Source organism: Hyla sarda, chromosome 4, assembly GCF_029499605.1.
Source record: "Hyla sarda isolate aHylSar1 chromosome 4, aHylSar1.hap1, whole genome shotgun sequence".
In the NCBI taxonomy this organism is placed as follows: Eukaryota; Metazoa; Chordata; class Amphibia; order Anura; family Hylidae; genus Hyla; species Hyla sarda.
This window is the reverse complement of record NC_079192.1, coordinates 395630254-395702342: the sequence shown is the minus strand read 5'-3', so window position 1 is coordinate 395702342 and position 72089 is coordinate 395630254. Positions and strand designations below refer to the sequence as shown.

The 72089-nt window shown below is 44.1% G+C and overlaps 1 protein-coding gene and 1 long non-coding RNA gene across 2 annotated transcripts in view; one reads left to right on the top strand and one right to left on the bottom strand.

Annotated features, from left to right (window-relative positions):
* The window catches only part of LOC130267438 (uncharacterized), a 25635-nt gene extending 19567 nt beyond the window's left edge, over positions 1-6068 (bottom strand). Inside the window, exons 1-2 of the long non-coding RNA XR_008843191.1 lie at positions 5983-6068; positions 5691-5762 (exon numbers count right to left, since the gene is read on the bottom strand). This is a non-coding gene — a long non-coding RNA (uncharacterized LOC130267438). The remainder of the gene's footprint in view (positions 1-5690; positions 5763-5982) is intronic.
* A 30564-nt stretch (positions 6069-36632) lies between these two features.
* Positions 36633-58425, top strand: TIGAR (TP53 induced glycolysis regulatory phosphatase). The gene is made up of 6 exons (XM_056517246.1): positions 36633-36802; positions 40507-40544; positions 47083-47204; positions 49453-49530; positions 51029-51139; positions 56380-58425. The coding sequence occupies exons 1-6, from the start codon at positions 36771-36773 to the stop codon at positions 56827-56829; spliced, it is 831 nt and encodes a 276-aa protein (XP_056373221.1). The 5' UTR covers positions 36633-36770; the 3' UTR covers positions 56830-58425.
* Positions 58426-72089: the final 13664 nt, after the last annotated feature.

The window sequence follows — 72089 nt, the reverse complement described above, 5'->3', positions numbered from 1 at the left end:
TCGAGGTGCCCATACACTTTTAATATCTGTCAAACAGTTGTTCATTTGGCCAACAGCTATTTCTCGCGTTCACCCCATATACATGAATGTTTTCATGTGTTATGGGCAGAGAAGAGGTAAGCCAGTGCCATGCTCCTCCGGTGGCAGGTTGGGCAGTGGGAATCCAATGCGCCCAATCTGTTTCACTTGACCCATCATCTGTCTGGGGAAGTGTCGGTAGGACCCCATACACAATAGATGGTCAGCCGGTACCGACAACAGAGGGTTATGCCAACTTTTCCAGACAAAATGGATTTTCTCATTGGTGTTATGAAATCTGTCATGCCCTTTAGGACTTCCTAATGCAGTATCAGTTTTAACCAGACTGGCCATGCACATTAGATGCTAAGCACTCATTCTCTGGATCATCTACCGATTTATCTTTTCAAAAACAAAAGGGTTGGTGAAATCCAACATGCCGCCATATGTGGGTGAGCTTGAGAGGCCTCCATATACTTAAGATGTTTGGCAGGTTCATCCTACTCTTGGCGGGAGTCATAGTCTGATTAATGCAACCCATTTGCTTGGGTGTTCATGTTGAACCGTTTTGTTGTGATCATGACCGGCTGTATTTAATATTACCAAATGTAATGATGAAGGTAATGCTGCTTGGCCACATTTTTCCTCTCTTCCCTTTGTTTCGATACATGTCCTCGATGCCCCCAAACACTCCCCTTTTATTGGCAAATGGATGTTTTTTTGTTTTAATTTATTTCATTTTCACCAAGTACCTCAATCACTCTGCACAACTGTCTCATTTCCTTGTTGCTTTAATTGAGTGTGATGCCATATCAAGTCAATGTTCTCTCACAATGTACTTCATAAAAATTTTAAGAAATTGATGAAACAAAACTACAAAAAAATAAAAAAAAATAAAGTTGTGACAATTACATGGTCAGGGGACGATAGAAAGTGTAGAGTTTAAGTTAATGAACTTTTAGAACGTACGTGAGATTTCCTATGGTGGAGAAGACTGATCGCGGTGTAGTTTTGTCAATGACATATCGGAAAGGTCTTGTCTGTTCAGTGTTAAAAAGTTGTTGCTTTTTTTATTATTAACATGTTAATTGACTTTAGTTTTGAGATGGATTCATGAAATGTGTTTTTTGAGGGGAATAAGAATGCTGTTTGGGCAATAAATTCACCTTGACCTAAGTTGACTCCTATTGCTTTTATTCGCGCTGTTTCTATAAAAGGACCTCGACTTGAGCAAATAAAAGAAATTATCTTAACAAGAGGGATTTGGCAGCCTGCGAGCGATCTTCTGATGGATATCCCGGACGGGAAGATAGATAAATACTTGTATATTACATCACCTAACAGCTAAGGAATGCTTTCGATGATCTCAGGATAGTCAACATTATATTTCGTGGTCCATCACAGATAAAACCTCCTCTGCTTGTTCAAGGCCATGGAAAATATCGGTGCAGGGCACAATGACACGGCACTCATTCTCATACATCTTTTTGCCTGCTATGGAAGTATACATCCAATTTGCACTCGCTTGCGAATGACTAATATGATTATTTCTCATTGCTTACATGGTGATGTCATATTCCACAGGACCTTACAAAAATGTTGCCAGTCTCAGACACACAGGGGCTAAGTCCAAATAACATCAATATGTTTTATAAGCAGACGTCCTCCTTGGTTGTAGTGCAAAACAGGATAGGGAGGGCACACTAGACGGAATAATCACCTATGTAGGATCAGCGGTCAATAAATGTGGTGACACCTGCAGGGTGCATATACTAAAAGTAAACTATCAGCCAGCAAATACAACAGAAACATAAGTGCACTCACCGCAGGGTACTTGTCACTGCATTCTGGGTAGCAGGTAGCTGGATCTCAGCATAGACGCATGGTGAGAGCGCTCAGAGGCAATGCCGGCAGTTTCGCACATGGGTACGTGCTTCTTCCGGCCTCCGTGGAGGCCGGAAGAAGCACGCACCCATGTGCGAAACTGCCGGCGTTGCCTCTGAGCCTTCTCACCATGCGTCTACGCTGAGATCCAGCTACCCGGAATGCAGTGACAAGTACCCTGCGGTGAGTGCACTTATGTTTCTGTTGTGTTTGCTGGTCCTCCTTGGTTGTATTTGAACCCAGGATCTTGGCGCTAATCACTGAGCAACCATGCCTTCTGTCTTGCATTTCATAAATTTGATTATTTTCACACTCCTCAGGGGTTGTCTGATTTCAAAAACCGAGTTCTAAGCTATAGTTTTGAGCTATAGAGGAAAAGGTCCATTATTCAAGACCCTCCTCTTTTGGCCAGGACAGATGGTGGCAACTCTGAGCACCCACTCTGTCCTTTCATTACATGAACAAACCATTGATTTGAATGATCAGTATGTAATGCCTCATATTCCCTGTGGAGGTGCTGCAGTAAAATCAAACAATTTTCTGTCCGCTTCCTCCACAGATTATAGATCATGAGAGTTCCAGCAGCTAGAAAAACTTTTATCATCTTATGAAGGAACCCTTGAAAAACTGCCTGGTTTCCTCCAGACATGATTCTTAGAATTGAGGCCAAAAAGTTCAATCTTGGTTTCATTAGACCAGATAAATTTTTTTCTCACCATCTGAGAGTCCTTTAGGTGTTTTCTTTCATGTGTCATTACTAAGAAAAGGCTTCTTTCTGGCAAATCTGCTGCAACTATTGACCTTCTGGCGCTTGGGCAGAGTGACCATTGGGCTCTTTGTCACCTCTCTTACCAAGGACCTTCTCCACTGATTACCTAGTTTAGTGGAGAAAAGTCCTGGTTGTTCCAAGCTTCTTTCATTTAAGAATTATGGGCCTAAATTTCAAATCTAAAATTCTGTTTTCACATTCTCGTTATGCAGTATTGACTGTGGAATTATGAGGGGAAATTTTTTTTTTATATATATATATATATTTTAGCACAGGGCTACAACAAAACAAAATGTTAAAAAAAAAATTAAAAAAAAAAGGTGAAAGGGTTTGAAGATTTTTCAAACGCATTGTATATCTCATGAAATAGGGAAAAAAAAAAGGTCTCCGTTAAAGGGATGAATTTCTCTCCCCTCACCCAAGCTCATCTCCCATCTTGAACTTTGTCAGCAATGAAAAGAAATGTCTTTTGAAATCTCACATTACGCTTCTTTCCTTACAAGTGAAGGAATGATTGACAGCTGAATAGCCAATACAAATCTTTGATGCCCATTGACCAGTGAGGGGTATACTTTCTTGCCTATTTCCATTGCAATGTGACTGGTGTAATGTACAAACCTTGCTGGTATTTACTATGATACATGAACAGTCCATAAATGGACACATCTTTACTGATAATTTGGTAAGTAATTGTTCAGTCAAGCAAGCAAGGCCCTGTGCATAAGGTGTGCAAATGGGGTCTGCACATAGTCTCGATGGACCCATTTGTTTGGAGATTTCTAAGGGCAGGGTCACACAAGGCACATCCTCAGTGTATTTCACGCCGCAGATGCGTCAATAGCAGTTACAGAGGGACTGTAGAGCTGCTTTGGCCGGGTAGCTCTGCACGTCCACTAGTAGTGGCGGATTTCCTGTAGAAATTCGCTGCTACGAGCTGACACACAGAGCTACCTGGCCGCAGCTGAAAACTTTCTTTGCAGTCCCTCTGTGACTGGCGTTGGTGCATTTGCAGCGTGAAATACACTGAGGGAGATTTATCAAGGGATTTAAGCAGCTTTTTTTTTTTTTGCTTACAAAAATCGCACAAAAAGTCGCACGTGCGTCTAAGAAATTTTTTGTGGGACTTTTGTGTCTAAGCAAAAAATACCAATCTGCCTTACCTAAGCAATTTTCAGTTTTTACTGTGCAGTGGTCCAGGATTTATCAGTGCGAAAGTCACACATAAGCAAATAAAAGTCGCAAAACCGCTTCAAAAAGTCGCAAGTGTAAGCAAGGCCAGACCTGCCTTACAATCTTGCCTATGACAGCATTTTCGAAAAGTCGCACGTGAGACTTTTTGAGTGACTTTTTTTTCTTTCATTTTCACAGGCACGGTGGGACGAGCAGGTAGGAGATGTACAGGAGGGTGACAAGCTTGTCACCCGCCCATGCAACACTGCTACAACTCCCAGCATGTCCTTACTGTAAGGACATGCTGGGAATTGTAGTTGTGCGGCATGGGGGGGAGTATGTTAGATGGGCGGGCGGATGACAAGCTTGTCACCCGCCTTCGTCGCATGACTACAACTCCCAGCATGTCCTTACTGTAAGGGCATATTGGAAGTTGTAGTCATGTAGTGGGGGCAGGTGACAAGCTTGTCATCCACCCGCCCATCTAACACATTCCCCCGGCCCTGCTGCATGACTACAACTCCCATTATGTCCTTACTGTAAAGGCATGCTGGGAGTTGTAGTCATGCGGTGTGGCGGGAAATGTGGGTTACAATAAATGTACTAACCTATTTTCCTTGGTTTTTTTTCAATCTCATTTCAGATCCATGTATCCTGTGGACCATCATGATGGCCAGGGTTTTTTTTTTTTTTTTTAGTGTTAATAAAATGGTTAACAAGGGCTTGTGGGAGAGTGTTTTTTGTAACAAAAGTTTTTTTTTAAAGTTTTTTTTTATTTACTTTACAGGCTTAGTAGTGGAAGCCGTCTTATAGACATAATCCATTATTAAGCCAGGACTTAGCGTTAGCTGTTTTTGGGGCCACAGGGGTGCTGGGAAGAGCCGCTATCAAAAGGCCCAGAGTGTCAAATATGGTGCTCCTGGGCCTAGGTGATAACAGGCTGGCGTTATTTAGGCTGGGAGGGCCAGTAACAATGGTCCTCGCCCACCCTGGTAACCTCAGGCTGTTGCTGCTTGGTTGGTATTTGGCTGAGAATGAAAATATGGGGAACTCTATGCGTTTTTTTTATTTTTTATAAATAATTAAATAATAAAAGAAAAACGTATAGGGTTCCCTGTATTTTTATTCTCAGCCAAATACCAACCAAGCAGCAACATCCTGATGTTACCAGGGTGGGCGAGGACCATTGTTATTGGCCCTCCCCAGCCTGTTACCGCCTAGGCCCAGGAGCGCCATTTTTGATGCTCCAGGCCTGTTGGTACATGCTCTTCCCGACACCCCTGTGGCGGTGGGTACCGAGGTAATAATTGGTGGTTAGCGCTAGCTGTTTTTGGGGCTAACGCTAAGCCCCGCCTTAGTAATGAAATCCGTCAATAAGAAGGCTTCCACTACTAAGCCTGCAAAGTAAATAAATAAAATAAAAAAACATTTAAAAAAACTTTTATTCCAAAAAACACTACCCACAAGCTCTTGTTACATAATGTTGTTAATATTAACAAAAAAAAAAAAAAAACCTCTGATCATCGTAGTCCACCAAATCTGAAGTAGCCCACAGGATCTGAAATGTAATCTGAATCTGAAATGATTAGTACATTTAGGGTGAAAAAAAGTGGTAAAAAAATTTTAATAAACACACATAATTTTTTTTTTTGCTTATGTGTGCTAAGAAAATGGTATTCCAAAGTGATTTTATTGGTTTTTGCTTATGTGAGCCAAATTTATCAACCCCCTGTGATAAATATGTCACACATAAGCAAAAAAAAAAAAAAAAAAATGTATCCATGACTCGCTTACCAAAGCTAACCATGATAAATGTCCCCCACTGAGGATGGGACTCATGTGACCCTACCTTTTAGGATTCTGCATCACAGTAGAACTTTTATGGCACCATAATACGTCTGTGTGCAGGAGGCCTAGGAAACTGACCAACAATACGGCATTACTTGTTATGGACTCGTACGCTTGACAATGAATCTGTCTTCATCAGTAACACAATCACTGAATATTTTTAGGCTTGCAGTATATTGTTTATTTTTATGGAGCACCCTTTGTTCCAGGACACAGTACATAAGGGGTTAAAATACATAAACCACAAACGCAAGTACAATGGAAATTAGAAGAAATAAAGAGATGGCACTCACCAGGCTTGTCTGAAAAGGGTCCAGCGTTTATTTCTTTGCTGTGTTACAACATGCAGTCTCGGTACTTAGCGTAAGTATAATGGACCTAAAACCATAAATGACAGACTGATATAGAGGGAGAGAGGGCCCAGCCCACAAGGGTTCACAATGTACACCTAAACAGCATGTGGGTGTTCTCTCCTTCTGGGGAGATTTTTCACTTGGCATACATTCCCAGTCACTTTCTAAAGCTATGAGTTAGACCAAGCTCACATACGGGCAGACATTAAGCACATTTGAATGAATCGGTGGGCGCTAAGACGGCTCGGAAATTTGCTGTCTCATAGATGGCAATGTATTTTCAAGAAGATTCCACAAGTATTCTTTTTGCTTATGCCAGAATTTGGATGTTTCTGCCGTAGAAATTCCATTGTGTGCACAGTGCAGCAGAATCCCATTAAAGTCAATGGGACTCTGCTGCAGTGGAAGGTCCGCGAGGAATGTCCCTGCAAAATTCCACAAGGACATGTCCGCACGTAAAATCTCTGAACGGACATTGTGCAGACTACGGGCACCAGCATAACATGCCAGCACTTGGACTGCACGGGAATGCGTTGTCTCATAGATGGCAACGCATTCCGCGTGGAGTCCGCAGAAAGAATGAACGTGTTCATTCTTTCTGCGGACACCGGAATTAGAATTTCCACACCAGAAATATCTGGCACGGAAATTCCGAGGTGTGCATAGTGCAGCAGAATCCTGTTGAATTCAACGGGATTCTGCTGCTGAGAAATTTCTGTGCAGAATTCTAATGTGGTATTCCCCACGAAATTCGGATGTGTGAACATTGCCTAAGGGTAATTCCCGCAGAATTCCGCGATCGTAATTACGTGCTGTGAACATAAACATCAGTGTGAATTGGTTTCCGCAAAACCCGTTCACACTGAGCAATATCAGCAGCGGACAATTTTGCCGGTGAAATTGTTCCGCGCAAAGAAAGAACAGGTTCATTCTTTGCGTGGAAGTCCGCGAGCACTACATAACCGTCAGTGGTGAAGGCGCAGTGCCGTGCAATCCTACCGCCGAAGTATTTCGGGGGCGGCCACCAGAATGGAATCTCCGCTCGTGGAATTCTGTGAGCGGAGATTCCGTTCAAACTCCGTAGTGTGAACATACCGTTAGAGGGAAACACTGACTTTTAAGGGAAAGTGGTTTTAAAGAGGTATTCCAGGATTTTTTTTTATTTGACTATGCTACAGGGGCTGTAAAGTTAGTGTAGGTCATAATATAGTGTCTGTACCTGTGTGTAACAGTTGTCTCACAATTCTGTGATTTTCACCCCAATATTTATTTTTAACAGCATAGAAAATTACTGTTGTCTCAGATTTTTCCAAGGTTACAATGCGGCCGAGACCTGACTCACTAGTCAGCTGATGACAGGGAGCCTGTTTGTTTCAATGGGTGGAGCAATCAATATGCAACGAATGCAACAGCTGGTGGCAACCTGATTGAAAACCACAGGTCTTTTTGAATGGATGCAGCTCATTTATGTTTCAATGGGTGGGGTGGCTGATGTGTGGGAGGGAGGAAAATGGAATTATGGGATTTGTAGGCAAAAAAGTAAACTCAAACAGGAAATACCAGTTCACAAAAAGCTAGCCACAGTGTTATGGTAATCTCACAACATAGCCATTTAGCCCCAAGACAAGCGCAGATCCTTCCTAAGCATGTCCATTACTGCCTGCCTGGTACGTACTAAAATCTCCTTATGGTGGAGAACCCCTTTAAAAGGTGGTTTGACAGCTGCTTTACATATGCTTTCCAGAATTCCCAGTAAAGCATCAATAACCTGTAAGTCTCCACTTGCCTTATGACAAGGAGACACGTTGCCCCTTTAGTCCCATGATGACTGGTGTCTGACTACTCTTGAGCAATTATACCGAAACAGCTGTTTGCAGGTGGGTATTCTTTGCTTCTCTGTCTTGGCATACATTCCCAGTCAGTTTCTAATATGCTGGGGGAGATTTATCAAAACCTGTCCAGTGGAAAAGTTTCTCAGTTTCCCATAGCAACCAATCAGATCGCTTTATTCATTTCTCAGAGGCCTTGTAAAAAATGAAAGAAGAGATCTGATTGGTTGCTATGAGCAACTCAGCAAATTTTCCTCTGGACAGGTTTTGATAAATCTCCCCCTCTGAGTTGGAGTGAAACACTGACTTTTAACCTCTTAGGGTTAATGTACGCCCTGAGCCCGCTTCTGTTCTATGAATCGCGGTCAGGAGCTGCGCGCATTTCATACCGGACATCGCTAATCGCCAATCTGGTTGATGTCCGGCATTTACCCTCTAGACATCGCGATCAAAGTTGATTGTGGCATCTAAAAGTCCTTGAAAACACATCCCGGCAGCTCAGTATCTGTACTATTAAAATGTAATGTTAATTTAACCTCACGGTCAATGGCATAAACATAAAAAATACCAAAGTTCAGAATTGCCTATTTTTGGTCACTTCATATACCAGAAAAAACAATAATAATAATAATAATAATAAAAAGTGATCAAAAAGTCCCAGCAAAACTAGTATCAATAAAAACTACAGATGACGGCACTAAAAAATTATCCCTCATACAGCCCCATATATCGAATAATTAAATAAAAAGTTATTGGGGTTAGAAGAGACAAATTTAGGCATACTAATTTTCGTACAAAAAATTCTATTTTTTTAAAAGTAGTAAAATTAAATAAAACCTATATAAATTGAATATTGTTTTAATCATATGAACCTACCGAATAACGATAATGTGCCATTTTGAACAAAAAGTGCACTGTCTAGGAACGGAAGCCCCCATAAGTTGCAAAACAGCGTTTTTTTTTCTTTTCCATTTCACCACACAAATGATTTTTTGTTTGTTTTACCACAGAATTTGGTGGTCAAATGAGTGACGTCAAGTACAATTGGTGGCACAAAGAACAATCCTCATATGGGTCTGTAGGTGGGAAATTTAAAGCGTAAGGGTTATTCAAAATTCCAACTTCCTCAAGGGGTTAAGAGGAAGTTACCTGCTTTACGGACCCTTTCTTAACATAACATGAAAATGTTTTTGTTTAGTTTTTTTGTGTCTATGCAACTAATATTTTATCACTTGTTTTTAATGTGGACTTGGAAAATGAAAGCTTCAGTCTGATTGGTTACTACAGGCAATTTTTTTTATCTTTTTTACTAGTCTTCATAAACAAGCGCATTAGTGTTCACATGGAGATGCCGGCTAGAATGCTTTCACCTGCATAAACTGGGCGCTGGACGCGGTTTCCCGACACTGACGACTCGCAGTGATACACGGCTGCCAATAGTTCGAATTGCTTCTTTTGTGTCTCTGGCATTTATAAAAGGCGTCGGTCGACAAACAGCATTTCAAAGTACATTTCTTATCACGTATCTATGACTACGAAGTCACACCGAAGAATTATCCTAATTGTTTCAGCTTCAAGCAATAAGAACAACGAGAACAACAAAGATTTACCCAATACACCCAAAAACCCTTATTCTACCAAAAGTTAACAAAAATGACACTATTGTTTAGGTGTAAAATGTTGGTTCTGGGCCTTGTGACCCCATTGAATGCAGGGAAGAGAACATTTAGTCGCTTTTGTTTTATAGTTTGGGGTTCGAGAACATTGGAAAATTGAGAGGAGAATAGAATTCGAGAATAGAAAAATAAGAATTCCCAGTTGTAACACAGTAGATTAAACACCAAAACACTGATCTCTTTACACTAGAGACTGACAAATAAGGTTGCTCATAATGTTAACACTGAAAGGATTATAATTCTTTTAACAAACTTCCAACATGTCATAACTTTTGATTGGTGGGATAGGCCAATAGATCAGGGTCTCTTACAGGGCACTCTTCACAAAGGCTAATATATCAGGGTCTCATCATTAAAGGGGTAGTCCAGTGGTGAAAAACTTATCCCCTATCCTAAGGATAGGGGATAAGTTTGAGATTGCGGGGGGTCCGACCGCTGGGGCCCCCTGCGATCTCTCTGTACAGGGCCCAGGCTCTCCGGCCAGATAGCGGGTGTCGACCTCCGCACGAAGTGGCGGCCGACAAGCCCCCTCAATACATCGCTATGGCAGAGCCGGAGATTGCCGAAGGCAGCGCTTCGGCTCTGCCATAGAGTTGTATTGAGGGGGCGTGTCGGCCGCCGCTTTGTGCGGAGGTCGACACGCCCCCTTCCCGCGGGCTGTTGGGACTCCGTACAGGAGATCGCAGGGGGCCTCAGCGGTCGGACCCCCCGCGATCTCAAACTTATCTCCTATCCTTAGGATAGGGGATAAGTTGTTCACCACTGGGTTCACCACTGGACTACTCCTTTAACATTTTCCCCTAAGGCCAATAGATCAAGGTCTCTTTATGGGATCTTTTCATTTAGGCACATAGATTAGAGTCCCCTTACGGGCACTCTGTTGAGGCCAATAGATCGGGGTCTCTGCGGAAACTCTCCACCATGGTCAGTAGATCAGGGTCTCTATATGTGCTCTCCAGTCAGGACAACAGATCATCGTTTATTTATGGTCAATCTTAACTCAGGCCAAAAGATCGGAGTCTCTTTATGGGCACTCTCCATTTAGGCAAACAGATCAGGGTCCCTTTATAGGCACTCTCCACTAAGGCCAATAGATCGGGATCTCTGTGGGTGCACTCAACTCTGGCCAATAGATCAGGGTCCCTTTATGGGCACTCTCCATTCAGGCCAATAGATCAGAGTGCTTTTATAAGGGTTCTCTATTCAATCCAATAGATCAGGATCTTTTTATGGACACTTTCCATTCAGGCCAATAGATTACAGTCCTTTTATAGGGTCTCTCAATTTTAGCCAATAGATAAGGGTCTCCTTATTGGCACTCTTCACTCAGAACAATAGATCTGGGTCTCTATGGGTGCTATACACTGAGGCTAATAGATCAGAGTTTCTTACAAGGTGCTTTCCACTCAGACCTGGGGCCTATCGTCATTAAAGGGGTACTCCGGTGAAAAACTTTTTTTTTTTTTTTAAATCAACTGGTGCCAGAAACAGATTTGTAAATTACTTCTATTAAAAAATCTTAATCTTTCCTGTACTTATTAGCTGCTGAATACTACAGCGGAAATTCTTTTATTTTTGAAACACAGAGCTGTCTGCTGACATCATGAGCACATTGCTCTCTGCTGACATCTCTGTCCATTTTAGGAACTGTCCAGAACAGCATATGTTTGCTATGGGGATTTCCTTTTACGCTGGACACTTCCTAAAATGGACAGAGATGTCAGCAGAGAGCACTGTGCTCATGATGTCAGCAGACAGCTCTGTGTTTCAAACGGAAGAGAATTTCCACTGTAGTATTCAGCAGCTAATAAGTACAGGAAGGATTAAGATTTTTTAATAGAAGTAATTTACAAATCTGTTTAACTTTCTGGCACCAGTTGATTTAAAAAAAAAAAAAAAAAAAAAAAGCTTTTCACTGGAGTACCCCTTTAAGGTGAGGGTCTCTATGGGTGCTCTCTACTCAGGTCAATAGATCGAGGTCTTGAATGTTTGACATGCTCTCCCCAATGGAAGAAGATACTTGGAGAACCTCCTTGGATAACATGGAGAATCGCCTCCTATGGCTTCCAAGACCCATAAAGGTCATATATAAGCTTGTGCCCCATCATCATTTTTGAAGCACATTTTAAGAGGTTCATCTTGGTTGATTAGTAAATCCAATCTCTATCTGCTATTCCACTTTATTATAGTTCAGTAAACAATGGGGCTAAATGATGTTCAAGAGACAAGTAGTATCTAAAATAATAACTTGAGTCATTTCCCTGGACTTCTTTGGGTTGCCATCGTCTGTGGCACCTTATGTAATCTTGGCTGCTCAACAATGCCAATGATTCCCTAAAGCTACACTATTTTGTCTGCTCTAAATTTTTGGAAACTTCTACTGGATATTTTGTAGCCATAATACAGACTTTATCATCTAAAAGTAGAGTGATAGGGCTTTTCACAATTTCCTGGCAAAAAGAACAGGATATATTGTTAAATAAGCCGGTTGCCTTTTCCTGTGTCTATGTTTCAGCTCCTCCACTAATTTAGACACCTTTGTGGCTCCAAATTGGCACCAGACGGGTTCAGACAGGGCTGTACTGTTATTCATCACAAGACCTGGCTTAATATTTCCTGTCCAACATCTATGGAAATAAATGGCAGATCGGAATGTGCTGCCCAAAATGCAAGGTATATAACACAATTCTACTTGTGTTTTATTTCATTGGGAGCTATAATGGAGATTCCTGGCTTCTACTGACATTTCAAATAGACAATTTAGCTCAGTTCAATTTCTGGTAAACTGAATTAGCAACTAAACTATTGAGCCAATTTTTAAGATTCTGTGGATTTATGTGTGCCCATTTCTGCATTTATAATGTATATCTTCGAAATGATCACAAAGGTTTGCACTAGGGCGTGACAATGTACTAAAAAGCCAATACGCCAAGACACGTTCATTTTGAGGTTATTTCCTATAAAAGTCTCTAAAAGTTTGTTTGATTGGGCACCAAAAAAATTCATATTGGATCGAAAGAGTGGTCGAAGTGGCAAAAAAATATACAGTATTTTTCCCACCACTGGTTAACTATTGTTCTTGCATTACTAGATATTTTATATCCCATATATAAATCATCAATGATCTCTTCTTAGATCAAAAGGAGCTGTTGAAGTCTAAAGACCCCCATACACAATTGGATGAATGTTGTTGGAACCTGATCATTTCGACAAGTCTGGTTTACCATCTACTGTGTTTCAGGACCTCCTGAATTTCCCAAGACAGATGATGATAGAGGAGAGGAGGATCAGGCATGTTCAATTCTATTGTTCTTCTGGAGATAAGTCACCATCAAAAGGAGTCTGGCACAAAATTATCCCCCCATTCAGAACATATGACTGCTTTGTCAAGGGTTCAAGCATATGGAGGCATTGGGAAAGATAACTGATTGACAAACAACCCATCAGCTGACAACATACGCCATACAACATGCCCAATCCTTCTCTTCCTCAACATCGGAGAACATTCAGGAGGCCCCAATACACACAGTGGTTCGGTCCACCTGAAATCAGTGGGTTCTGACAATTTTTTCTTTAATATGTATGTGGTCCTTAACAAAACAAAGCTTCAAGAGCTTAAAAAAAGGCTAAAAACCTCAATCTACTTCTTTTATTATATTGGACCAGGTATGAGACCTTAAAACAATTCTATTTTCCTTTGCTTCTTCAACTTTTCAAGTAAAAAAATAAAGAAAGAAAACCTACAGGTCCACCAGAGCTGTACCAGATCTTTCTTAGCATCTCTTTCCTTTGAGTACTATAGAGGAGTTCTAAATGAGGACACCTACTTTATGATATTCATAGGGAATATGGACAGAGGGGGTCTGTAAGGATTACGGCAGGTGGTGGATCCTCTGGGCCTGTGTTGATGATGACATGAGCTGTGCCAGGGCTGCTGGTTTTCATCAGAGCCTGCCGCAAAGCAGCATGGTCTTACTGCGGCAGGCGGCACCCAGGTCGCTACCCCTGGCACGACTCGTCCACACAGGTTGCTGGGATGAAGCGAGGTACAGAAGGATAAGACAAGACGTGGTCAGGATAGCTGTAGGTCAAGGCAGGAGGCAAAGTAGCAGGGTCAGGTCACGGAACAAGGATCAAGTACACTGATAACCAGGAACACAGTAGCTTTCTCTCAGGCACAAAGGCAACAAAAATCCGGTGCAGGATAGGAGGAGGTGCAGATAATTAAAGACAGGGTGCAGGTGATAACACTAATTAGGGCGTACTGGCCCTTTAAATCACAGAACTCCAGAGCAGGCACAAAGGATTTCCCTTCTCAATAGCTCAGGAGGAATATTATGCCTTGGCATGGAGTCCAAACCTGCGACATCGGAGGACCTGGAAAAAATGTCAGCTCTGAAGTTTTTGTTAGCAGGTCTAGGAGGAGATGAAGAAAGAGTTTTAGACTGGATCGGCACAAGACAATCATTTTGGCAAAACTGTCCCCAACATCTGATTACACCAGATTTCCAGTCTAGTTGAGGAGAATGACGTTGAAGCCAAGGAAGACCAAGAAGAAGCTCCGAAGTACAATGTGGTAGCACTTAGAACTCAATGTTTTCCTTATGCAAATCCCCTACTTGCATGATGAGAGGTTCAGTGCAGTATAGCACCATACAGTTCAGATTTTGTCTATTAACAGAGAAAATGTACAAGGGCTTGGCAAGACGAGTCACTGAAAGACGAAGTTTCTGGAACAGGGAGGCACCAATGAAGTCGCCAGCGGGACCAGAATCCATAAATTCAGAAGCGTTGAAAGACGTCTTGGCAGGAGAAAAGACCTGAACTGGAATGGACAAACGAGGAGTGGTAGTATTCACATCTAGGGACGCCACTCTTACTTGTCCAAGATGCAAGCGTTCTCCCGGAGGCGCAAGACATATGGAACAGCCTTTGAGAAAGTGCTCCGGACTGGCACAATAAAGGCACAAATTCTCATTGCATCAACAGGATCTTTCCTGATGCGTTAGGCAAAAGCGATCCACCTCCATATCCTCTTCGGCAGGAGGCAAAGAAGACGGAAGAGGTGGAGGTTGGAACACAGGAGCCAGATGGGGTAATCGCCATGTTCAGGCAGGTTCTCTTTCCAAATGAAGTTCTTCCTGCCTCTCGACAAAACGCACATCAATACAGGTGGCCAAATGGATAAGTTCGCTCAGGTTAGTCGGAAGATCTCGAGCAGAGAGAGCATCCTTGATTCTACTGGAGAGTCCATTTTTAAAGGTGGCACACAAGACTTCTTCGTTCCAAGCCAGTTCAGAAGCCAGTGTGTGGAATTGAAGAGCATAGTCGCCCACAGAGGAATTACCTTGACAAAGAGTCAGAAGAGCCGTCTCGAAAGAGGAGGCTCGTGCGGGTTCTTCAAATACTTCGTGGAATTCTGCAAGGAAGGCCAGCAGGTACGAGGAGACCGGATCATTACGATCCAGAGAGGAGCAGCTCAGGCCAGGGCTTTACCAGACAGTAGACTGACCACAAACGCCACTTTAGCTCGCTCTGTCGGGAACTGATTCAACCAAATTGTTCTAGATGCACAGAACACTGTCACAAAGCCTCTACACAGCTTGGGATCTCTGTCAAACTTTGAGGGCAAGGATAAGTGAAGCTTGGACCCGGAAGAAATAGCTGACACAGGAGGAGGCTCAGGCACAGGTTGCTGCTGCTGTTGCTGCTGCTGAGCAGCAAGAAGCTGTTGCACCATAGCAGAAAGTTGATTCAGGTGTTTCGCTTGACGAGCTAACTGCTGCGACTGTTGAGCCACGACGGTGGAGAGATCCAAAACATCTGGTAGACGCATCCCAGCGGAATCCTGGCCGGATCTTACTGTAAGGATTACGGCAGGTGGTGGAACCTCTGGGCCTGTGTGGATGATGATGTGAGCCGTGCCATGGAGCGAAGTCTAAGGTGCTGCTGGTTTTCATCTGGAGCCCACCGCAAAGCCAGATGGTCTTACTGCAGCAGGCGGCACCCAGGCCGCTACCCCTGACACGACTCTTCCACACAGGATGCTGGGATGAAGCGAGGTACAGAAGGATAAGACAAGATGTGGTCAGGATAGCTATAGGTCAGGGCAGGAGGCAAAGTAGCAGGGTCAGGTCACGGAACAAGGATCAGGTACACGGATAACGAGGAACACAGGAACACATTAGCTTTCTCTCAGGCACAAAGGCAACAAAGATCCGGCACAGGGCAGGGGGAGGTGCAGATACTTACAGACAGGGTGCATGTGATAACACTAATTAGGGCATACTGGCCCTTTAAATCACAGAACTCAGGCGTGCGTGCGCCCAAGGAGGCGGGGGCACGCGTGCCGGGACTGAGAGCACGGAAGACCAGGGAGGTGAGTGACGGGCTGGGATTTGCATGCGGACGTGTCTCGCGATGCGAATCCCAGCCCCGCCGGCAGCGGGGATAAGAGAGGAGAGCGCTCACGGCCAGCATGTCTGGCTGGAGCGCTGACGTTACAAGGTCTCACTGAGGAACCTCGTATAATGGGTCTTCCCTAACCATTCTTACGCAGTATCAATATATGTAGGCTGTCTACATTATCATTAACCCTTCCCATGCTTAAAGGGGTTGTATCATCACAAACTGAGCGTCGCCAAGACCAACGTTCCGTCTTTGGACCCCAAAAAATCTACTATCTACTGGGGCATAATGTGGCAAAATGTAATACATGGACAGCTCAGGTCACTACCACTGATCATTCGCAATCCTGCATTTCTCTTAGTTGCCGATGATGTCATCAATATTTTCGAAAAAGTATATAAAGAATAAATAATGCTTCCATTGTGTGTGGAACAGAAACTTATGGTATCCAGGATACATTTTATTAACATGATTTATAGTGGAGTTTTTCCACATTCCTTCTACAATATCATTTCTTCTGCCTCTTATGTCATCAAAAGGCAAAAAAAAACAAAAACGTAATGGGGGTGTCCCTGGCTCCGATTGTATCACTCAGCGTCAAGCTTGCATTTTTCCAGAGATTCCCTATCAACTTTATTATATGAGAGATAGCCACTTCTTTGTTCTAATCCCTTTGCTGGGTCTCCAGGCAAAATATGGTTTGCGAATTAAGGGACATTGCCAATTCTCCCAGAAAAACAGGAAAGTGTTCCAAACTGTCGAGGAAAATCAAGCAGTTGGTATTGTTTCAGCTGGCAGAAAGCAGTCGAATATATGGGAATTTAGCAAAAAAAAAATCATTCTTTAAAGAACGATGACCCCTTCAGTCTGAAAAACATATTAAATCGCTCTTATATCTGGAGTATTAATTCAACGGAAAACTACCATGAAGAACAATACTGAGCGAAGGGGATCATAATTACTGCATAATAACGTTACGTAAGACGCACGTCTGTTGTTACTGTGATTTTGGGGGGGTTAAAAGATGCACTCATGTTTCAGAAACAAGGAAAAAAAGGAATTCAGAATCCCTGGTGAGGTAGTGGAGGGATTGATATTGAATTCCCTGGTGGTCTAGAGAAATTCCCCTTTGTTTGGTGGTCCAAAATAAAAGAGGGGGGTTAATGGGGTACTCCGGTGGAAAGCTTTTTTTTTTTTTTTTTTAAATCAACTGGTGCCAGAAAGTTAAACATATTTGTAAAAAAATCTTAATCCTTCAAGTACTTATTAGCTGCTGAATACTACAGAGGATTTTTTTTTCTTTTTGGAACACAGAGCTCTCAGCTGACATCATGGCCACAGTGCTCTCTGCTGACACCTCTGTCCATTTTAAGAACTGTCCAGAGTAGGAGAAAATCCCCATAGAAAACATATGCTGCTCTGGACAGTTCCTAAAATGGACAGAGATGTCAGCAGAGAGCACTGTGGTCATGATGTCAGCAGAGAGCACTGTGTTCCAAAAAGAAAATAATTTCCTCTGTAGTATTCAGCAGTTAATAAGGACTGGAAGGATTAAGATTTTTTTTTATAGAAGTCATTTACAAATCTGTTTAACTTTCTGGCACCAGTTGATTTAAAAAAAAAAATTAAATGATAAAGTTTTCCACCGGAGTACCCCTTTAAAGAATTGTCCCAGAAACTAAAAAGCTTTTTATATACTTATTTATATATGTGTGTGGAGACAATGAGGGATGGCAACACTAGTGATCTTGTAATAGGGTTAAAGGGTACTCCGGTGAAAACCTTTTTTCATTTAAATCAACTGGTGGCAGAAAGTTAAACATATTTGTAAATTACTTCTATTAAAAAATCTTAATCCTTCCAGTACTTATTAGCTGCTGAATGCTACAGAGGAAATTCCTTTCTTTTTGGAACACTGATGACATCACGAACACAGTGCTCTCTGCTGACATCTCTGTCCATTTTAGCAATCATGCATAGCAGATGCATAGCAGATGCATAGCAGATGTATGCTAAGGACAGCATGGTGGCTCAGTGGTCAGCACTGCTGCCTTGCAGTGCTGGAGACTTTGGTTCAAATCCCACTAAGGACAACAATAAATAAAGCGTTATTATTATTATTATTATAATGTCAGCAGAGAGAACTGTGGTCGTGATGTCATCAGAGAGCATTCCAAAAAGAAAATAATTTCCTCTGTAGCATTCAGCAGCTAATAAGTACAGGAAGGATTAAGATTTTTTAATAGAAGTAATTCACAAATATGTTTAACTTTCTGCCACCAGTTGATTTAAAAGAAAAAAGGTTTTCACCGGAGTACCCCTTTAACTACAGCCCAATGTAAAGCTAGCAGCGTTGTAAAACCCAATATTGTAGCGGTGGTGCTGGGATATAAAGCAGAGATAGGCTTGTAATAAATGCAGTGTAAAGGAAAAGACAGAGAACCGCACTCACCACGAGGAACGGGACTCGAAGCACCTATATGGAAGCGGCCACCGGACTGAGACTGCAGAGATGCACGGGCGCTCAGAGAGCGCCCGTGCATCTCTGCAGTCTCAGTCCGGTGGCCGCTTCCATATAAGAGCTTCGAGTCCCGTTTCTGGTGGTGAGTGCTGATATCTGTCTTTTCCTTTACACCATACTTATTTATATACTTACTCCCGATAAGCTTACTTTCAGGGAAGGGCACTACATTGTGGCAACATAACGCAGCCATTAGTCGGCAGGGTGTCGCTTACATGCAGCAATCAAAACAGAGTTCCAACGTCAACAACACAAGCCACGTCTACAATTGGGGAGAAGAGTATCAAGGTGTGTGAGAATTCTTCCCAGAAGTGAGCAACCGGGGCACAAGTGTACAAGTACAACTTCACTGGGACAATCCATTCACGATATTAATTTTATAGTTATCTAAGGTAGGGAAAGGGGTTAATACACTCCTCAACATTGCAATTGTGACACCAAGAAGGAAAAGTTGTGGAATTATGGAAATCACAGAATCAATAGATGTTAAAGGGGTACTCCAGTGGGAAAAAAAAAAATCAAATCAAATGGTGCCAGAAAGTTACACAGATTTGTAAATTACTTCTATATAAAAATCTTAATTCTTCCAGGACTTATCAGCTGCTGTATGCGCCAAAGGAAGTTGTGTAGTTCTTTCCAGTCTGACCACAGTGAACTCTGCTGCCACCTTTGTTCGTGCTAGGAACTGTCCAGATCAGGAGAGGTTTTCTATGGGGATTTGCTCCTGCTCTGGACAGTTCCTGACACGGGACAGAGGTGTTAACAGAGAGCACTGTGGTCAGACTGGAAAGGACTACACAACTTCCTCTGGAGCATATAGCAGCTGATAAGTACTGGAAGGATTAAAGGGGTACTCCGGTGAAAATCTTATTTTTTTCATCAACTGGTGCCAGAAAGTTAAACAGATTTGTAAATTACTTCTATTAAAAAATCTTAATCCTTCCTGTACTTATTAGCTGCTGAATACTACAGCGGACAGAGCTGTCTGCTGACATCATGAGCACAGTGCTCTCTGCTGACATCTCTGTCTATTTTCGGAACTGCCTTGAACAGCAAATGTTTGTTATGGGGATTCCCTTTTAATCTGGACACTTCCTTAAATGAGACCTAGTGGAAAGAAAAAGCTAAAAAAGAGGACAGCGCCTCGCGTATTACCCAAGATACCGTGGTCCCTGAATAACTCAGGGCAGAGGGGGGGCTCTTTGAAATGGCCGCTCACCTGACCACGTAGAATATGCGCATATAACCCCTATGGGGTATGGAGAGATCCTCTGAATATGAACTGCTGGGCCCAAGGTAGGAATGGGTAGAAGGGAACTTCTCCCATAAGGTGCATGCAGAGTACAGGAAAATAAACCTTGTCACAATGCGCTGTTGGTGGAAAACTATATATATTTTTTTTTTATCAACTGGTGCCAGAAAGTTAAACAGATTTGTAAATTACTTCTATAAAAAAAATCTTAATCCTTCCAGTACTTATCAGCTGCTGTATGCTACAAAGGAAGTTCTTTTCTTTTTGGAACACAGTGTTCTCTGGTGACATATCTGTCCATTTTAAGAACTGTCCAGAGTAGGAGAAAATCCCCATAGCAAACATATGCTGCTCTAGACAGTTCCTAAAATGGACAGAGATGTCCACAGAGAGCACTGTGCTTGTGATGTCAGCAGAGAGCACTGTGCTTGTGATGTCAGCAGAGAGCACTGTGGTCATGATGTCAGCAGAGAGCTCTGTGTTCCAAAAAGAAAATAATTTCCTCTGTAGTATTCAACAGCTAATAAGTACTGGAAGGATTAAGATTTTTTAATAGAAGTAATTAACAAATCTGTTTAACTTTCTGGCACCAGTTGATTTAGAAAAAAAAAAAAAAAGTTTTCCACTGGAGTACCCCTTTAACCAGACTTCAGCTTTTACATTCTAAAAAAGATTTGCCCATACGAGAAGTTCAGAGTTATGTAGCTCTTTCTAAAAAAATTTTTTGTTGTTAAAATTTTTTTGCGGCCTAGGTCTGGTTGAGTTTCTCCAGGACTTATATAAATGTTTCTTGTTGTTCCCCCCCCCCCCCACCCCCGTGCACAAAGGGCAAACTTTTAATAACAACATTCCCAGTTGCTTAGCGCCTATCCATGGTACTGCCAACTATGTGACACAAACGTTAAGACGCTTAATTTGCCGCTTTGTAAAATTCTGCATTGGATTCACATAAAACAGGGTCCTTTAAGGACAAGACTTTGATCGGCGTTAACCCTTCGCCTGGAGCTGGGACCTGGCAACGTTCGCCTTGTGCGATATACATACGTTGGTGGTCTTCAAATTGGTTGCTCGGATTTGAAGAGCTTGTTAAACGTGGCCCATAGTCTACAAAGCTTTACGGCTTCCATGAAAGTAGCCCGCCTCTGGCGGGACGTGAGTGATGGGGAATGTTCTGCATGCTTCCCTCTTTTAATATTAGGAACAAGGAACTGAAAGTTTGTTTCTAACAAGATGTGACCATAAAATAAATTTCTGCCCAAATAAAATGTTAGTTTGAATTCACAAAATAGTGTGTTACGTAATTAGGCATTGTATGGCAGAATGTAAGATTTCCGGTAGGGATCGATATTATCGGCTGATAGTCATGATTTTTGACATTATCGGTATCGGCAATTACCTTGCCAATATGGCGATAATGACCCTCCCCCCCCTGGCCGAGACTGCCGCCACCACTGCCCCATTGCCTCCCCCATTCCCGATTTTATAATTGTCTGTTCGCGGGGTCCGCGCTACTTCTGGCTCCTGCGACGTCCTGCGCTATTGCTGTGCGCTGCACAATGACGAGTGACATCCTCAACGCGATGTAACCGTCAGTGCGCACAGTGACAGCTAAGGACGCCGCCGGAGCTAGAAGTAGCGCGGACCCTGTGCCCCGGAAACAGGTAATTATAAAACCAGGGAAGGGGGAGGCAATGGGGCAGCAGCGGTGGTTGGACTAGGGAGGACCCCAGGACAGGCAGGAGGAGAGAAGCAGTTGGCGGCGGTGGTGGTTGGACTAGGGAGGACCCCAGGACAGGCAGGAGGAGAGAAGCAGGTGGTGGCGGTGGTGGTTGGACTAGGGAGGACCCCAGGACAGGCAGGAGGAGAGAAGAGGGTGGCGGCGCGGTCTCTGGCCCCGCAAAAGCCACTGCAGTTCATTGATTTAAAGTGCCCGCTTTAAATCATTGATCTGCAGTGGCTTCTGTGGGGCCGGTGGGGAGTAGAATAGCCGATAACTTATACTGGAATATCGGTATAAGTTATCGGCTATCGGCCTCAAAGTTAACATTTTATCGGTATCGGCCCTAAAAAATCAATATCGGTCGATCCCTAATTTCCAGACTCTGGACATGCTTTAAAGGGGTACTCCGCCCCTAGACATGTTATCCCCTGTCCATAGGATAGGGGATAAGATGTCTGATCCTGTGGGGTCCGGCCAATTCCCGGGTTGGTGCCTCAGTATTCATGAACATGAAAGCCTGAGGCATGATGACATGCCCCCTCCATTCATCTCTATAGGAGGGGGCGTTATGGCTAGTACACAGCCGTCATGCTCAGACATGTTCTCCTCTATCCTTTGGATAGGGGATAACATGCCTAGGGGCGGAGTACCCTTTTAAAAAAAAAAGTGTAATTTTGTTTTTGTACCAATTTTAAATAATTTATGTATTAGTTTTTTTTCCAGTAATTTACTATATTCTCAATAACAGCTGCTTTCAAAATGCTGGTTTCCTACGGGGCAGATAGTGTATTGCGTGTTCAAAGCCACGCAGAAAAATCGCATGCAAAAAACTACTTCTAAAAACCATGGAAATTTGTGTTAAGATACAGGTGGATTTGGGCAGGAAGCAAAATCTGCCAAAGTGAATACATCCAAAAAGGTATAGTTGGTCGCTCAATGTAGCAATTCAGTAACACTGGGGATACGTGGTTTTGTCATCTTCAGAATTAGGGTGCATTACTTTGTAATATATCTTATCAGACATAAATGCCTCTTTCTCCACTTATCAGGCTCCTTTACTCCTCCTTCCCCTCCTGATGTAATTCTTTACTCTGCAAAAACTGCTCAAACCCATCTCTAGATGGATCAACTCATTGAAGTATTAGATTACATCTGCCCATGAAAGTCTATGAAGAGGTGTGGAGATAGACACAGGGAGAGGGCTCTGTTAGCTTGTATATATAGCTGGATATGCAGCTTTCACTCTATAATGTCCTCTATACTCTTGCTGCTGAGGGTATGCTTTAGAGACATCATGGCAACTACTAGTCTCTACACAAAAGATCAGAGAAAACTGAAAATTGGAAAAGGAGCCTGCAGAGGGGACAAAATGTTATAAACAAGTTATATAATAGACATACAGTCATGGCCGTAAATGTTGGCACCCCCCCCCCCCCCCCCCGACATTTTTCGAGAAAATGAAGCATTTCTCACAGAAAAGGATTGCAGTAACACAGGATTTGCTATACACATGTTTATTCCCTTTTGTGTGTACTGGAACTAAACCAAAAAAGGGAGGAAATAAAGCAAATTGGACATAATATCACACGGAACTCCAAAAACGGTCTGGACAACATTATTGGCACCCTTTCAATTTTTGGAAAATTAAGATTGTTTCAAGCATATGATACTCCTTTAAACTCACCTGGGGCAAGTAACAGGTGTGGGCAATGTAAAAATCACACACCTGAAAGCAGATAAAAAGGAGAGATGTTCACTTAGTCTTTGCATTGTGTGTCTGTGTGTGCCACACTAAGCATGGACAACAGAAAGAGGAGAAGAGAACTGTCTGAGCAACATTATCAAGAAGTTTGCAACCCATGGTACTCTAGCTAATCTCCCTGTGCGTGGACAGGAGAGAAAAATTGATGAAAGGTGTCAACGCAGGATAGTCCGGATGGTGGATAAGCAGCCCCAAACAAGTTACAAAGATATTCAAGCTGTCCTGCAGGCTCAGGGAGCATCAGTGTCAGCGCGAACTATCCATCGACATTTAAATGAAATGAAACTCTATGGCAGGAGACCCAGGAGGACCCCACTGCTGACACACAGACATAAAAAAGCAAGACTACATTTTGCCAAAATGAACTTGAGTAAGCCAAAATCCTTCTGGGAAAACGTCTTGTGGACAGATGAGACCAAGATAGAGCTTTTTGGTAAAGCACATCATTCTACTGTTTACCGAAAACGGAATGAGACCTACAAAGAAAAGAACACAGTACCTACAGTGAAATATGGTGGAGGGTCAATTATGTTTTGGGGTTGTTTTGCTGCCTCTGGCACTGGGTGCCTTGAATGTGTACAAGGCATCATGAAATCTGAGGATTACCAATGGATTTTGGGTCGCACTGTACAGCCCAGTGTCAGAAAGTTGGGTTTGCGTCCGAGATCTTGGGTCTTCCAGCAGGACAATGAACCCAAACATACGTCAAAAAGCCCCCATAAATGGATGGCAATAAAGTGCTGGAGAGTTCTGAAGTGGCAGAAATGAGTCCAGATCTATGGGATTTTTACATTATCCATTTTAATCCGTTATAGTCCTTTATTAATAACGGACATTATTTTGTGACGGAAGATAGTAATGGGAGAAATAGTGCATGCACTATTTCTTCCGTTCATTCTCCCGTCACAAAATTACAACCGTTATTAATAAAGGACTATAACGGATTAAAACGAATAATGTAAAAATCCCACAGACTATAATAGGATTTTCTAACGGACGTTTAATGGCCGATCTTCAGGGTTTTCATAACGGAACATCAAACGGATCTTTAAAACGGATGAATTTTATAGTGTGAAAGCAGCCAAAGAAGCTTATTGATGACTATTAGTGTTGCTCGCGAATATTCACAATTCGAATATTATTCGCGAATATCGCATATTCGCGAATTCGCGAATTTCGCGAATATAGCGCTATATATTCGTAATTACGAATATTCGTTTTTTTTTTTTTTTTTTTTCTTCACAGTACACATCACTGTGATCACCCCTTTCTGCTTCCAGGTTGTGTGGTGTAAAGAAGGCTCTAATACTACTGTGTGAGACTGTCGTGCGAAAAATTTGCATATGTGAAAATTCACATATGCGAAAATTAACATATGTTAATGTTCGCATATGCGACTTTTCACATATGTTAATTTTCGCATGCACGGATTTTTGCGTACGCGAAAATAAAACGAGAATATAACGAATATGCGAATATTCGCGAATATATGACGAATATTCGTCCATATATTCGCGAATATTCGCGAATTCGAATATGGCCTATGCCGCTCAAGACTAATGACTATAGGAAATGACTGATTTCAGTTATTTTTTCCGAAGGGTGTGCAACCAAATATTAAGATGCCAATAGTTTTGTCCAGACCATTTTTGGAGTTTGGTGACATTATGTCCAATTTGCTTTTTTTCCTCCCTTTTTTTGGTTTAGTTCCAATACACACAAAGGGAACAAACATGTGTATAGCAAAACACGTGTTACTGCAATTCTTTTCTATGAGAATTACTTCATTTTCTTGAAAAATGGTGCCAGCATTTACAGCCATGACTGTAGATGGTGCTACTCCAAACAACAGCTTATCCTAAAATGTTACCCGAGATTGCAGATATGCTTTAAAGTGTACTTGTCATAAAAAAAAAAAAAATTTTGTCTTATGTCACACAGACACTCCCATACACTGCACACATAAAAGCAGATCCGGCTCCCCTATATTTCTATAGCACATTCTTAGAAGCAGTATGGGTGACATTACAGAGCAGTACTGGGCAGTGAAAATTGTAAACTAGCACTGGGGTGAGATATAACACATACTAGAGATGTCAACAGCTTCTTTTGTGTTTGTCTATCTATGTATATATATATATATATATATATATATATATATATATATATATATATATTACTCTGCAGCTCTCTCCTCCTCTCTTTAAGGGCATTATATAACCTGATCACTCAGTAAACTGTTAGTAGCTTCTTTTGCGTCTTTCTTTCTACCTACGCCTCTGCAGCTCCCTTCTCCTCTCTTCATAGACATCTATGGGAATTATATAACCTGATCACTCAGTGCGCTTATCAGAATTTATCTTGAGTATGGACTTATAGCAGTAAATTACAAGTTTAGGAGGAAAGGGGAGGAGCAAAGGAGCCTGATAAGTGCAGAAAGAGGCATTTTCTCTGATAAGATACATTATAATGTTTCATATATTTGCTTGTACAGTTGATTTCTGCAAAGTTTGGGATCTAAGCTATGAATTTTTCTAATTTTTGTTGTTGTTGTTGCTATTGGCAGTTCCCTTAAATAAACATACCCCTGCACGCCCTGGCCCAGTGCCTCTCCTTAGCAACCTCTTGAAGACATATGTAGGCAGTGCAGTAAACTGCTGCAATCTTGAAAGCATTATCCTTTTATTTTTTTTACAGATAAAATATTTCAAGTATTTCCCTTCTGCTTTTTATTCTGTTTATTCCACGCGGCATTATCGCTGGGGAGATATTGTGGCCAATAAAGGTGTTTTTGCTTTGATGCTGTGCCAGGCCATTGTAAAGCGGGGGCGGTATGATAAGGGTTTTAAAGTCTTCTCAGCTTCCTTGAAGTTATATACAGGGTTTAAAGGCTAGTTTTTGATCTCGTTTTAGTGAGGGCATCGTCCCTGCAGAAAACCTGACGAAAGACGTGACGCCTCCTTGTGGCCAGTATCTGTAATAACACCAACAACTCCTAAGGTCTAAGACAATGGTCTCCAAATAATGTTGCAAAACTACAACTCCCAGCATGCCCGGACAGCCAGTGTGCCTCCAGATATTGCAAGACTACAACTCCCAGCATGCCCGGACAGCCAACGGCTGTCCGGGCATAATGGGAGTTGTAGTTTTGCGACATCTGGAGGTCAACACTTTGGAGACTACCGGTTTAAGGAACTGATATACTGGTCAGATGTAAGACTAATTGAGATTCTTATTCCTAACCATAGGGGGCAGTATTACAGTAGGGCTAATGCAGTGTTCTATTTTGTGACAACCACTTTCCTAGGTCGGAAATGTGCTCAGTGTAGTTGTCACTTCCCAATTAAATCTTTTTGACAGCTTACTCAACGTCCACTACTTAGCATGTCTGCCACACCTGCCCATAGGTTGTGTCTGGTATTGCAGCTTATTCCGGACCCATGACATATATGTACATCATGGGTCGGGTGGGTGGACATGACGGGGGCCCGCGGGTCGGGTCCATGTCATGAACCGGAGATGTCCGTCATTTAAAGGGGTTATCTGGGCAAAGACATCTTATCCCCTATCAAAAGGATAGTTGATAAGATGTCTGATCGTGGGTGGCCCGCTTCTGGGACCCCCACGATCTCCATGCAGCACCCGCACTTTCCTTCCGGGACTGGAGATGTGACGTAACGCCAAGCCCCCTCATGACGTCACGCCACCCCCCACCCCCCTCCATCCATTGCTAGGGAAGCCTGAGGTCTTACCCTGTTCTCAGCGTCTTCCCAGCCTCTGTGATTGCTTAGGGCTCCCTTTGGCAGCCCTTAGCAATCGAGCACAGATTTCAGGAATCAATATAATGCAATAGCATTACATTGTAAGTCATATGATGATGACTTATGATAAGCCCCTTGGGGGCAAAAAGTGTGTATAAATAAGTTTAAAAAAATGTTTTAAAAAATATAGAAAAAATCCCTTCCCTAATAAAAATTCAAATCACCCCCCCCTTTCCCATTTTATAAATAAAACACTGCACAAGAAAAGAAATAAATAAAAATACACATATTTGGTATCGCCATGTGCTGCATTGTCTAAACTATTAAACTATTGTGTTTCTGATTCTGCACGGTGAATGGCGTAAATGCTAAAAAATTCCAAACGCCAAAACTGCTGATTTTGTGGTTACATTACATCCCAAAAAAGCAGCAGCTGTATGCTCCAGAGGAAGTTGTGTAGTTTTTTCCAGTCTGACCACAGTGCTCTCTGCTGACACCTCTGTCTGTGTCAGGAACTGTCCTGAGCAGAAGAGGTTTGCTATAGTGATTTGCTCCTACTCTGGACAGTTCCTGACACAGACAGAGGTGGAAGCAGAGAGCACTGTGGTGCTCCGGCAACTGGGACCTCCCAGCGATTTCCAGAACTGGACCTGGTCTCGCTCAGTGAGGTGCGCGTGTAATCTAGCGCTAGACACTACGGGCTCCATTCATTTTTATGGGAGCCCAAGTGCTGGACTTGGGTCTCTTCGGAGCTCCCATAGAAATCAATGGAGCCTGTACCGTCTACTCACTAAGAGCTGGGTCCTATTCCAGAGATCACGGAGGGGTCCTTGTGGATAGGGGATAAGTTGATTTTGGCTGTAGTACCCCTTTAATTCTCCTTTTTTACGTGGAGGTCTGATTTGGCCTATGTGCCATGGTGGTCTACCCCTTTACAGAACTTCTTCTAAAGAAGAATTAAAATAAACAGCAAAACATGGCTGATTTCATAAAGCGTACCTAAATGCTTCTATATGTTACTTACGCAGTCATGCAGATTCCTTACATGTCTTTTTTATGTGTCTAACTTCTGTACTTGTCTCACAAATCCCTCTGTTCTGCTGCTTACTCATTCTGACATCCACGGCTCAGGAAGGGGCGTGTCCGAGGCAAGCGCTGAGCCTGCCCTCACTCATCATGCATTCACTCCTTGAGTCTGCTGTGCTGTGCTGGGTCTCTTCATCCAATCACGGCAGGCTGCTCTGTAACCCCCTCCTCACTGTTTTCATGCTGCAGTCTGATAGGACAGGAGTGAGCACAGAGGAATGCTAGTCCCACCCTTACTTACTGTCCTTTTTTTCCCTGCCTGTGCTTCAGCTGGGACAAAGTTGCTGCTGCAGCCGGACAGGATTAGGTTCTGGATGGTATGGGGCCCCCTAGTGGTCTTTTTTTTTTTATAAGCCATGATTTTTATAAAAAGGAGATAACATTAGAAAGATTAATGTTTTGCCAACATCGAAAAAGTTTATGACTCTGACAGTGCCCGTTAAAGAAACAATGTCACTCTTACACATGGGTTGTGTCTGGCATATCGCAACTCTCCCACATTTAAAGGGGTTATCCAGCATAAGGTGATTTTAGTACGTACCTGGCAGACAGTAATGGACATGCTTAGGAAGGATCTGCACTTGTCTTGGGCTAAATGGCTATGTTGTGAGATTACCATAATACTGTGGCTAGCTTTCTGTGAACTTGTATTTCCTGTTTTCAGTTTACTTGTTTGCCTACAAATCCCATGATACCATTTTCCTCCTTCCCACACATCAGCCACCCCACCCATTGAAACATAAATGTGCTGCAGACCTGTGGTTTTCAATCAGGGTGCCTACAGCTGTTGCATTAGTTGCAGATTGATCCCTCCACCCATTGAAGCAGACAGGCTCCCTGTCATCAGCTGACTAGTGAGTCAGGTCTCGACCGCATTGCAAGCTGGGAAAAATCCGAGACAACAGTCATTTTGTATGCTGTTAAAAATAAATATTCAGGTTAAAATCACATAAGAATTGTGAGAAAACCGTCACACACAGGTACAGACACTATATTATGAACTACACTAACTTTACAGCCCCTGTAGCACAGTGAAATAAAAAAAATTCCCGGAATACCCCTTTAAGTCTGTAGGGTTGAGCTTACTAAATCCACGGCAGAACCGAGGGTGTCTTTCGGTTCGCCACAGATTTTGTTTTAAGAAAAAAAAAAAACTCACTTCAAATCCATCACTGCATTTCCAGCAAGCAGCCAGCAGAGGGCAGTAAAACATTACAAAATTGCTAAAGGAGCAAAAGGCTTTGGGGTGGGATACGGAACTAACGCTTATTTGACGCCTTTTCACATTTTGCATCAATAGTTTGTCAGTTTTTATTTATTTTTTTGCAGCTTTTGTTGAGAAAAATCTGCTGCGTCAAGATCAGTGCTTCCCAACCAGTGTGCCCCCAGCTGTTGAAAAACTACAACTCCCAGCATGCCCGGACAGCCAATGGCTGTCCGGGCATGCTGAGAGTTGTAGTTTTGCAACAGCGCCACACCACAGGTTGTGTGTGGTTTTGCAGCTAAGGCCTAATTGCTTTGATGTGGCCTAGCTGCAGTACCAGACGCAAGCCCATACACAGACGTGGCGCTATTTCCAGAAGAAAACTAAAAGCTGTCCGGGCATGCTGGGAGTAGTAGTTTTGCAACAGCTGGAGGCATATAGATGACTTTGGCAGTAAAGATTGCATGAAAGCTGCAATAATCCACGTTTAGGACCATTGTGAGGAAGGGGAAGTCCTAGGAACATTGGGGTAAATTTATCAAAACCTGTGAAAAGGAAAAGTCGCCCATAGCAACCAATCAGATCGCTTCTTTCATTTTTAGAGGCCTATTTAACCTCTTAAGGATGCAGGGCATACCTAAACGCCCTGCACCCGGTCTATAATGCGGGGTCACGCCGTGACTCCACGTCATAGCAGGTCGGTCCGGCAGCTAATGAGAGCAGGGACCTTGGGCTAATAGTTTGCGGCACCGATCGTTGTGCTGTGCGCTATTAACCCTTTAGACGCGGCATTCAAAGTTGATCGCCTCGTCTAAGGTAACAAAAATACACTCCCGGCAGCTCAGTTGGGCTGATCGGGACCATTATTAAAAATAAATAAATAAATAAAAATTACCATATGTGATATCGTTGCGTGTGGAAATGTCCAAACTATAAAAAGATATCGCTAATTAAACTGCACGGTCAATGGCGTACGCGTAAAAAAATTCCGAAATAGCGTAATTTTTTATCACTTTTTATATCATGAAAAAATTTATAAAAAGCGATCAAAAACTCTGATTAATAGAAAAATTGTACCGCTAAAAACTTCAGATCACAGTGCAAAAAATGACCCATCATATCGCCCCGTACGCAAAAAAATAAAAAAGTTATAGGGGTCAGAAGATGACAATTTTAAACATATTTGTTTTCCTGCATGTTGTTATGATTTTTTTTCCAGAAGTCCGACAAAATCAAACCTATATAAGTAGGGGATCATTTTAATTGTATGGACCTACAGAATAAAGGGAATAATTTTTCTTCAATTTTGTCGCACAATGAATTTTCTTTCAGTTTCGCCGTAGGTTCTTTGGTAAAATGACTGATGTCACCACAAAGTAGAATTGGTGGCGCAAAACATAAGCCATAATATGGAATTTTAGGTGCAAAATTGAAAGGGTTATGATTTTTAAAAGGTAAGGAGGAAAAAATGAAAGTGAGTCCTTAAGGGGTTAAACATAAAAGAAGTGAACTGATTGGTTGCTATGGGACACTGGTCAACTTTTCCTCTTCTCAGGTTTTGATAAATCTTCACCCTTAAAGGGGTACTCTGTTGCAAGACATCTCATCTCCTATCCAAAGGACAAGGGATAAGATGTCTGATCACAGGGGTCTGGCCGCTGGGAGCCCCCGCGATCTTCGTGCAGACACCTGGCGTTCTGATCATTATGTCACGCCACGTCCCCTCCATTCATGTCTATGGGAAGGGAGGTAGGGGATAAAATGTCTAGCAACGGAGTACCCCTTTAAGATTTAGATAAAATATAATAAATACCACAACCTAACAGGACTCTAAGTGCACCCTTAGGGTGTGTGCACACACAGAAGAATTCCGACTGAAATTCCACAATAATTTACTTCAATTTCATGTGAATGGGATTCCGCAGTCTAATTCAGACAGCAGAAACTCCATGGAAATGTACATCAAAACTGCACATAATGTGAACTGACCCCTACTCATTTATAAGTTTAATGACTTCACCTGGCTGATCTCCAGCACCCACAGCCTGATCACGTGACCAGGTGCAGTGATCAAACTCCACGCCACCTCTCTTTGCAAAGACAGGGGATTTGTGGAAAATGTAGACAGCATTAGTATGGCTGCAAACCCATGCCTGCCACATCAGCTAACACAGGTACACACAAGGCATACACAAGAACCTCTACATTTTTCTCTATTAATAACAGCCTATGCTGCACTATATAAGCAAAAAAAAATCCTAAGTCCCATCCGAAGTGAGTCCACCTCCGCGTGGTGGATGGGGGACACGTTTTGATCAAAAAGTGCGCTAAAAGCCTCCATTTTTTGACCATGAGTGCTGCTGCAACCTGCTTTTCTTTTTTTTTTCTAAGGGTACGTTCCCACCTGGCGTATTTTTCTGCGTATTTGCTGTGGCGTATTTTATTTCCCATTGAAGACAATGGGTAAGAAAATAAGCAGCGGAAAATACGCAGCAAAATACGCCAGGTGGGAATATATATATATATATATATATATATATATATATATAATATATATATATATATACATATATATATTTTTTTTTTTGGGTGGGGGGGGGGGGGGTTGTATTTTAAAGGGGTTATCCAGGAAAAAACTTTTTTTTTATATATCAACTGCTCCAGAAAGTTAAACAGATTTGTAAATTACTTCTATTAAAAAAATCTTAATCCTTTCAGTATTTATGAGCTTCTGAAGTTGAGTTGTTCTTTTCTGTCTAAGTGCTCTCTGATGACACATGTCTCGGGAACTGTCCAGAGTAGAAGCAAATCCCCATAGCAAACCTCTTCTACTCTGTGCAGTTCCCGAGACCAGCAGAGATGTCAGCAGAGAGCACTGTTGCCAGACAGAAAAGAACAACTCAACTTCAGAAGCTGATAATTATTGGAAGGATTAAGATTTTTAAGATAGAAATAATTTACAAATCTGTTTAACTTTCTGGAGCCAGTTGACAAACTTATATAAAAAAAAGTTTTTTCCTGGAATACCCCTTTAAATTCAGGAGTTGCAGTTAGTTACTAACCACATCTCCCAGCATGCCCTGATACAGCCTGTGGCTCAGGCTTTCCTGGAATACCCCTTTAAGACTGGAAAAATATTTTATAGGCAAAAAAAACAAAAAAAACATCTGGAATGGAAGCATTGTGGAAAAATCTGTGTAAATGATGACTTTTCCCCAGGCATTTTTTTATTTTACTCATTGACTTTCTTTCTTGCTGCATGTTCCAGGAGACGTGGTATGCTGATTCGTTGGATTACGTGTGGAATTGATCACTTGCGCAAAAATTATTCTTGCACATTTTTTTATTTTAGCAAATGTACTCCAGTGATTGGTTGGTGTATAAACTTGTGTGTGAGCTTTATACACATGTATATAAATATATATATATATATATATATATATATATATATATATATTTTTTTTTTTCCCCTATCGAGGGGCTTCCCCACAATTGCGCAAAGGGGTACTCCCCTGGAAAACATACTTTTTTTTCTTTTTTAAATCAACTGGTGCCAGAAAGTTAAACAAATTTGTAAATTACTTCTATTAAAAAAACTTTACCTTTCCAGTACTTATCATCTGCTGTATGCTCCACAGGAAGTTCTTTTATTTTCTTTTTGAATTTCCTTTCTGTCTGACCACAGTGCTCTCTGCTGACACCTCTGTCCATTTTAGGAACTGTCCAGAGTAGGAGCAAATCCCCATAGCAAACCTATCATGCTCTGGACAGTTCCTAAAATGGACAGAGGTGTCAGCAGAGAGCACAGTGGTCAGACAGAGAGGAAATTCAAAAAGAAAATAAATTCCTGGGGAGTATATAGAAGCTGATAAGTACTGGAAGGATTAAGATTTTTAAATAGGAGTAATTTACAAATCTGTTTAACTTTCTGGCTCCAGTTGATTTAAAAAAAATAATAATAAATGCTTTCCGGGGAGTACCCCTTTTAACTTATCCCCTATCCACAGGATCTCCGGGATGGGACCCCTGCTCTCTCAGCGAGGATCGGGTGTCGTCTACCGATAGACGATTTCAGTGCTCTCAAAGAAATGAACTGAGAGTGTGCCAGCTGCAGCACGCGCTCCTCACTTTACAACAGGTCCCGTCCCAAAAATCGTGGGGATCGGCAGGGATGGATGGGTTTTGGGTGGTCCCAGCGGTCGGACCCCCCCCCTACGATCAGCTGCTTATCCCCTAGGACCCTTCACAGGACAGGGGATAAGTAAATTTTCGCCAGAGATCTCCTTTAATTGCGTTAAAAATATTTCTACGATTAATGCCACTAACTTACCTTCACACACTAAGGCCTCGTTCACGCGGCGGGATTTTCGAGCGGAATCCGACGGACAAATTCAACTTAGGCTGCATTCACACCACGTTTTTGCAATACAGTTCCCGTATACATTTTCAATGTGAAAACTGCACAGAACCATATTGAAAACCATTCGCATTGACTCTCCATTGAAAACCCTATGCCAAAAGATGCATCAGGTTGTGTCAGTTTTGCATACTATACGGTTTTGTCAGTTTTTTTTCCCGTACCCAAAACCGTAGCCTACCATGGTTTTTGGTCCGGGTGAAAAACCGTATTAAACCGTATACATTTTTTTTAAACATAGGAGTCAATGGGAACCGTACAGAACTGTATGTGCGTACGGTTCCATCCGGTTTTCACCATACGGTTTTTGACTTTGCACAGTTTTTTTTTCTTGGAATTTCAAACAAGTGAAACTTTATTCAAAATTGAGTGAAAAGTTAAAGGGGTACTCCGCTGCCCTGCCTCCGGAGCTCCGCTCCCCAGCATCCGGGAGTTTATTGTTCCGAACGCTGTGTGCGGGTTTCCGTGTTCAGGGCCGCCCCTTGTGATGTTTCGCCTGCCCCCCTTAACGAAAGTCTATGGGAAGGGGGCGCGACGGCCGTCGCGCCCCCTTCCCATAGACTTTCGTTGAGGGGGCGGGCGTGACGTCACGAGGGGGCACAATAACAATAACAATAAACTTCCGGACGCTGGGGAGTGGAGCTCCGGAAGCAGGGCAGCGGAGTACCCCTTTAAAAACGTATACGTTTTATTCTTAAAAAACAGATGCAACGGGTATCATTTTTCAAACCTCTTCTAAACTGGGCGTTTCCCGAGACAGGTGTCATCAGAGAGCACTTAGACAGAAAAGAACAACCTTAACTTCAGAAGCTCATAAGTACTGAAAGGATTAAGATTTTTTAATAGAAGTTTATTTTATTTTTATTTTTATTTTATACGAGTTGAAATTTGTACACACGTTTTGATACAGTTTAGTCAGGTTTTGAGGAATCGGTTTTTCATCAAAAACCTGATACGGGAACTGTATTGCAAAAACGTGGTGTGAATATGGCCTGTGCGAAAATACAGAAAAGCGCAAAGTGCAATAAATAAAATACACAAATAAATGAAATTAATACATTTAAAAAAATAGCGCAAAAACAATTATTAACTAGAAAACCGCTCAAAACGTGCAAAAATTAAAGGGGTATTCCAGGAAAAAACTTTTTTTTTATATATATATATCAACTGGCTCCAGAAAGTTAAACAGATTTGTAAATTACTTCTATTAAAATTTTTTAATCCTTTCAGTACAGTGGTCCCTCAACATACGATGGTAATTCGTTCCAAACGACCCATCGCTTGTCGAATCCATCGTATGTTGAGGGATTCGTGCAATGTAAAGTATAGGAGGCTGTACTCACCTGTCCCCGCCGCTCCGGACCAGGTCCTCACCGCTCCTGATGCTGTCCCAGGGGCTCCCGATGCTGTCCCAGGGGCTCCCGATGCTGTCCCAGGGGCTCCCGCTGCTGTCCCACTGCTCCGGTGTCTTCTTCGCGATCCTCCGGTGTCTTCCGCATCTTCTGCAGGGTCCGGGCCTCGCTTTCTGGTGACATTATTATGCTGCTGCGCCGGCGCCGCGTGCGTAGTGACGTAATAACGCCGGCAGAAATCGAGGCCCTGGAGAAGATACAGAAGACGCCGGAGGATCGCGAAGAAGACACCGGAGCAGCGGGAATAGGTAAGTGAACCTGCCAGGGATGCTTAAACTGCTATCCGACAGCAGCTTAAGCATTTTGCGCTGTCGGATAGCAGTTAATGCGATGGCCCCGACATATAAAATCATCGTATGTCGATTTTATCATATGTCGGGGCCATCGCAGGTCGGGGGGTTACTGTACTTATGAGCTTCCGAAGATAAGGTTGTTCTTTTCTGTCTAAGTCCTCTCTGATGACACGTGTGTTTGGGAAACGCCCAGTTTAGAAGAGGTTTGCTATGGGGATTTGCTTCTAAACTGGGCGGTTCCCAAGACACGTGTCACCAGAGAGCACTTAGACAGAAAAGAACAACCTTAACTTCAGAAGCTCATAAGTACTGAAAGGATTAAGATTGTTTTTAATTAAAGTCATTTACAAATCTGTTTAACTTTCTGGAGCCAGTTGATATATAAAAAAAATGTTTTTTCCTGGATAATCCCTTTAACCCGATAACGACCATGGACGAGTATAGACGTCCAGGTTGGCGGGCGTTCCGGCACCTGGACGTCTATACTTGTCCATTATTCTCGTGGGTGCTGCACAGTGCCCCCACGAGATCGCGGCAGGGACTCGGCTGTATCACACAGCCGGGACCCTGCTGCACTGCCGGGACTGAAGTAAACTTTGGTCCCGGCAGTTTTAACTAGGGATCGAGCAATTATCGGTATGGCCGATATTATCGGCCGAAAATCACGATTTTGGGCATTATCGGTATCGGCAATTACCTTGCCGATAAGCCGATAATGCCCCCCCCCCCCCCCAAATGATATCGGCTTACTTTTACTATGTACATGAAGGACAACTTGTGACAAAAAAAAAACAATGTCAGAATTGTTCTCTAATAAAGACAGACATCACCGATTTGAAAAAACAGGCGTACAGGTTTATTTGTATTGGTCCTTAAGGGGTTAAATAAAATAAAAAATTGCGCAACAAGACAAATGCCGCCCTTTGTGTCAGACAGGTGTAATGCTGATATAGCAGAGATAAACAATCTGTGGCTCCACAGCTGTTGCAAAACTACAACTCCCAGCATGCCCTGACAGCCTTCGGCTGTCAGGGCATGCTGGGAGTTGTAGTTTTGCAACAGCTGTGCAGGTTGGAGACTGTTATATAGGTATAATGAGTGAGACCCTCCCCCTCCTCCTCCTCCACACAGCAGCTGTCCCTTCTCCTCAGAGCTGACATTCGCTAAACTTACCCGGAGGATCTTCAGCAAGCGGCGCGCGGCGCCAATCAACGGCCACGCTGCGCTCAGCAGCCAATCAGGGGCCGCGTTAGAGGCGTGCGCGCTGTGAGCGGCTCGCTGATTGGCCGCGCTCTGCAAACCAGTCGTACATTGTATCGGAGCCCGGTGTCGCCCTGCAATGCGGAGCTGGATGCGCGAGGCTGGCACCTACCACCACCTCTGAGCCATGGCCAGGTTCGCGTTGACCATCGTCAGGCAGTAAGTGGCCACCCTTGGTTTATTAACCCTGTGAGGACCGGTTGTCACCTTCTGCCGGGAGCTGCATTGGGGGGGGGGGATAAGGTCATAAAGAGGGTCAGGTCTCTGCTGGGCATAATGTGGGCATAATGCCAGGCAAAAAAGACAGGGGCAGATAGAAATACAGACGATAATGGAGGTGGAATTTATCATTGGCATTTGACTTATATTTTTTCGCAAAACATTATGCAAATTAATTTTATCGTTTACGCCCTGTTTACCGCGCGGGATCGTATACGTTATATTTTAATAATTTGGACCATTCCGCACACGGCGATACCAAATATGGTCATTATTTTTAGGTTTATTTACTTATTTTTTATTTATTTTTTGGGGGGTGGAATAGGAAAAGGAGGGTGGTTTTATATTATTTATTATTAGGGGAGGGGCTTTTCTACAATTTTTTTTAAATTATATGCCGACTAGCTCGGGGCTAATCGGACGCCAGCGACTTGGTCGTGGGGGGCCCGATGAGCTAAAATGGTGGCGGAGGATCCCCTTACCTGCCTCCTGCTTTGCCAGGCTGTATCGGTAGAGTGCCGATCTCACTGCACAATGCTATGCAGTAGGCATAGCATTACATAATTACTGCAATCTAAAGACAGTGTGTGTGTGTGTATATATATATATATATATATATATATATATATATATATATAACTTGTCTTTACAAAATACTGTTAGTCCACTATAAAAATTAAATTAAATAAATGAAAAGGTATTTCTAGATTCTGCAACATCCTATGATTTTGCATTTGCATCACTGGACTAGTACGGCTACTTCAAACATATATATATATATATATATATATATATATATATATATATATATAATGTCTTTAGATTGCATTAAAGGGGTAGTCCAGTGGTGAAAAACGTATTCCCTATCCTAAAGATAGGGGGATAAGTTGGAGATCGCAGGGGGTCCGACTGCTGGGGCCCCCTGCGATCTCTCTGTACAGGGGCCAGGCTCTCCGGCCAGATAGCGGGTGTCGACCTCCGCACGAAGCGGCGACTGACACGCCCCCTCAATACATCTCTATGGCACAGCCGGAGATTGCAGAAGGCAGCGCTTCGGCTCTGCCATAGAGTTGTATTGAGGGGACGTGTCGGTCACCGTTTCGTGCGGAGGTCGACACGCCCCCTTCCCACGGGCTGTCGGGGCTCCGTACAGGAGATCGCAGGGGGCCCCAGCGGTTGGACCCCCCCGCGATCTGCAACTTATCCCCTATCCTTAGGATAGGGGATAAGTTGTTCACCACTGGGTCACCACTGGACTACTCCTTTAACTGTGCAATGCTATGCCTATTGCATAGCATGGTGCAGTGAGATCAGCACTCTACTGATACAGCTTGGCTAAGCAGGAGGCAGGCAAGGGGATCCTCCGCCGCCATTGTAGCTCATCTGGCCCCCGCGACCAAGTCGCTCGAGTCCGATCAGCCCCCTGAGCTAGTCGGCATCTATGATTTAATGCTTTAGATGCAGCAATGGGCATTGATCACGGACTCTAAAGTGTTAATGACGGGGCGTGGCAGTATCGTGATTAGTGGTGAGTGTCTGGCTACGGAGCTGACACTCCCCACTATAAAGCCAGCGGAGCGCCTGTGCTCGCTTGAAAGTCACATAACGCTCCAGGGTGTACATTTACGCCCTGTTCCATCAGGCCCTGGACATCAAGGGCGTAAATTTACACCTGATGTCCTTAAAGGGGTACTCTGCTGCTCAGCATTTGGAACAAACTGTTCCGAACGCTGGAGTCGGCGCCGGGAGCGCGTGACGTCATAGCCCCGCCCCTCGTGATGTCACGCCCCTCAATGAAAGTCTATGGGAGGGGGCGTGACAGCCGTCACGCCCCCTCCCATAGACTTGCATTGAGGGGGCGGGGCTATGACATCACGTTCCAAACGCTGAGCAGCGGAGTACTCCTTTAACAGGTTAACCATCCCTGAATCTCAAGTGGCTTTTGCTTAAAAAATTATCTGACTTGGTAGACGTTTTTCACTTGGAGCCAGAAATTTATGAAGTGAGAATTTAGCAAATATTTCCGCGCCAGGTAGTACTCTAGAAAAAGGCTTTCTTACACGTTTTTAATCTCACAGCGTTCTTTAGTGCGTTTGTGCGAAACTTATCACACATTGTGCGAACTTGGAATAAATTTCCCCTCAACTCACGAAATTCAATACCCCAAAAAAAATATGTAAATGCCGCGAAAAGCGACTACACGCAAGAACTATTGATAAATTCCCCCTTAATGCGTGTGGGAGCAAATTATTGAGTTTGGGCTTCGGGAGCTCGTGACGTCATAGTCCCGCCCCCTCATGACATAGTCACGCCCCCTCCCATAGACTTGCATCGAGGGGGGGGCTATGATGTCACAGGCTCCTGGCGCCAGTGTTTGAAACAGTTAGCTCCAAATGCTGAGCAGCGGAGTACCCCTTTAAGCGGGTGACCACATTCATTCCACACATATGGCGCTGTCCTATGCAATCTCTTGTCACGTTTAGTCATCCTGGACAACACGTCACATGTCTCAGGAGTAGAGGGGCGTGTTGCTCCTTGTGATGAGGGGAGATAATTGTGTGTGGTAGGAGGGGGCGTGAACCTCCCTTGTGGTGGTTGGAGGTGATTGGTGTGTCCGTTCATACAGCCTTGTCCATGAGTCATCTCTTGTCCATGACTCATGGACAAGCCTGAGGCTGCTGTAAGACTGGTTTGTGTCCCATTAGGTATGGGGACCCCCAGTGGTGGGATTTTTAGGAGCCGTTTTCTTTATTAAACATTCAACATTTTTTTAAACAACCATATTACAAGAGGGTTTTAGTTTTTATCAGTAACAACATTATAAAAAGTTTTCGGATCTGACAGAGCCTATTTAAAGGGGTAATCCAGGGATAGAAAAACAGAGCTGATTTCTTTAAAAAACAACTCCACGTCTGTCCCCAGGTTGGGTGTGGTTTTACAACTTGGCTCCATTCACTTCAATGGAACTTAGCTGCAGAACCACACCCAACCTGGAGACAGACAGGGAGCGGTTTTTGAAAGAAAGTAGATCTGTTTTTTTTTTTTATTTCTGGATAACCCCTTTAATCGAGAATTAGAAAAACACAGCTGATGTTTAAAAAAAAAAATTAAATTATCTCTGTTGTATTCTTGGATAACCCCTTAAAGGGGTACTCCATTTTAAACATCTTATCCCCTATCCAAAGGGGGACCCCCGCGATCTCCAGGCCGACAGCTTCTGTGTCCGTGCGCCCCACCCATAGACGTGAATGGAGGGGGCTGGAATCGCCAGTCATCGGTCGCGGAGCGGAATTCGCTCCGTGCACCGAATGACAGGGGTGCCGCGCTGGAGGTCGCCGCTTGGGACCCTCGCCATCTAACATCTTATTCCCTATCTTTTGGATAAGGGATAAGATGTTTCCAGCGGAGTACCCCTTTGAAGGCTAAAAAAAAAAAAACAACGCAACTTTTATTTGGTTGTTTTTTGGGCCCACAAAAAGCTGCCCCCTTTTATTTTTTCTTCGCTTACAAGATGCAATTTTTTTTTGTGAGGAGGGGGATATGCAAAGCATTTAGCTCTGTTTTTTTCTGAGCAGTATATAGCTGTGTATTAACCAGATTAATCACCTCTTCTTTTTTTTTTTTTTTTCCGTTTTCCTGTTTAGTGGAGAGACTCGATACAACAAAGAGAAACTACTTCAAGGTAGGAAATAATATTAAAGTCTGTCTTTTAAAGGGACAGTAACCTCTTTATTAAAGTGGTATTCCGCTGCTCAGCGTTTGGGCAAACTGTTCCAAACGCTGGAGCCGGCGCAGGGAGCTCGTGACATCATAGCCCCACCCCCTCATTATGTCACGCCCCGCCCTCTCAGTGCAAGTCTATTGGAGGCCACGCCCCCTCCCATAGACTTGCATTTAGGGGACGGGCGTGATGTCATGAGGGGGCGGGGCTATGATGTCACGAGCTCCCAGCTCCAGCGTTCAAGTGGGCACCTTCTTGTGGAGGCAGTAATCCAAGAGGTCCCCTATGACCCGACTCTCATCCTGCAGAGTCTTCCATGTGTATTGGTCCTTGGGGTCCGGGTTCGTTACCCTCTTGGGCAGTTAGAGCATTCTGGCTCACGAACCGTTGGTAGAAGGGTGGCATCTCCACATCTTCCCATTCATCCTCTGCAGGGGGTTCTTCACCTGGGGCCATCCGGGAGAGAGCATCCGCATTGACATTGGATTTTCCACTGCGGTACTTAATGCTGAAATTATAATTGGCCTAGCATTGCTCAATAGCCCCCAACTTAGCAGTATTCAATATGGTCAAGGGATTGTTGTCTGTATAGACTGTGAAGGGGGTGGCCGCCAGGTAATACTTGAATTTTTCAGTGATGGCCCAGACCAGGGCCAGGAGCTCCAACTTGAAAGAGCTGTAGTTGGCATCATTCCTTTCCGCGCCTCGAAGATGATGGCTGGCGTAGGCTATTACCCTTTCTTTACCATCTTGTAGCTGAGATAAGACGGCTCCCAGTCCTTCGAAACTGGCGTCGGTATATAAGCGAAATGGCTGACCGTAGTCAGGATAAGCCAAGATAGGAGGTTCTGTAAGAAGATACTTTAAAGCTCGGAAGGCAGTTTCTTGATCTTCAGCCCACTGTATCGGGAGCCTCCCATTATAATTTTCCTTGGCAGTACCTCTCAGTAGGGCAGTCAGGGGACCAGCAATTTGTGCAAAGTGTGGGATGAAACCTCGGTAGTAGCCGGCAAATCCCAGGAAGCTTCGGACTTCTCGCACTGTCTTCGGTGTAGGCCAGTCCCTCACAGCACTTATTTTCTCGGGATCAGGTTGGAGACCTTCGGCACTTACGACATGTCCTAGATAGTGCACTTGTGGCTTTAACAGGGGACACTTGGAAGGCTTGACTTTCAAGTCATGCCATATAAGTACCTGGAAAACTTCTTTCAGGTGGTCCAGATGTTCCTGATACGTCCGAGAATAAACAATGACGTCATCCAAGTATAGGAGAACACTTTGGAAGTTGAGATGCCCCAAAAATCGTTCCATCAGGCGTTGAAAGGTGGCCGGTGCATTACAAAGCCCAAAGGGCATGCTTTTGAACTCGAAGAGTCCCATGGGGGTCGCAAACACCGTCTTTTCCTTATCCTCCTCGGCCATTGGTACTTGCCAGTACCCACTGGTCAGATCTAGCGTAGAGAAGTAAGCTGCAGATCCCAACGCGGTCAGAGATTCTTCAATTCTGGGAAGAGGATAGGCATCCTTGTGGATCACACTGTTTAACTTCCGGTAGTCTACACATAAACGGATAGTTCCATCCTTCTTTACAAGAACCAGGGGAGCCGCCCAAGGACTTTGGCTCACTTGAATTACATCAGCACCTTCATTTCCTCCAACATTTTCTTGATGGTCTGGTACAAGTGCCACCGGCCGATGTCTCTCCTTGATGGGGGGTTTGTTGCCCGTGAGGATCCGATGCTGGATCATCGTGGTCCGGCCAAAGTCAGTGGGAAAGTTGCTGAAGGCTTCATGATGCTTTTTGGCTACGTGGAGGATCCCTTTCACTTGTTCCTTGGGGGTCTCTTCATCCCTAATTTGTAATTGAGTTCACCAGGGCTCCATAGGGTCCTTTATCGGCTCCTCGTCGGGCAGCCTGCATCTTGGAGATCACGTCCTTGGAGACCAGGCGGTTCAGCTGGGCCACCGGAGTATACTTGGGTAGTCTTGTAGCTATTTCAGAGAGATTTACCATTCTCACTGGAACTCTCCCGTTTCTTACAGTCACCAGACTCCTAGCCGCTCGCACCAGTGGGTAGTCTTCCAGCAGAGTAGGCTCCAAGAGTGCCTGATAGTCCTGATTCTTCACCCCAGGTCGGGCGCGACACCAGATGACAGTCTCTGTCTGCGGCTGCAGGGTAACAGCTCGCATGTCTTGAATTTTCACCCGACAGATCCTTCCCTGATGATTCACGAACTTCTGTTCAGCTTGAAGTATCTGGAGGTGATGTTGCGCGGCTCGCCGGCCTGGTGGTGACATGTGAGGGAGAGATGCATGCAGTGAAGTAACAATATCATCAAAACAATGCATCATAATATTCATACCTAGTATGAACTCCGCTGCACCCTCCTCGCTAACACTAGTAATAATCACACCCTGCTCCTTTAAAATATGCTCTCCCACCTGTACCGTGGGCTCCCAGTAGCCATGCCTGGGCACTGGTTTCCCGTTCCCTGCAATCACCCTAAACTCTGTCTCCCCAGGCTCACATAATTTTTCAGGCCCCCAATACCTATAGAACACCCCTTGTGGAATCATGGACACCTACAAACTAGTATCTATTTGCAGTTTGGCCCCCTCTTCTATCACCTGTACATAGGGGCAAGGAGCAATATACATTGACAGTCCCTTCTTGGTGCTAGCTGTCGCTGGACCTTCTTCCGTTACTCCTGGGGGTGCGTTCCTCGACCCCAGGGGACGCCCGTTTTAAGCCCAGCATTGGCTCTTCCAGTCTCCTAGCTTTCCACAATGGCTGCAGACAGACCTCTGATTACCAGGTGGCCTCACAGGAGGGGTGTCAGGTGGATTGGCAGGGCAGGGGTCAGGTTTCTTAGGTGGTAGAGGCGCAGGCCTAGGGGAGTTGGACCGACCTGCCATCTCCTTAAAAGCCTGGGCTAACTGTTCAATGTCCTGTTTTATATCCTGCAAATCAGCAGTCCATGGACTGGGGGAAGGGGTAGCAGGGAGAGGCAGTGAAGGGACCGGAGATTGGGGCGAGGCCACCTGGGGTTCTGCAGCAGGGATACTAGCTTCCTCTACCGGGGACCCAGACTCGATCACCTTGACGGCTAGTCTTTTAAAAGCTGGGAAGTCCAGGTCATGATTTTGCACTGCTAGTATCCTAAGCTGGGCCTTGTCCCACTTATTCTGTGCCCCCTCTATAAAGCGGTCCATCTGAACTCTATTGCCCTGATCAGGCGTGATGCCATCCAACTTCTGCACTGCCTCTAACTCATTCTGCAAGGCTACCGCATATGCCCGGAGAGTCTCACCTGGTTTCTGACGTCGCTCATTTAGTCTGAGGCGTACCTCAGAGGGGGAATGGGACTCAAACACCTGAGAGAGCCCCTCGAAGATCTGTCCCACTGTGGCCTTGTCAGCTGCTGGCCAGGTGCGGAGCTCCTCCAAGGCAGGCCCCTGGAGCTGTCCTAGAAGCAACTGTACCTGTTGGTGAGGAGGGAGTACATAAAACCCGAAGAGGCTGTAAATCTTCTCTCTAAAATCTCTCAACGTGAAGGGATCTCCGCTGTACGTGGGAAGAACGGGGTTTCCCAAAAAGACAGGTGCAGCAGCAGGGGCTCCCAACATGTAGGGAGCAGCTGGGGATGATGGTGGGTCCGGGCTTGCTTGGGATGAAGGTCTTGCCGTTGGTGTTGCAGGAAGACTACGTCGTTGTCGGTCAGGCAGCGTCGGTGTGGGTGGCAGCATTCTTCTGACTTGCGGTGGGGACCTCATTGGCGGGGTCCCAGGAGCACCACCGTCCTTTTGATCAGGTGGCAGTGTTGCAAGTTCTGACATCCTTCATTTGAGTGCGCTGGCCCTTTAAATGGAGCTTGGATCTGTATGTCTCTGACTCTGGGCTCCGGCAAGATGTCCGCCGCAGCACCGCAGGCTTCGTTGCGCCGGTTTTGACTCTTTTCAATGTGGACTGCAGCTCCGCTGTACTCTTTGCCTCCCCCCTTACTTTGCGCGTGGGCCCCTTGTAACGTTCACCACATGCACCGCTCTTGGATATAAAACAGTCATTTATATGGGGGGGGAGAACACTTTCACTAGTGGCAACAGCAGCAGGCACACACCCGTATCCTGTTCAGCAGCAGGCACACACCCGTATCCTTTGTGGTGCCTTGGGGGGGGGGGGGGGGGGTGTATGGCAGTTGGGGTGTTGCTGTGCGGTATATCACGGTTATAATTAACTCTTGTCAGTCGTGACGCCTGGGTAAGGGTTAAATGCTGTATGGCTTGGCCTATCGCCACCCTTCCCAAGAGCGATAGGTAGATGAAGAATAAAGTATTATCCACAACCAGAGCTTTGCTGAAAACTTGCGTAAACTTTACTGAAGATTTTCTGTAACATGTGAATACAAGAGCAGTCTCTATACAAGAGAGTCTATGTACAGCTTAGCTGAGATTGACGTATGGTTGGGACTTTTGTAAGTTCTTTAGCTTAGTAGGCTAAATGCGCAGATCCGCTGGATTTAGGGATATGTTTAGGTCCAGAGGTCTCGCTGGCATAAGCGGGGAAGTTTGTAAGAACTCACTGTTTAGCTTCAGGCCGAGGCCGCAAGGCTTTGGCCTAGTAATTGTCGTTGTAAGTTGCGGAGGTCTTACTATGCAAATTAGCTCACCACACCACCTTCACAGGTAGTGCGTCCTGCAAAACAGCTCAGGCTCCACTTAAGAAGTCTCAGAACTGTGAAGGTAGAGTTGTGAGCTAATTAGCATATTTTTGTACCCAGAAGCCCGCGGAGTGCTAAAGGGCCTACTTGAATCCCCGTTTTTACACCAGAAGTTGTGCCCTCTCCCTGAGGGAAATACTGACCCCGTTTATATATCAACTGTCTCCAGAAAGTTAAACAGATTTGTAAATTACTTGTATTAATTTTTTTTAATCCTTTCAGTACTTATGAGCTGCTGAATTTGAGTTGTTCTTTTCAGTCTAAGTGCTCTCTGATGACACGTGTCTCGGGAACTGTCCAGAGTAGAAGCAAATCCCCATAGCAAACCTCTTCTACTCTGTGCAGTTCCCGAGACAAGCAGAGATGTCAGCAGAGAGCACTGTTGCCAGACAGAAAAGAACAACTCCACTTCAGCAGCTGATAATTATTGGAAGGATTAAGATTTTTTAAATAGAAGTAATTTACAAATCTGTTTAACTTTCTGGAGCCAGTTGATAGATATAAATATATATAGTAGAGGAGGGAAGCAGCACTCCTGCGGTGAAGGTGAACGGGTGCCTGACTGTTGTTGATCTGGGTCAGAGATAAAGTATAGCAAAGTAGAAGCAGTGGCACTCCAGGCTGGTGAAATAAAGTAGTGTCTTTATTTACTCCAAGATGAGCTACGTTTCGGCAGCCTCCCGCTGCCTTTGTCAAGCAACAAAATGGTGGAAAAGGAGGGTACTTATAGGTCACGCAGGACCGCCCCCACAAGCATGATAGACATGTAAACAAATCCATGTGATCTGCAATTACAGCGATCAAAGACAAATAGAAGTGCATGGTAGATGTGTAAGTGGTGTGCATAGAATGGGCGCACAAATTATACATAAGGAAAATGATGTGACAATGGAATACAGCGTAAGTTCTACAATCTAAATGCACAAGTGGGCGGGGGGCCGCGGTCACTCACCCGGCGAGGCAGCGTGACGTGGAGGCCGAGGCCGAGGCATTTCCGGCACGTTTAGGTAGCTGCGTGCGGAAGTGACGTTTATAAACAGACACCATGCAGGCAGTTCTACGCACTGGAACCTGGAGACCGGGGCGTCCTGTGCGGCGCATGCGCACACTAGGAAGGAGCGAGGACGGCGCCATCTTTGAAGAGGTATGTGTGGGCTCCGGTGTCTCACAGCAATCTCCTGGTGGATAATTGCTCGCTGCTTTGATCGCTGTAATTGCAGATCACATGGATTTGTTTACATGTCTATCATGCTTGTGGGGGCGGTCCTGCGTGACCTATAAGTACCCTCCTTTTCCACCATTTTGTTGCTTAACAAAGGCAGCGGGAGGCTGCCGAAACATAGCTCATCTTGGAGTAAATAAAGACACTACTTTATTTCACCAGCCTGGAGTGTCACTGCTTCTACTTTGCTATAAATATATATAGATAGATAGAAAAAAAAATTCCTGGAATACCCCTTTAATAAAAAATAAATAAAAAATAAAAACAAAAATGATACTGTTAAAAATTACAGATCTGGGTGCAAAAAATGAGCTCTCATACAGGCCCGTATAAGGAGAAATAAAAAAGTTATAGGGGTCAGAATAGGACAAATTTCCCCCCGCATATGTGTATCCTGTGATGTCACGCATATATAATTAATTATGCAGATTAGCATGGCCGGTAATTTTTTTTTTTTTTTTTTTTTGCCTTATCTCAATAATAGGCCATCTGTAAAAAGATCCTAAAAATTGTCATGTTCTACTGTTTGTCTGACAGAAATGCTTATTGTTCCCACAGGTCAAGGCATAGATGAACCTCTTTCCGAAATTGGGTTCACGCAGGCAGAAGCCGCCGGCAGATTCCTGAGCGATGTCCGGTTCACTCATGTGTTTTCCAGTGACCTGATTCGGGCAAAACAGGCAAGTGCTTATCCGTACCGTGATGTCTGCATGTAGACCACCTCTATGGAAAGTCTACTTCTATCAGATAGTGTGCTACCTGTTCACATCCATAGGGGGCAGTATTATAGGAATTTAGTGCTGGATCATGTACCTTGCACTATGTTTTTTCTCATGGTGGTGGCAATTTTTTAGCAGTTTTGAACTATATCTGTGCTTGGTTCTCATCTCTGATATCACTTAGCAGGGGGGTGACAATGAGCACAGAAGGAATTCCTCCTATAGGACATAAGTGTCTGTTCGTGGGGGGCAGACAGGACCGCAGTCAGGGGTCAAGTCCTGGGGGGGAAAAAAAAAGTGTGGGAACTCACCTAAGATTTCCACTCAAGGGCTTGTCCTGCTAATGGGAACAGTGTTCCTGCTGTGGAGAAGGTGCAGGAACTCCGTTCCCACAGGACTTGAGCCCTGACTGCAGTCCTTTCCTTCTGATCGTGCCGACCCCGACCTGCCATACCAGTCTTGGCAGAGACGGCCTACTCAGCCAATCACCAGGAGTCGGGACACCTCTGTGACCGGTAGGGTTGCCACCTTTCTTGCAAAAAAAAATACTGGCCATGCTAATTTGCATAATTAATTGTATATGCGTGAAATCACAGGATACACATATGCGGGGAAGGGGGGGGGGGTGAATTTTGTCCTATTCTGACCCCTATAACTTTTTTATTTCTCCTTATCTGCAGTTTTTAACAGAACCATATTTGTTTTTCATTTAATCGCTTTTTTGATCGCTTTTTTTTTTATTATTAAATTTGGGAGTTGCAGTTAGTTACTAACTACAACTCCCAGCATGCCCTGATACAGCCTGTGGCTCAGCAGCCGCCCCAAACGAAAACTACAACTCCCAGCATGTTGGACTATATAGTAGTATATAGAATTGGTCAATGTTTCCCAACAAGGGGTGCCTCCAGCTGTTGCAAAACTATAATTCCCAGCATGTTGGACTATATAGTAGTATATAGTATAGGTCAGTGTTTCCCAACCAGGGGCGCCTCCAGCTGTTGCAAATCTATAACTCCCAGCATGTTAGTAGTATATAGTATAGGTCAGTGTTTCCCAACCAGGGGCGCCTCCAGCTGTTGCAAATCTATAACTCCCAGCATGTTAGTAGTATATAGTATAGGTCAGTGTTTCCCAACCAGGGGTGCCTCCAGCTGTTGCAAATCTATAACTTCCAGCATGTTAGTAGTATATAGTATAGGTCACTGTTTCCCAACCAGGGGTGCCTGACTTTTTGATCGCTTTTTTTTTTGTTATTAAATTTGGGAGTTGCAGTTAGTTACTAACTACAACTCCCAGCATGCCCTGATACAGCCTGTGGCTCAGCAGCTGCCCCAAATGAAAACTACAACTCCCAGCATGTTGGTCTATATAGTAGTATATAGTATTGGTCAATGTTTCCCAACCAGGGGTGTCTCCAGCTGTTGCAAATCTATAACTCCCAGCATGTTAGTAGTATATAGTATAGGTCAGTGTTTCCCAACCAGGGGTGCCTCCAGCTGTTGCAAAAATACAACTCCCAGCATGCCCGGACAGCCGTTGGCTGTCCGGGCATGCTGGGAGTTGTAGTTCTGCAACAGCTGGAGGCGCTCTGGTTGGGAAACACTGGTATAGGTTATAGTGCAACATTATGGGAGTTGGAGGATTGGTTTCATAAATACCGGGCGTTCCATTTCCGATATTTTTAATATAAAAATACCGGCTCTGCCAGTAAAATACCGGCCAGGTGGAAACCCAAGTGACAGTAGCCCTTCACTGCCAGGACCAGTTCATCTCGGATGGGGGAGGCCAGAACATTCAGCGGGAAGAGTTGGACCTCATACTGGAAATCTCAGGCAGTCCCAGCATGGGGACCACCTGCGATCAGGCACTTAACCCCCCATGATATGTGTAGGGGATAAGTTCTTCATAACTGGAACGGTTGTTGGACTCAGGACCATCAGGGGGAGAGAAGCGGGCGGCGGCGGTCTCTGGCCCCGCAAAAGCCGCTGCAGTTCATTGATTTAAAGCGCCCGCTGCAGCGGATTCTGGGGGGGGGGATACCGGAATATCGGTATACGTTATCGGCTGTCGGCCTCAAAGTTCACAGATTATCGGTATTGGCCCTAAAAAATCAACATCAGTCGATGCCGCGTAAATATACAATTTTATTGGGTGTACTGTATTACTAGTCATTATATAGAAATGTCAAAAATTCTTATCTTCTCCACAGACGGCGTGTACCATCATGAAGAACAATAAGCCTAGTGAGGAGATTAAAATAAACTATGATGCCAGGCTGCGAGAGAGGGTAAGTGCCATAAGGGGCGGGGTTTACTAGTAAATGGGCAGCGGGATGGCTGGCACTGGTGCCTGGCAACTTTAGGATCCATTGTAGGCCAAATCTACAATCTGCATTTGTGTGTCTTCCTCCAATAGAGTAAGTGGCTTGCTGCTTAAAGGGGTACTCCGCCGGAAACCATTTTTTTAAAATCAACTGGAGCCAGAAAGTTAAATAGATTTTTGTATATTACGTCTATTTAAAAATCTTAATCCTTCCAGTACTTATCAGCTGCTGTATGCTCCGCAGGAAGTTCTTTTTGAATTTCCTTTCTGTCTGACCACAGTGCTCTCTGCTGACACCTCTGTCCATGTCAGGAACTGTCCAGAGCAGGATAGGTTTGCTATGGGGATTTGCTTCAACTTTGGACAGTTCCTGACATGGACAGAGGTGTCAGCAGAGAGCACTGTGGTCAGACAGAAAATAAATCCAAAAAGAAAAGAACTTCCTCTGTAGTATACAGCAGCTGATAAGTACTGGAAGGATTAAGATTTTTAAATAGAAGTAATTTACAAATCTGTTTAACTTTCTGGTACCAGTTGATTTAAAAAAATATATATATGTTTTCCAGCGGAGAACCCCTTTAACTAGCCATAGTGTATTTGTATGGCTTGACCTAATACAGCAGGGTTCCTGTAATGCAGCAGTAGATGTAATATAAAAAGTCTAATAACTCTGCGTAGAGCTCACGGGTCACATGATTTGGGGTGGGGGTAGAGAAGGAGCGCTCGCTGGTCACATATGATGGGGGGGGGGGGGTACCGTTAAATACCGTGGAACCGCCATAACTTACAAAAATACCGTGATACACATTTTTGGTCATACCGCCCAGCACTAATGTCGGAATGTTCTATAATCTGGTAACCTCGTTTATATTGGATTAAAAGGAAGCCTATTAGCTCTATATCATGTTCGGAGCTGTAGACGTGTGCAGATAGCTGATAGCAAGATAAAACTAATGATACCTGTTTCTTGGTTTGCACAGTTATAAAATCACGTTTTCCTTCTAAGCTCACGTGTCATAGAGCAGTGCTGAGCTGCAGCACGCATGCTTCTGCCCTCCCCCAAACCTCTCTGCCCTGCAATGAAGGATTGCACTAGCCAATCATGGAGGGGATGGGGGGGAGGGAGAAGTTGTGCATGCTGCAGCTCAGCACTACCTCTACAGCTCAGAAGGAAAACATAATATAATTTTTTGTTATCTCCCTATCACATATCTGCATCTCTGATTCCCTTTAAGTAAATGTTACTGTATACAGCAGTGTTTCCCAACCACAGTGCCTCAGGCTGTTGCAAAACTACAACTCCCAGCATGCCCGGACAGCCGTTGGCTGTCCGGGCATGCTGGGAGTTGTAGTTTTGCAACAGCTGGAAGCACAGTAGTTGGAAAACACTGCTGTACAGTATTGTTTTTAAATGTATTTTAGTTCACAGGCACTCACAATTATACTAAAATTTTATGTTACAGAAATACGGTGTTGCAGAGGGGCAGCCTCTTAGTGAGCTGAAGATCATGGCAAAGAAATCAGGACAGCAGTGTCCTTCCTATACTCCCCCTGGAGGAGAAACCCTGGATCAGGTAAACTGGCTGTTTTCTTATTGACAGGTGCACTTTAAAAAGGATACTCTTCCGAAATACATCTTATCCCCTATTCAAAGGATAGGGGATATGATGTCTGCTCATGGGGGACCCCTGCGATCTCCGCGGCGGCGGGAACACGGAAGCGTGAGGTCTCGCCACGCCCCCTCCATTCATTTCTATGGGATGGGTGTGCCGACTAGTACGTAGCCGTCACACCTCCTCCCATAGACATGAATGGAGGGGGCGCAGCGGCCGTAATCACCAGTCATCCGACACCCAGCGGAGTTCGCTCTATGCATGGATTACTGGGGTGCCAGTGATCGCGGCGGGCCCAGCAGCAGGACCCCCGCGATCGGACATCTTATCCCCTATCCTTTGGATAGGGGCTAAGATTTTTTTTGGCGCAGTACCCCTTTAACCACCTAGATGTCATGCGCAATTGCAGCCATGGCTTCTAGGCTGGTGCCATGCCTATCTGTGCACTGACTGGCACATCCGCAGCACAATTGTGGGGGTTATGGCAGCAAGAGACCTTCTCAAGTCCTCTATGGCTGCCACGCTAGAAGTCCTACTACAGGCCATACTTGGAGAATATGAGGTTAAAATAACAGAGAAAAACAAGAGCCAGCACTCAATGGGAAGTGTTGTTAAAGGGCTACTCCTTTGGAAAAATAATTTTTTAAATATCAACTGGTGCCAGAAAGTTAAACAGATTTGTAAATCACTTCTATTAAAAAATCTTAATCCTTCCAGTACTTATTGGCGGCTGTATACTATAGAGGAAATGCTTTTTGGAATGCTTCTCTTCTGTCACGAGCACAGTACTCTCTGCTGACCTCTGCTGTCCATTCTAGGAACTGTCCAGAGCAGCATATGTTTGCTATGGGGATTTTCTCCTACTCTGGACAGTTCCTAAAATGGACAGAGGTGTCAGCAGATAGCACTGTGGTTAGACTGGAAAGAAATTCAAAAAGAAAAGAACTTCCTGTGGAGCATACAGCAGCTGATAAGCACTGGAAGGATTAAGATTTTTAAATAGAAGTAATTTACAAATCTGTTTAACTTTCTGGCACCAGTTGATAAAAAAAAAAAAAAAAGTTTTCCACGGGAGTGCCCCTTTAACCCCTTAAGGACCCAGCCATTTTATACCTCAGGACCCGGCCTTTTTTTGCACATCTGACCACTGTCACTTTAAACATTAATAACTCTGGAATGCTTTTAGTTATCATTCTGATTCCGAGATTGTTTTTTCGTGACATATTCTACTTTAACTTAGTGGTAAAATTTTATGGTAACTTGCATCCTTTCTTGGTGAAAAATCCCCAAATTTTATGAAAAATTTGAAAATTTTGCATTTTTCTAACTTTGAAGCTCTCTGCTTGTAAGGAAAATGGATATTCCGAATAATTTTTTTTTTTATTCACATATACAATATGTCTACTTTATATTTGCATCATAAAATTGACGAGTTTTTACTTTTGGAAGACACCAGAGGGCTTCAAAGTTCAGCAGCAATTTTCCAATTTTTCACAAAATTTCCAAACTCACAATTTTTCATGGACCAGTTCAGGTTTGAAGTGGATTTGAAGAGTCTTCATTTTAGAAATACCCCACAAATGACCCCATTATAAAAACTGCACCCCCCAAAGTATTGAAAATGACATTCAGTCCGCGTTTTAACCCTTTAGGTGTTTCACAGGAATAACAGCAAAGTGAAGGAGAAAATTCACAATCTTCATTTTTTACACTGGCATGTTCTTGTAGACCCAATTTTTGAATTTTTACAAGGGGAAAAAGGAAAAAATGTATACTTATATTTGTAGCCCAATTTCTCTCGAGTAAGCACATACCTCATATGTCTATGTAAAGTGTTCGGCGGGCGCAATAGAGGGCTCAGAAGCGAAGGAGCGACAAGGGGATTTTGGAGAGTACGTTTTTTTGAAATGGTTTTTGGGGGGCATGTTGCATTTAGGAAGCCCCTATGGTGCCAGAACAGCAAAAATCCCCCACATGGCATACCATTTTGGAAACTAGACCCCTTGAGGTACGTAACAAGGAATAAAGTGAGCCTTAATACCCCACAGGTGTTTCACGACTTTTGCATATGTAAAAAAAAAAATAAAAAAAATCACTAAAAGGTGTGTTTCCCCCCCAAATTTCACATTTTTGCAAGGGTTAATAGCAGAAAATACCCCCCAAAATTTGTAACCACATCTCTTCTGAGTATGGAGGTACCCCAAAAGTTGACCTGAAGTGCACTACGGGCGAACTACAATGCTCAGAAGAGAAGGAGTCATATTTGGCTTTTTGAGAGCAAATTTTGCTCGGGGGGCATGTCGGATTTAGGAAGCCCATATGGTGCCAGGACAGCAAAATAACCCCCACATGGCATACCATTTTGGAAACTATACCCCTTGAGGAACGTAAGAAGGCATAAAGTGAGCATTTACCCCCCACTGGTGTCTGTTATATCTTTGGAACAGTGGGCTGTACAACATTTTTAATTTGCACAGCCCACTCTTCCAAAGATCTGTCAGACACCAGTGGGGTGTAAATTCTCACTGCACCCCTCATTACATTCCGTGAGGGGTCTAGTTTCCGAAATGGGGTCACATGTGGGTTTTTTTTTTTTTTTGCGTTTGTCAAAACGGCTGTAACAATCAGCCACCCCTGTGCAAATCACCTCAAATGTACATGGCGCACTCTCCCTTCTGGGCCTTGTTGTGCGCCCCCAGAGCAGTTTGTGCCCACATATGGGGTATCTCCGTACTCGGGAGAAATTGCGTTACAAATTTTGGGGGGCTTTTTTCCCCTTTACCTCTTGTCAAAATGAAAAGTATAGGGCAACACCAGCATGTTAGTGTAAAAAGTTTATTTTTTTTACACTAACATGCTGGTGTAGACCCCAACTTCACCTTTTCATAAGGGGTGAAAGGAGAAAAAGACCCCCAAGATTTGTTAGTCAATTTCTCCCGAGTACGGCGATACCTCATATGTGACCCTAAACTGTTGCCTTGAAATACGACAGGGCTCCAAAGTGAGAGCGCCATGCGCATTTGAGGCCTGAATTAGGGATTTGCATAGGGGTGGACATAGGGGTATTCTACGCCAGTGATTCCCAAACAGGGTGCCTCCAGCTGTTGCAAAACTCCCAGCATGCCTGGACAGTCAACGGCTGTCCGGCAATACTGGGAGTTGTTGTTTTGCAACAGCTGGAGGCTCCATTTTGGAAAGAGTGGCGTACCAGGCGTTTTTCATTTTTATTGGGGAGGGAGGGGGGCTGTGTAGGGGTATGTGTATATGTAGTGTTTTTTACTTTTTATTTTATTTTGTGGTAGTGTAGTGTAGTGTTTTTAGGGTACAGTCGCACGGGCGGGGGGGTTACAGCGAGTTTGAGCTGCCGCGCAAAATTTGCTGCATTGCAAACTTGCAGCCCGATACTCACTGTAAGCCGCCTGCCCATGTGAGTGTACCCTGTACATTCACAGGGGGGGAACCTCCAGCTGTTGCAAAACTACTACTCCCAGCATGCCTGAGAATGTTTGGGAGTTGTGGTTTTGCAACAGCTGGAGGCACACGGGTTGGGAAACACTGAGTTAGGAAACAATGTTTCCCAACCAGTGTGCCTCCAGCTGTTGCAAAACCACAACTCCCAAACATTCTCAGGCATGCTGGGAGTAGTAGTTCGGCAACATCTTTAGAGCCAGATGTTGCCGAACTACAACTCCCAGCATGCTTGGAGTTGTAGTTTTGCAACATCTGGAGGATTACAGTTTGCAGACCACTAATACAGTGGTTCCCAATCTGTGCCCTTCCAGATGTTGCAAAACTACAACTCCCAGTATGCCAAAACTGTCCAGGCATGCTGGGAGTTGTAGTTCTGCAACATCTGAAGGGCCAGATGTTACAGCACTACAACTCCCAGCATGCCTGGACAGTAAGGGCATGCTGAGGATGTGTAGTTTTGCAACATCTGGAAGGGCACAGTGGTCCAAAAACTGTGGACCTCCAGATGTTGCAAAACTGCAACTCCCAGCATGCCCAGACGCCAAGGGCTGTCTGGGCATGCTGGGAGTTGTAGTTTACAGGGTCCTATTACAGCAATGCATGTCGCTTTACGGCGACGTGCATTGCTGTAAAGGGCCCGACCGCGGCTGAAGATCTACTCACCTGTCGCCCCCGCCGCCATCTTCCTCGCCGGGATCCGGGTCTTCAGGGACGAGGTAAGTACCGGGGCTGGTCCCCAGCACTCCCCCATCCCCCGCCGCGTCCTCCGGTCTTCCTCCCGTCCTCTCCGGACTTTCAGGGGCCGGGCAGGGCGGGAGGAAGTAACCGCCCCCCCTCCTGCGATTGGTCGGTTAACTAACCGACAGATCGCAGGGGATCGGAGGAGGTGGCCGGCTTGCCACCTCGCTCCAATACTTCAGCATGGTCCTGGCTGTCTGCGACAGCCGGGATCATGCGAAATTACCGGGCGGTCGGGTCCCAGAGACCCGATCAGCCCGGTATCGCCGCAGATCGCAAGGGCGATTTCCCTTGCGATTTGCGGCGATCGCCGACATGGGGGGCCTACATGGCCCCCCTCGGCGTTTGCCCTGGATGCCTGCTGAAGGATTTCAGCAGGCATCCAGTTCCGATATCTGCCCGGCGAGCGGCAGAGACCGGAAAACGCCAAGACGTACGGGGACGTCCTGGGTCCTTAAGGCCCGGGGTGCGGGGACGTCCCCGTACGTCCTGGGTCCTTAAGAGGTTAAAATCCTATTTACTACTAGGTATATCCAAATTCCAATGCACCCTAATGCCATGTTCACACATCGGAATGTCCAGCCAGTAAACTTTGACAGCGAGCGCCGGCAAAACATGCTGGTGCTAGGACCGCTCGGACATGTCAATTCTTTGTCCGGAGGCAGGAATTGGGATTTTCACGGCAGATGTTTTGGCCCGGGAAATCCTGCCATTAGCACGGTGCAGAAGAATCGTATTGAGAACATTGGGACCCTGCTGCAACAGAATTTCCGTGTTGAATTTTAGCGCCGGATTCTGCTCGGAAATACCGTCAAGTTGTTTTTATGTCATTCTCAGTGTCTACTGTTTTTTATTTATTTATTTTAAAGGTTATTTATTTTTTTGTTGATTTATTTATTATTTTAAGGGTTATTTTTTTATTTAATTCAAGAGCGATTTATTTTTTTTATTATAAGGGTTATTCATTTTATTTTATTTTATTTTTTGTAAAGGTCCGAGCTCGTGCCAAGGACTTCTTTGAGTTCCTCTGTCAGATGGTCATGGATGAGGCAAGTGGCAAAGACCAGGAATCTCGCAGCGCAGCAGGGCGCAGGCCCGTGACCGCCGTTGACCTCTCCCCGTTTATAAATCACAGCAATGAAAACCAAGCTGGTTGCCAGGACAACAGTGATGTCACCTTGGACGCCAGTATTCTCCTGGTCAGCCATGGAGCCTACATGAGGAACTGGATCAAGTATTTTGTAGAAGATCTTCACTTCACCTTTCCGCCTGAACTGAAGAAGTCCCGGGAACTATCCGTTAGCCCCAACACGGGCATCAGCCATTTTATCATCAGTGTGAAGCCGGGAGAAATAAATAATCCCGCCATTCGTTGCGTTTGCATCAATCGCCACGACCACTTAGCGGACCTCAATGCAGACACCAGCCATTATGTTGTATGACATTTGCCGACTCTTCTCATTGTGCCTGGCCGGTAGGAGCATGCTGGAAGTTGTAGTCCGCCATCTGGTGGACATGCTCGGAATGCTTTTCCATGCTGTAGCGTGTACAGTAATTTATCGTTAAAGAGCAGTAAGACTGCGGGGGTCATGACGTCACGGCCACGCCCCTCATGATGTCGCGCCATGCCCCTCAATGCAAGTCTATGGGAGGAGGCATGGCAGCTGCCACGCCCCGTCATAGACTTGCATTGAGAGGGCGTGACGTCACGACCTCCGCACCCAGCGTTAAGAACAAAATGTTCCAGATGCTGGGGCAGTGGAGTACCCCTTTAAAGAGTGTCACTTACTCAGGAGGACCCAATACCTCCATGTATTACGCAGACAGTAGATTGACTTTAATAGGTGCCATGTTTCGTTTCATTCGTCCTGTAGGGATGCTGCAGGGTTCCATCACAAATTGATTGAGGGAGGTCCTAACCCTGTGATGGGCTTCTCATTGGGGATCTTTCAAAACATTAGAAGATAAAGGAAGAAATAAATTAAAACGTTGGGTAGGTTTGCTGTAGCAGCACGTTTGCCTCCTCCACCCCTCCCTGCCCTGCATGATTGATGTGCTAAAAGCCAAACAGAGAGGAGTGGGGGAGGGAGGAGGCATGTATGCTGCGGCTTAGCTTGGCCTCTATGACTTGAGCTTAGAAAGAAAACATGATTTTATAACTTCTGTCTTTCTTCCCTGTTTGCTCTTAGGATTTTAGATCCCCTGCTAGTTCAGTGTCTACACAGAGCATAGACTGTTGTAGTACATTGTAAAAAATGTAGTTTTTACACTTGGCAATATACAGTAGTTTGCCAAACTCAGTATTAGCAGTTATTCAGCCTATATACTGTATGTATACACTGTGCTTGGAAGGGAGCTCAACTGTAATATATAAAGGGCTCCTGTCCTCCATATAACCTGGCACAGATCCGTCCATAGGTTTCATTGATCTCATGACAGCGTGCATGGAGTCTTGAGTTGTAAGATATATATATTATTGGGTTATCTTGGATTAGTAAAAAAAACATGGCTCCTTTTTTTTTAAAGAAAAAAAAAACGGTGCCACCACTTGTCAGGTTCTGTATGGTATTACAGCTCATTCACATCAATAGAGCTGAGCTGCTGTACCAGACTCAACCCATGGACAGTTGTGGCGCTGTTTTTCTAATCCTACAACCCCTTTTAGACATTTCTTTATACTTGTCTACAGTATATAAATAAATAATATAAAATAATATTTAAGGGCTATCTTTACTCTGTTTGCAGCTCATTGTAACAACACGTCAATCCATGGGCAAGGTGCAATTCAAAGGGGTACTCCGGTGGAAAACTTTATTTATTATTTTTTTTTATGAACTGGTGCCAGAAAGTTAAATTGTAAATTACTTATATTAAAAAATCTTAATCCTTTCAGTACTTTTTATCAGCTGTTTGCTACAGAGGGAAAGCTTTTATTTTTTTAATTTCTTTTTTGTCTTGTCCACAGTGGTCTCTGCTGACACCTGATGCCCGTATCAGGAACTGTCCAGAGCAGGAGAAAATCCCCATAGCAAACCTATGCTGCTCTGGACAGTTCCTGACACGAACAGAGGTGTCAGCAGAAAGCACTGTGGACAAGACAAAAAAGAAATTCAAAAAGTAAAGAATTTCCTCTGTAGCATACAGCTGCTAATAAGTACTAAAAGGATTAAGATTTTTTAATAGAAGTAATTTACAAATCTGTTTAACTTTCTGGCACCAGTTGATTTAATAAAAAAAATGTTTTTCCACCGGAGTACCCCTTTAAAATAGTTTTTATATTTTATCTTCAATTGTAAATGGTTAATAAGAGGTATTTCCGCTCTACTGAATAACCCTATAAAGGGGAGATATGGCCTCTACTCTCGTGTTCTTATTAAAGGGGTACTCCGGTGCCTCAGCCCGGTTCAGAAGGCTTGGAGCAGTGGCCCTGTTCGCGATGTCACTGCCACGCCCCCTCGTGATGTCACGCTACGCGCCCTCCATTGATGTCTATGGGAAGGGGGCGTGGCCATGACATCTCGACCACAGATTCTGCTCCAAGCCTTTTGAACCAGATGTTCAGAAGGCTGGGGCATGGGAGTACCCCCTTTAAATCCTTGTATTCCCCTTGAAATAAAAATTCTGGAAGATTTTTTTTCTTATAGTTCTGTGTTGTGCCATTCCTTAGTTATTTTTTACTAGAAATCTAAGTAGCCAAGTGGGTGTGTCCCTGCACGGTCTGGGATTATCCAATCAAAGTTGACAGTACTAGACAGTACAGGGACACGCCCTATCTGGTAACGCCCACTTGGCTATTAATTCATATATTACTGGTAAGAATAATTAAAGGAGATAGAAAAACAGAGCTAGTTTTCTTTTAAAAATGCTGCCAGTCTGTCTCCAGGTTGGGTGTGGTTCTGCAGCTAAGTTTCATTGAAGGTTGTAATACCACACACAACCTGGGGACAGACGGGGAGCTGTTTTTGAAAGAAATAAGCTCTGTTTTTTTCAATTTCTGGATAACCCCTTTAGAGGGCTACTCCGCTGCTCAGCGTTTGGATCAAACTGTTCAGAACGCTGGAGCCGGTATCGGTAGCTTGTGACATAATAGCCCCGCCCCCCTCAAGATTTCACACCCCGCCCCCTCAATGCAAGTCTATGGGAGGGGGCGTGACGGCTGTCACGCCCCCTCCCATAGACTTGCATTGAGGGGACGGGGTGTGACATCATGAGGGGGAGGGGCTATGACGTCACAAGCTCCCTGTGCCGGCTCCAGCATTCGGGAGCAGCGGAGTAGCCCTTTTAAGGAACAGCAAAACACAGAGCTACAAGAAAAGGTGTCTTAGAATTGTTACTTCATGGGGCATAAAAGGATTTAATAAAGTATCCAGATCTGGTTGTCAGAATACCCCTTTAACATTGTGGATTTGTTGCATATTGTTGTTTCCGTCCCATCAGTTACCTCAGCACAGAGTACAGATTGCACAAGCAATAGTCAAGTACGGTAGAAATACAATGGCAATACCTCAATTGTTGTATCTTGGTGTCATCATGATTGTTGTTAGTTCATACAACGGGTCCAGCGATTGTTTAAAGGGGTCTTCCGCCTGCATTTTATTTTCGGAAAACATTGAGCAATAGAATAAACATTGTCCAGTGTCGAGCACTGTAGGAGTCGGTAAGGAAAAACCAAAATCTGCTCCATTGGATTCCATACTTCTAGTGGAGGCTACAGCACCTTATGGAGACACTTAGCCGTATATATAGCAGTACATGGGGTGTCTATGGGCCCATAACAGGGACCAGTAGGGAATGTGTTCTGCTACCACTCAGGGCCTGTCTCACCATCTGTGTGAGCCCCTTGGGAATTCATAACTCCTAGGCTATGTTCACAGGGAAAATTCAGCTCAGAAATTCTGCCAAATTTACTGCACATTGAATTGAATGGGGATTCCGCTGTCCCACTGCGAAATTCTGCTTTCTTAATTCTGCAAAAATATTGAACCGGTCTTTTTAAATTTTGGAGAATTCCGGGCGAAATCTCATTGAACTCAACTTGCGGCTGGTATGGATGTTTCCCAACCTGCATCCTTTATGGGTGTTTCCCAACTTGAGTCCTTTATAGGTGTCTCCCAAGTTGCAGCTTGTACGGATGTTTCCCAACTTACGGGTTTTATGGGTATTTCCCAACTTGCGGTTTTTATGGGTGTTTCCCAACTTGGTTCTTTCATGGGTGTTTCCCAACTTACGGATTTTATGGGTGTTTCCCAACCTATGGCTTTCATGGGTGTTTCCCAACTTACGGCTTTTATGGTTGTTTCCCAACTTGATTCTTGAATGGGTGTTTCCCAACTTGCTTCTTTCATGGGTGTTTCCCAACTTGCGGTTTTTATGGGTGTTTCCCAACTTACGGCTTTCATGGGTATTTCCCAACTTGCGGTTTTTATGGGTGTTTCCCAACTTGAGTCCTTTTATAGGTGTTTCCCAAGTTGCAGCTTGTATGGATGTTTCCCAGCTTACGGATTTTATGGGTGTTTGCCAACTTGCTTCTTTCATGGGTGTTTCCCAACGTGCGATTTTTATGGGTGTTTCCCAACTTACGGATTTAATGGGTGTTTCCCAACTTACGGATTTTATGGGTGTTTCCCAACTTACGGATTTTATGGGTGTTTCCCAACTTACGGATTTTATGGGTGTTTCCCAACTTGCGGATTTTATGGGTGTTTCCCAACTTGCGGCTTGTATGGATGTTTCCCAACTTGCGGCTTTCCAGTTGTTGGGAAATAATGGGATGCCCTGTTGTTCATTCGTCTGACAGCTATTTCTCCCGACCCCCCCCCCCTATTAATGCATGCTCAGCTTGACTTGCCGTGCATATACTCTGAAAGGGGAGAGTGGATAAAGCTGATGCTGAATGAAGGGATAGGACATGTTAAAATCTAACTGCCCAATCCTCCATTCGATGGATGGGTTCTTTCCCCAAAATCTGGGGGTTCAGCCAGTTGTGACCTGTTTGATGTTTCTCTGTAGTAAAGCTGAAATGGGTCATCAGGGTACTGTGCAGAAATGCTTATCTCCTCTGGTTCTCCGTATTTCGGTTTTGAAGTTGGTAATTTAAAAAGAGATGGATTGAAAACTGATTTTGTCTTTGTATTTATGACAATCCTTCCACTAATGTAAAATAGTGTTACTCAAGATTGATTGCTCTCTTTTGCCAAATCATGCAATTTTTTTTTCTTTCCATCTTTTAAACAAGGCTACCTCCGGCGGTTGCAAAACTACAACTCCCAGCATGCCCGGACAGCCAAAGGCTGTACGGGCATGCTGGGTGTTGTAGTTTTGCCACAGCTGGCGGCAACCCGGTTTAGAAACACTGTTTTACCATAGATGCTGATCTGTGCTGCAAAATCTGCAACACATGGATTTTGATTTCACTTTAGGTTACGTTCTCACAAGTCTTTGGGTCTCTTTGCTTTTTACATCCCAAAAATGCTTCTCCGTTACTCACAAGGTCATGTAGATGCTTTACATCTTTTATGTGTCTAGCTTCTGTATTTTGCTCACAAATCCCACCGATGTGATGCTCACTCGTTCTGACATCCACTGCTCAGGAAGGGACATGTCTGAGGCAAGCACTGAACCCGCCCTCACTCACCATGTATTCATTTCTTCCCTGAGTCTGCTGTGCTGTGCTGGGACTCTTCATCCAATCACTGTAGGCTGCTCTGTAACCCCCTCTCTGCACTCATTCTGCCGTCTGATAGACAGGACAGGAGTGAGCACAGAGGAGTGCTAGGCCCGCCCTCACTTACTGGACTTCATCTCAGATGAACCAAAAATTATGAATTTTATTAGAAAGGTGATATTTTGCCTAGATTTACAACAGATAACGTTTTTTTATTCTGACAGTGCCAGTTAAAAAAAATAAAAATAAATAAATAAATTATTAAAAAAAGGCCCAAGTAAAAATAAGGCAAAAACACCACCCAAATAAGTTTTTAGTTTTTAAGTTTTTTTTGTTTTCACGTTTTTTGCATCAAAAACTTAGTGGGAACATAGCCGTAAAGTCAATAGGGAAATCTGAAAGAAATTTTTATCTGTAGTTGAAATTGACAAACTAAAAAATCTGCAACGCTGTTCGACTCCCCAAGCAGAATTTTTTCAAAGTGTGAATAAAATTTTGCTACATTTTCTGTGGAAATTGACTAATATACAGAAGGAAAACTTTCAAGAAATTCTACTACGTTTGAATCTAGCCCACCAGGGACTATAGAGATTACTGTAGATTAGGTCTCTGTGTGTAGTATAAGGACATTAGCTCAACCTCTGTCATTGACTAAAGTCCTGATCCAGACTTTACCGTACTGCATGGTTTTCTGTCTTTTTGTGTTATTAAATTATTAAAATTAAAATGAAAATAGCGTGATGTCTCCTTTAACCCCAGGTTGGCGATGTAAATGTGTCAATTTCCACCCAGAAATTAAATTTGGGCAAGCCTGAATTTTGATTGGGGGAGAAGTGACGCATATACATCGGATTTGTTTTGTGTGAATTGCAGGGAGTAGGGACTTCTTTCAAAAGGCAGGAGTCCCTGTTCTTGTACACTGAGCAGAGAGGCATACTGTTTCCTCGCTACACAGTTAACATTTACAGCGAATGTTTGCACCTTGAAGAATATGTGTATTTACTAAAACCGACATCCCTGGAGAGCTTAGGCTACATGTACACTGCCTCTGTGCTCCGACCTGTTCCGCGCTTTCTCATTGACTGGCCCGGAGCACAACAGTCATTGACGGGTCCCACTGGCTTTGAATGGGGTCCGTCGGGTTTCTGTCTGAGGTCCGTTGTTTCATAGGAGTTAAAGGGGTACTCCGCTGGAAACATTTATTTATTAATTTATTTTTTAAATCAACTGGTGCAAGAAAGTTAAACAGATTTGTAAATTCCTTCTATTTCTATAAACTTCTATGAACCCCTTAAGGACTAGGGATCGACCGATATCGTTTTTTTAAGGCCGATACCGATAATCGGTGGAGGTTAGGGCCGATAGCCAATAACTTATACCGATATTCCGGTATAAGTTATCGGCTATTTATCCCCCCTCGACACCGCTGCAGATCATTGATTTAAAGCGGGCGCTTTAAATCAATGCACTGCAGTGGCTTTTGCGGTGCCATAGGCCTCCGCCACCACCCGCTTCTCTCCCCCTGCCTGTCAGGGTGGTCCGGGCCATCCTTCCTTCCTGTAGTGTCCGGCGGCATTCCAGGTGGAGGGTGAACCGGTCCGGGCTGTTCTTCTTCTCCAGGGTCCTCTTCTCCACTCCGGGCAGGTTCCGGCCTAGTACGCTGCATAGACGCCGCTGCGCAGTGACGCCCGTGCGCAGCGACGCACCTGACGTAACGGCGTCTATGCAGCGTGCTAGGCCGGAGCCTGCCCGGAGTGGAGAAGAGGACCCCGGAGAAGGACAGCCCAGACCGGTTCACCCGGAATGCCGCCGGATACTACAAGAAGGAAGGATGGATGGCCTGGACCACCCCCATTACGGGTAAGTTTAATTTTTTTTTATTGACTCGGAGGGTGGGGGAGGGTGCCGACCGGTATAACAGTATGGGCAAAAATCCATAACGGTATACCGCCCAGCACTACGGTGGGGGGTGCGAGGCAGTGTGGTGGGTCGGGTGGCGGGGCGGTGTGAGGGGCAGGGCATTATCGGCTTATCGGCAAGGTAATTGCCGATACCGATAATGCCCAAAATCGTGATTATCGGCCATACGATAATCGGTCGATCCCTATTAAGGACCACGGGTTTTTCCGTTTTTTGCACTTTCATTTTTTCCTCATCACCTTCTAAAAATCATAGCGCTTTCAATTTTGCACCTTCCTATGAGGGCTTATTTATTTTTTTTTTTTTGCACCACCAGTTGTACTTTGTAATGACATTAATTATTTCACCACAACATTGACAGGAACCCAGACAAAAAAATATTTGTGGGGCAAAATTTGAAATAAAAATGCCATTTCGTATTTTTGGGGGGGCTTCCGATTCTACGCAGTGCACTTTTCAGTAAAAATGACACCGTATATTTATTCTGTAGTTCCATACGGTTACAATGATACCCAAATTATATAGGTTTTTCTTTATTTTACTACTTTTTATAACCTCATGCAAATGCTGGGCGATATGACCAAAAATGAGTATCACGGTATTTTTCTAAAGTATCACGGTATTTCACAGTATATATATATATATATATATATATATATATTTTTTTTTTACATTGAGATCTGCATTGAGGTGGCGTAGCGGAACTAAATGGGCTTTTGGAACTAAATGATCTGAACACTGGGGCAGTGGAGTACCCTTTTAAATAGATGTAACAAACAACCCTACAGCCTCCAGCTGTTGGAAAACTACAACTCCCAGCATGTTGGGCTATATAGTAGTGTATAGTGTAGGTCAGTGTTTCCCAACTAGAGGTGCCTCCAGCTGTTGCAAAACTATAACTCCCAGCATGATGGACTATATAGTAGTGTATAGTATAGGTCAGTGTTTCCCAACTAGGGGTGCCTCCAGCTGTTGCAAAACTACTACTCCCAGCATGCCCGGACAGCCGTTGGCTGTCCGGGCATGCTGGGAGTTGTAGTTTTGCAACAGCTGGAGGGCCTCAACAGCTGGAGGGCCTACTGTAGGTATAGTATATTATACAGACCCCTGTCCATCCCAGAACCCTGACTCACCTTCCCAGTTGCTGCAGGGACCGTCCGGGGAGGGTGGTCCGGGGCATCCATCCTTCCTGTAGTGTCCGGCGGCATTCCGGGTGGAGGGTGAACCGGTCCGGGCTGTCCTTCTCCGGGGGTCCTCTTCTCCACTCCGGGCAGGCTCCGGCCTAGTAATGCTGCATAGACGCCGCTGCGCAGTGACGCCCGTGCGCAGCGACTCACCTGACATCACGGCGTAGCGGCGTCTATGCAGCGTACTAGGCTGGAGCCTGCCCGGAGTGGAGAAGAGGACCCCCGGAGAAGGACAGCCCGGACCGGTTCACCCTCCACCCGGAATGCCGCCGGACACTACAGGAAGGATGGATGGCCCGGACCACCCCCATTATGGATAAGTTTAATTTCTTTTATTGACTCGGAGGGTGGGGGAGGGGCCCGACCGGTATAGCGGTATGGGCAAAAATCCATACCGTGGGAGAAAAAATAAACGGTATCCGGTTCATACCGGTATACCGCCCGGCACTAACTCATGCACCAAATTAGTATGTTTAAAATTGTCCTCTTCTGACCCCTTTTTTATTTTTCGGTATATGGGATGGTATGAGAGCTCATTTTTTGTGCCATCTCCTGAAGTTTTTATCGGTATCATGATTGTTTTGATCGGACTTTTTGATCACTTTTTTTATACATTTTTTAGGGTATACAAAGTGACCAAAAATATGCAATTTTGGACTTTGGAATCTTTTTACGTGTACGCCATTGACCATGCGGTTTAATTAACCTTATATTTTTATAGTTTGTACATTTACGCAAGCGGTGATACCACATATGTTTATTTTTATTATCTTTATATATTTTTTTATATGGAATTTGGGAAAAGGGGGGTGATTTGAACTTTAACCCCTTAAGGACTGAGCCCTTTTTCGCAATTCTGCCCACTGTCACTTTAAGCGTTAATAACTCTTAAACGCTTTTACCGAATATTCAGATTCTGAGATTGTTTTTTCGTGACATATTCTACTTGGTGGTAAATTTTCGCGTTACTTGCATCCTTTCTTGAAGCTCTCTGCTTGTAAGGAAAATGGATATTCCAAATAAATTTCATTTTTATTCACAAATACAATATGTCTACTTTATGTTGGCATCATAAAATGGACATATTTTTACTTTTTGAAAAAAAAGGGCTTCAAAGTAGAGCAGCAATTTTTAAAAATGTCATGAAAATTGCAAAATCTGAAGGGACAGATGTTACAGAACTACAACTCCCAGCATGCCTGGGTGGTCTAGGCATGCTGAGAGTTGTAGTTTGGCAACATCTGGAGGGCTACCGTTTGGGCACCACTGTTACAGTGTTACCAAACTGTGACCCTCCAGATGTTGCAAAACTACAACTCCCAGCATGTGTCTGGGCATGCTGGGAGTTGCAGTCCGGCCTTCCTAGTGGTTGCCACAGTAAAGATCACATTACTTTCACTTTCATTTCTCCCCCCCACCGATGATTCCCTACCTGAGCCGTGATCTCCGCTGGATGTCTGCGATGATCGCCGGGCCCCACGCATCTTCTCCTCAGGTACAGGACTTCATCTTCTCCCCCCCGTTCTGCCCAACATCCAGGGGTGGGCAGAACTGGGGGTTTCCATGGCAACCCCCTGTCCTGCGCTGCCATTGGTCAGAACTCAGTTCTGACTAATGGCAGGGGATAGGAGGAGATCGCAGCACTGCGACCTCACTCCTATCCCTTTAGGCTGATCGGGGCTGTCACTGACAACTCCGATCATCGCTATTTTCCGGGCGATCGGGTCACCAGAGACTCGATCAGCCCGGAATTGGAGAAATTCGCATGTCTGAATTGACATGCGATTTTCTCCGATCGCCGACATGGGGGGATCTCAGGACCCCCCTGGGCGATGTGCCGGGGTGCCTGCTGAATGATTTCAGCAAGCATCCAGATCCGGTCCCCAACCGGCTAGCGGCAGGGACCAGAATTCCCATGGGCGTATCCATACGCCCTGCGTCCTTAACAGGTTACTTTTTTTTATATATCAACTGGCTCCAGAAAGTTAAACAGATTTGTAAATTACTTCTATAAAAAAATCACAATCCTTTCAGTACTTATGAGCTGCTGAAGTTGGTTTGTTCTTTTCTGTCTAAGTGCTCTCTGATGACACGTGTCTCGGGAACTGTCCAGAGTAGAAGCAAATCCCCATAGCAAACCTCTTCTACTCTGTGCAGTTCCCGAGACAAGCAGAGATGTCAGCAGAGAGCACTGTTGCTAGACAGAAAAGAACAACTCAACTTCAGCAGCTGATAATTATTGGAGACAGTTGATGTATAAAACATTTTTTTTCCTGGAATACCCCTTTAATGCTGGCCCTCAGCTACAAGAATCAGCTGGGGGCCGGCAGGTATGACGCGGGCTCGACGCGGGAGCCCGTGCCATACCTGCTTAAGGGCACATGGACATGTATACACGTCCATGGTCGTTAAGGAGTTAAAAATCTTAAAGGAGTACTCTAGTGCAGAGTATTCCTGCTCCGTCCTGCCCGGGCTGCAAAATAAATGAAAATGAACCATCACTCACCTCCCTGGGTTCCTGCGGAGCGCCACTACAGCTGATCGGTCCTCCGGTCCATCCTCTTCATACTTCCGGGTGTAACGAAGCGTCACATGGCGCTCAGCCTATCGCCGGCCGCCGCGATCTTCTGCCTCGGCCAGCGATAGGCTGAGCGCCATGTGATGCTTCGTTACACCCGGAAGTAAGGAGATGGACTGGAGGACCGATCAACTGTAGTGGTGCCCCGCGGGAACCCAGGGAGATGAGTGATGGTTCATTTTCATTTATTTTGCAGCCTGGGCAGGACGGAGCAGGAATACTCTTCACTAGAGTACTCCTTCAATCCTTCCAGTACTTATCAGCTGCTGTATTCTGAAGAGGAATTAAAAATTAATTTTAATTTCCTTTCTGTCTGACCACAGTGCTCTCTGCTGACACCTCTGTCCATGTCAGGAACTGTCCAGGGTAGGAGTAAATCCCCATAGCAAACCTCTCCTGCTCTGGACACTTCCTGACATGGACAGAGGTGTCAGCAGAGAGCACTGTGGTCAGACAGAAAAGAAATTAAAAAAGAAAAACGCTTCCTGTGCAGCATACAGCAGCTGATAAGTACTGGACGGATTAAGATTTTTAAATAGAAGTAATTTACGAATCTGTTTACCAGTTGGCACCAGTTGATTTAAAATATATATATATATATATATAAAAAATTTTTTTTATATATATAATTATATATATATATATATATATATATATATATAGCACACCAAGCAATGCTTGATAAAGGCTACTATTGTTTGCCGAAACGTTGCACCTTATTTGGGAATAAAAAACCCCAGCTTTTATTGATCCAAGACCTGCTTGTGTGGTGATTTCTGGACTTAAAATATATATATATATTATAGTATTATTTTTTATTTTTTCCCAGGGGTACTCCGCCCCGCCCACAGACATCATATCCTGTATCCAAAAGAGAGGGGATAAGATGTCTGTGGGCGGAGTACCCCTTTAAGTGGAGAAAACATTAGGACATGCAGGACATATGCTTCTCAGTATGACCCATACTAGTACTGTTTGGCTGTGTTCTCATCTTGAAATACATTTTTTTTTTTGCTGTGGTTTTTATTGTTGATAAAATATAAAAAGATTTACAATATTGATACAGTTATTAGAATGTTCTGAAGCGATTCACCACAATAAATTTAGAAGAACACTAGAGCCACGCGTTTCAGCAGTCTTATGCTGCTTGACCCACTGGCCCAGAGCTGCATGCGGGGGGCTGTATTGTGTGACTCCGCCCCTTGTCCACCCCGGCCCCAGTAAAACGCCTCTGTGCACCGTAGCGATGTCCTCCACACATTGTATAGGTTCAGTCTTCTGTCCTGACATAGCTGGCTGTAGAATTTTGTGAGCGGTATTAATAAATCCATGTTCCTGGCTCCTATTCACAGGAAGTATATTTGGCATAACTGGATTATATGACAGGTTCCTCTTCTAAGGGCGTGCGGTGTACATGGCACACAGCGGGAAACATGAGGAGGCTCTGTAATGGCGGAAAGAAGATAAAAATTGGAATAAGAAGCCAGGAATAAATGACATTGCTGGGAAGAAATCCCAATGTAAAATGTTATGTTACTTTATATGCAGCAGCTACTGGGAACTTCCATCAACTCTTAAAGGAGAACTCAGACGAAAATGATCTTATCCCCTATCCACAGGATAAATAACTGATGGCCAGGGATAGACGTCTTCAGAAGATGAAAACCTTACACATTACTCCTCTCTTTATACTGCTGGTGGGTTGTTGCAGTGTGTCAGTAACTTCCCTACTCTCGAACATTAAGGCGCTTTATATATTAAGGCGGATTATTATATTATGTTATTGGGCAGGTTCAGCTTCTGGGCACCTCTTCCCCACTGATCCTGAGAAGATAGGGAGTCAGTGGCGTTGTGTAAAGTCCTGCAGCTTATTCAGGGGGCGCAGATAAATTCCATCAAATAAACAGCAATGACCGCAGATTCTGCAACATTAATGATAAAACAATTCTGTCACATCTCAAATGAAAGCAACAAACTGACTGCTAAAAGCAAGAACTGTACATTGTATTCACTGAGGCTTTGTACGGTCTTAGGATTGATGATGTAATTATACCGTAAGCCACCGGAGGGCAGTGATAACATTTGTGTATGGCCCCGAGACTCAAAATTCCACAAGATATCTATCTCATATCTATCCATCTCATATCTATCTATCTATCTCATATCATAGTTACATAGTTAGTACGGTCGAAAAAAGACATATGTCCATCAAGTTCAACCTGTCCATCATATCTATCTATCTCATATCTATCTATCTCATATCTATCTATCTCATATCTATCCATCTCATATCTATCTATCTCATATCTATCTATCTCATATATACATATCTATCTATCTCATATCTATCTATCTCATATCTATCTCTCTATCTCATGTGTATCTATCTATCTCATATCTATCTATCTATCTATCTATCTCATATCTATCTATCTCATATCTATCTCATATCTATCTATCTATCTATCTATCTATCTATCTCATATCTATCTATCTCATATCTATCTCATATCTATCTATCTCATATCTATCTCTCTATCTCATGTGTATCTATCTATCTCATATCTATCTATCTCCTATCTATCTATCTATCTATCTATCTCATATCTATCTTATATCTGTCTAGTTATCATATATCAATCAATCTATATAATGTCTATATATCTCTATCTAGCTCATATCTACCTATTTATCTCAAATCTATTTCATATCTATCTACAGTATCTCATTATCTCTGTCATATGATATGAGAAAGATAATAAAATAGGTAGAGATATTACAGTCATGGCCATAATTGTTGGCACCCCTGAAATTTTTCTAGAAAATTAAGTATTTATCACAGAAAAGGATTGCAGTAAGGCTGGGTTCACACTACGTTTTCTCCCATACGGGAGCGCATACGGCAGGGGGGAGCTAAAACCTTGCGCTCCCGTATGCCTTTGTATGCGCTCCCGTATGTCATTCATTTCAATGAGCCGGCCGGAGTGAAACGTTCGGTCCGGTCGGCTCATTTTTGCGCCGTATGCGCTTTTTCGACCGGACCTCAAACCGTGGTTGACCACAGTTTTAGGTCCGGGGGAAAAGCGCATACGGCGCAAAAATGAGCCGACCGGACCGAACGTTTCACTCCGGCCGGCTCATTGAAATGAATGACATACGGGAGCGCATACAAAGGCATACGGGAGCGCAAGGTTTTAGCTCCCCCCTGCCGTATGCGCTCCCGTATGGGAGAAAACGTAGTGTGAATCCACCCTATCACATGTTTTGCTTTATACATGTTTATTGGATCTAAACCAAAAAAGGAGGTAAAAAAGCTAATTGGACATAATGGGGGAGATTTATAAAAACCTGTGCAAAGGAAGAGTTGCCCAGTTGCCCATAGCAACCAATCAGATTCCTTCTTTCATTTTGCAGAGGCCTTGTTAAAAATGAAAGAAGCGATCTGATTGGTTGCTATAGGCAACTGGGCAACTTCCCCCTGGACAGGTTTTGATAAATCTCCCCTAATGTCACCAAACTCCAAAAATGGGCTGGACAAAATTATTGGCACCCTTTCAAATTTGTGGAAAAATAAGATTGTTTCAAGCATGTGATGCTTCTTTAAACTCACCTGGGGCAAGTAACAGGTGTGGGCAATATAAAAATCACACCTGAAAGCAGATAAAAAGGAGAGAAGTTCACTTAGTTTTTGCATTGTGTGTAGGTGTGTGCCACACTAATCATGGACAACAGAAAGAGGAGAAAAGAACTGTCTGAGGACTTGAGAACCAAAATTGTGGAAAAATATCAACAATCTTAAGGTTACAAGTCCATCTCCAGAGATCTCGATTTGCCTTTGTCCACAGTGCGCAACATTATCAAGAAGTTTGCAACTCATGGCACTGTAGCTAATCTCCCTGGGCGTGGACGGAAGAGAAAAATGTATGAAAGGTGTCAACGCAGGATAGTCTGGATGGTGGATAAGCAGCCCCAAACAAGTTCCAAAGATATTCAAGCTGTCCTGCAGGCTCAGGGAGCATCAGTGTCAGCGCGAACTATCCATCGACATTTAAATGAAATGAAACACTATGGCAGGAGACCCAGGAGGACCCCACTGCTGACACAGAGACATAAAAAAAAAAGCAAGACTACATTCTGCCAAAATGAACTTGAGTAAGCCAAAATCCTTCTGGGAAAACATCTTGTGGACAGATGAGACCAAGATAGGGCTTTTTGGTAAAGCACATCATTCTACTGTTTACCGAAAATGGAATGAAACCTACAAAGAGGAGCGAGACATGATGTCCCAGATGTGCTCAATTGGATTCAGGTCTGGGGAATGGGCGGGCCAGTCCATAGCATCAATGCCTTCCT

Excerpts from the sequence above, each read along its gene's own strand:
- TIGAR (XM_056517246.1), top strand. The coding sequence starts at position 36,771 with ATGGCCAGGTTCGCGTTGACCATCGTCAGGCA. Across the intron at positions 36,803-40,506 it reads GCGTTGACCATCGTCAGGCA|TGGAGAGACTCGATACAACA; the intron begins GTAAGTGGCCAC and ends TTTCCTGTTTAG. Across the intron at positions 49,531-51,028 it reads ATGCCAGGCTGCGAGAGAGG|AAATACGGTGTTGCAGAGGG; the intron begins GTAAGTGCCATA and ends TTTATGTTACAG.